Here is a 71,636-nt window from a genome sequence, read left to right as displayed (position 1 = left end):
ATATCGAGGGTTAATTAACCCTCGATATTCGACCCTTTGTGAATCGGCCCCTAAAAGTTAACTTAAAGGTGAACAACCCTTTAACTGCTCAGGTAGTAAATCTATTTCTATATGTAAGTCTAATACAAGGGTGGTTGGGTGAAGTCCCGTCATTTAGCAAGGAGTAATCGAAACATTTTCCAGAGAAGCAAAAACATTCGAGTGATGGGAAAGAAAGGAGTTACTTACTCTGCATAGTATATGTCAAATCTCATCTTGCTCTCCAGGGAATTCAGAGTCTCTTCAATCTGTCATTGCAGAGAAAATAAAAGAAACGTAAGATACGGTATAGGGAACCCAGAAACACAAACCTGATCTAAAAGACTTTGTATCACTTACTTTACTCTCATCCAGGAGGAGATTAACTCTGTAGATCACGACGTCGTCAATTGTAACAGCCTGTTTGGTCGTAAAAATATTAAACTCACTGCTGGAGAGGACACTGCCGTCGACTGTAGCCGGATATGCCAGATCATCTAAAACAGAATCATTTTGCACAATTTACCAAACGATTACACAACAGTGTGAGCGAAGACTATGTCAACAATAATAACGTATAGAGGCACATTTGTCAAGGGTTGAATTTCAAATTCATGTGTTTTTTTTTAACTTACATCAATTCGATTTGTCTCAAAATATGAATATTCGAATAGTTATTATTAGAATTGAATATGTAAAACTTACAGACTGAAAAACTCGAATCAAATTCGACCAAACTCAATTCTCAGGAAGGCTACAAACTGATCCCTGGGCGATAAATATCGAAAATCGAATCTGAATTTCTTAAAAAAACTCAAATCAAGTTTGGATAATTCCCTAGTCGAATTTTATAGTTTTGACCATAGAAAAACTTACGTTTTCAATTTGACCCTTAATAAATCTTCCCCAATTTAAACTGGGTCTAAATGTTGATCAGAATCAGTGCCTGGAAAGAGGAACATAAATCTTTCCGTATGAAGCACCTGAATCCATTGAACGGGACCTGAAAACTCCATATGCAGAACTAGGTAACGAGGGTATACGTAACAAGTACCTTTAGTATGAAAAATCCTTGCTTCAATTGTGTGAGGGATGCTCGTCAGAACCTCAAAGGATGTCTTAATTTGCCAACATCTACAAACAAAAACAAAGTTTTCAATATCAATATTTAAAACGTGACATTAAAATCCAACTCTCTCTGACCCTCATAAACACGTTCTGTTAAAGGGGACTAGTGATGGGCGAATAAATTCGCCAGGTGCAATTACCAGTCTCAAAAAAATTATCGCGTGTCTAAATTATTTGGCCGCCTATTGACTTTAATACATTTGGACACAATAGGCGAGTGTATAAAAATTGTCGCTGGCGTCAAAATAGAATAATTTTGACGCCAATTGACTTCAATGCGTTTCGCAAACTTTTTGATGTTTCGCCAATTTCACGGTAAATTCACAAATTTTTCAGTGAAACAGGACAAATTCATCCATCACTGAACATTGATTTGCCTGAATGCTTCTATATATCAAAGGATATTCTAAGGGGCAGATTTATCAAGGGTCGAATTTCGAAGTTGAAAATACTTCAAAATTTGACCATCGAATTTAATTACTTTGACTTCGAAAATCAAAGTCGAAGTTTTTTTTTCATCAAATTTGGCCATTTGCGGTCGAAGTAAAATCGAACGATTAAATCCTTTTGAATTGAATGATTCGAAGGATTTCAGCGATCGATCGAACGATTTTTCTTCGACTTCAAAAAACTGCTCTAGAAGGTCCCCATAGGCTAACATAGCACTTCGGCAGGTTTTATTTGGCGAAGTATTGAAGTTGAAGTTTTTTGAAAGAGACAGTACTTCGATTATTGAATCGTCGAATATTCTAACTATTTTACTTCGAATCAAAGTCGTAGTATTCTATTCGATGGTCGAAGTATCCAAAAAATTACTTCTAATTTCGTATTTTTTTACTTTGAAAATTCCCTCGAATTCACTTCGACCCTTGATAAATCTGCCCCTAAGTATCTAAGAGCAATGCCTTAGAAGCTGCCATATTGAAGTATGCTCCAAATCTAAGATTTAGCTCAGTCCTAGGATTTTTTTGGAAGATTTGGATTCATCTAAACTCAGAAATGTAACCTAAAGGGACTCCTTAAAGCCTTAAGACACACTTACCCACTTCGCAGAGAAATCGGATTCTGGAATTGCTCTAGATGTAATGAAAACTCAAGCGTAGCTTGGACTTTTTCTATTGATGTTGTTTTTTGATTCATCTTAATATACTAAAAAGCAAACGAACAAACAGGAAAGTGAGTCTAAGTGGAAAATCATTTTAACTTTTAAAAAAATATTTTTTCTTCGGTCTCATTATTGAAAAACGTTCAAATGTATTAAAATTTAAGATTTATTCACTTACCTAGTTCGTAAAAAGAGTAAAAATCTAAAAAAAATGGGTGAAATTATGGGAAAGTTTTCCTGCGATGCAACACGGTGCGAAGTCACAGGAAAACTGATTCCTATTATGTTTTTAACTGACATCACAGGGTGGCTGGTGATGTCACAATGACACTGACCTACTTTCTGATGGTGTTTACTTGCTAACTGATGACCTCACAGTGGGACTGCTGTAAGGCAACTGAATGTAATTCACTGTGGATTCTGTTTGAATTTCTAATAAACGGTGCAAGGAAAGTTATTACTGTGCAAAGCTCACGTTGCTCAATAAAAAGAGAAAAGAAAGAAACAAGACAAATACAGTGCGAAGCTACAGGAAAACTCATCCACTAATGTGTGTGTTTTATTTACTCACAATCACACGGTGGCTGGTGATGTCATAATGGCGCATCATGTGACTTGATGTCCAGCTTCCCAAAGCCTGGCTGCAAACAGCTGTTTAACTGCACATCATATAAATTACCCTGATTCTTCCAATGAGCTCAAATGTTTTTCTCTTATTAAATATGTATATTTACTGACTGTTACACATACAAAACGAGACGATATCAGCAGAAAATAAGGGAGGCTTGAGGGTCACATCAATTTAAACACGACCATATCAGTCCTCATTCCCTGTGTTTTTCTGCCTTTATACAGGAGTTTATCTGTGCTTTTAACTTCCATTTTTAATTAATTTCCTGTTTTTTATACCTAAAAATGATTTTCCATGCACGTGTAATTATTTATTACTCTGTGCCTTTGCGCAACAGCTTTCTGACAAATTCCATTACAAAGAGTGAAACACCCCTTGGCTATTTATTTGTATTAATACAGGTTGGTTGGAGCTGCCATAGTGTTTCCCTTAGACAATATAGTAATAAAGGTACAGCTTACTATGCACACAAAACATTCCATCTCTTTATATTTTTTAATAGAAGTGGGAGCTGCCATAGTTCTCCTGCTGATAGGACATTCCCTTGCTGCTTATTTGTATTTACGTATAAAGGTGGCCATAGACGTGCTGGTTTACCTGCAATATCGGACGAATGATCGGACTTCCCCATCTCCTGACCTGCCACTAACCTTCAGTTTGAATAAAGTAGTAAAAGAACAGATCAGCCGATGTTCTGCCCCTGACAGCAATCGTACGAAAGATTATGTCCGACAAAAGCTGGCGACAGTCTCCCACTGAAAATCGTCAGATCGGCAATACACGCAGAGATATTATCGGCAGCCGACAGAAATCTTATAAACTCTCCGATTAACTGAACGATCGGCATGGCACGTAACATGTCGGGACTCTCCACACACGGTCCGAAAATCGTACGAATCGAGGGTTCGTACGGTCGGATGTTTGCGTCTTCTCCGTGCCATAAACATGTTTCTCACTGCATTGGCCTTTGTATGTGTTTATTTGAATAGTATGGATTTTACTATTTATTGTTCATTTATTTCTGCGTGAGCCCTTAATAGGGGAATTTCTCCATCTCTGATACGGTTCTCTAAGTTTAACATATGCAGCTATGAAGGGCCAGTAATTATGGGGCTGGTGCAGTAAGTAGGAGGTAGCATCAGCTTTTATGACAGACAGACAGACAGACCTCATTTTCTGCTTGATGACTTATGACGACCCCTATGCTTAGCTACGGCGCCACTGGCACAAAATGACCTAACAAAATCCAAGTTAGTGAGCTCCTGTACATAACTATGAAAGCCTAAAGATAACAATGGGGTTGCTGAACACCTATCCCTGTGAAGTTCAATATATAAAATACAACATGTTTAGTCGTTTAGGGTTTTGTTCTCCTTTAAACCAATTTAGCTTAAGTACAAGGGATACCAGTGAAATGGTCTTCCTGCTTCTCCCTGCTACAAAATAGTTGGCTTTTTCATTAAAGTCCAGCTTTACTGAACTCTACTTACACGGGCAGCCGGGAGAAGAAAGAAGAAGCAGGAAGATGATTGCTCCGTGGTCCTCGCTGGTAAAACCCTCGGCCAGTGATAGGGAGCACAATCCTGGTGTGTCGGGTAAGTAGATATAATCACTTGGGGGTTCCTAACTTTTGACACCCCCAAGTATAGCATGGCTTTCCTTCTCTTTTAATAGAACTATAATATTTTATATAAAATTATGTATTACAACTCTGCACCACCATGACTTTTTGGTTGTAGTGGAGTCTTATTTCTGCATGGGGACCTTTGCTGGTCTGTCCCTCCCCCTGTTACTGTGTGTGTGTTGGCCAATGAGCTCCTTTGCACCTCCTTTGAAGGCCTGAGTAGCTTGATGTCTTCTTTCTCCTCTCCCCAAGCTCAGCCTGGTACAGTGTCTACACATCATGTAGGTAGGCCTGGAAAACTTCAGAATGGAACACTCAGATGCTTTGGTCAGGATTAGTACAGTTTACTCACAATACTTGTGCACCATGAAACATACCAATGGTTAAAGGTCTACATGTGCAGCGCAGCTTAGTCCCACACAACATGGATTCCTGGCCTAAGCTTATCCTCCCCAGCACAATGTTGTCCATGTCTCACACAAAGGCCACAGGACTTCCACCTCCCGATTCACTGCCTGCAAAAACACTTTATTAGTCAATGGGTCATAATGTTATAATGTTATAATTCCTGTTTGTATATATTACACTCATGTTCTTGTACAGTTATTTCTTATACACAGCACTTTTTGTGCAGTTAAAAATGCATGCTGAGGGTGTATACACATACATATAACATTTACACTTTTTTTAAAAGAAAAATGTAAGATTGCTTGGGCCTTTTGGCTAAAAATCATCCCCATACAAGTTATTTCTATGGAGGCCCCATGAACACAAGCGTGCAGCACTAACATTTTTGCCCGTGAACCTCGTGCGTGCGACACAAATGATCAACTAGCAGGTTGAAATTGTTGGATGAATTTTTTTTTTCAACACAGCTACTAAGATACAAACCCACCAATCATTTTACTGAAACCAGGGGCTTAACTGTAGAGGAAACAGACCCTGTAAATGTTGGGGACCCAGGAAATATAGGGGGGTCCCATGGAACTGATAAGCAGTTGTCAAATATGTTCATGGAAAATGTCTTATTGCCAATGTTTATGGGCCCAATAACTAGTTCATATAAATAGTTCCATTAGTTAAACCAGGACCTTCGTCAGGGACAGCAAACAAACAACAAAGCAACAAAGGTTTGTTTGCTGTTCCTGACGAAAGTCCTGGTTTAGGACCGAAACGCTGAATAAACTCTTGTTTTTTTTGCACAATATAAAAACCATGAATGTGCCAGTCTTTACATTTTGCTTTACATATTTCTTACTTGGCACCCAGGTCATAGACTCTGTATGTGGAGTGCACCTATATACCTGTGTATATATATCCAAAGTTTATAAAAAGGAGAAGCGGTACCATTGGTGTTTGTGCCGTTGTGGTTGAACTTAGGATAGCTCCCCAAATAGTATAGCTTCTGTGGGGCAGCAGTCAGAATCCCACGTCATGACTCCCATGATGCTTTTTTCTCTATGGGAAAGGAATCAGAAAGTGAACAAGTGGGCTTTGGTATTTTTCATTAAAGACAGACAGCAGTTTCACGGACTACAGTAAAGCACTACTATTCCACTATTACCGGGGCTTGCAGTAGGTTACGTGGCTGTTTGACTGTGTTCTGTGCAATGGTAATACATACTGAAGCTTGATGAAAGGGGAAAAAATGTATGTGTATTATAGGGGTTCAGATTCTCAGGGACAGGGACATCACACTGTGAGCCAAGTGGGCTGGCGGGGACACTGGGAGAAAATCCGGTGGGTCCCGGGCCTCCACCAGCCAAGACCCGCTCTCCTGATCTGCCGGTCCAAAAAGAAAACATAAATGTGCGGCACACCGGCGTTAATGCTTGCATGCCACACACAGGTGTTTGCAAAGGCACGTGGGCCCCCAGAAGTTTGGAACCCGGTGGGCCCCAAATGCTCCAGTCTGACCCTGGCCAAGTTGCTCCTTATGGTGTGAGTGAGATCAGACTATAGCATATACGTCAGGCTCTATATATTCCCAGTGTATATAAAAGAAAGGCTTGCATATAAGATGGGCTACAATGTCATGATTTTTATGGTGTCATTTTTATTCCTAAATGACAATGTTTACACTGCAAATAATTCACTGTATTAGGTAAACAAGTGTATATTTTTTAGTTGTAATTTTGGTGTGTAGTTGCATCTCAGGTCATTTTGCCTGGTCATGTGCTTTCAGAAAGAGTCAGTGCTGCACTATGGAACTACTTTCTGACAGGCTCTCCTACTCAATGTAACTGAATGGGGTCACAATAGGCATGGATTTTTACTTGTGCTGGTCTTATATCTACCAGGGAGCTGTTATCTGGTTACCTTCCCATTGTTCTGCTGATGTGCTGTTAGGGGAAAGGGAGGGGGTGACATCACTCCAACTTGCAGTACAGAAGTAAAGAGTGTCTGAAGTTTATCAGAGCACAAGTCACATGACTGGGGGCACCTGGGAAACTGACAATATGTCTAGCTCCATGTGCGATTTCAAAATTAAATATAAAAAAATCAGTTTGTTCTTTAGAAAAATGAATTTCAGTGCAGAATTCTGCTGGAGGACCACTATTAACAGAGGCATTTTGATAAAAAATCTTTTTCCATGACAGTACACACACTAGTGTTAGATATTTCCAGACTCCCAAATCCAGACCTAAGTCCAGTCATGTCAGACCTGTTGTGTCACTGCAAACCCTGTGTCAGTCACTCTCCCGTTGGCTGAATTGGATCATATATCCCAATATTGTGCAGTGTGGGAGGGAACAATTATTTATTGTAGTGCTGGCTAACTTCTTCATACCCCCTGTCTGCGGGCCAGACTATTGTGTGGGGAAGATCAGGCACTGTATTTACAGAATGTTGCCCTTGAAAGGGGCAGATTTACTAAAGGGCAAAGTGGCCGTCGCTAGTGAAAATTCGCCAGAAACCCCATCGTTTTAGGGTGGGCTCATGTCTAGGGCATTAGAAGATCTCTTTTGTCTTTATTTTGTTTCCTAGTCATTGAAAGTTTCGCTGGACAGAAATGAACGCTGGCGAAAGTTCTCTATGAAATGCACAAACATTTGCCACTGTTTGTATACAATGACGAAACTTTGCATTTTAGTAGGGATGCACCAAATCCACTATTTTTGATTCGGCCGGACCCCGTCTCCCTTGTGAAAGATTCGGCCGAATACCGAACCGAATCCTAATTTGCATATGCAAATTAGGGGTGGAAAGGGGAAAACATTTTTTACTTCCTTGTTTTTGACAAAAAGTCACACGATTTCCCTCCCCGTCCCTAATTTGCATATATAAATTAGGATTCGGTTCGGTCGGGCAGAAGGATTCGGCCGAATCCGAATCCTGCTGAAAATGGCCGAATCCTGAACCGAATCCTGGATTCGGTGCATCCCTACATTTTAGTGCATTAGCACAGTTGTACAGCATTTACGCCTGACAAAGTGCAAAGTGGGCCGAAGTCTTTGCCCACGAAAATTCACCTTTAGTGAATTTGCCCCATGGCGAGGTATGTGGGAGACAGGCCCACACTGGCAATCTGTGGGTTCTGGCAAATGCCAGAGGGGCTGCTGAACGGCTCCATAGAAAGTCACCATATAGTGGGCTGGTAGGAGGCTGTTTGGGCCTCTGTGTACTTGGAATGACAGGGCCTATTTTGACTCCCAGGTGGGAGAGATGGTATTGTATTGTACAGTCTGGACCCTGCTGTGTTGGACAGTATGGAGGAGATCAGACAGCTGACTGCACAGCATTTAGGATGTTTAGACCCCATATTGTATAGTGTGTGTTGAAAATAAAATTCTGTGTTGTACAATGTGGGAATGACCTGGTCAGGTGCAACTAGGCCCCCTATCCCCAAACCCCTTACAACTACCGCTGATCAGATCATTAACATGCAGTGGCTAAAATAGAGCTCATGGAAATGTTCAGATTCTCACCAACACTGGGAATTCTGTCTGTTGAGAATTGCTTGCGTGAAATGATGAAACCCCAGCCAATGGGATATTGAGCCTGATCACACAAGCTCCAATCAGATATCCATCAGGCAAGAGATTTTGGTCTTATACATAAGACTAAGTCACCAAATTAATCGCAGTGTAAGGGCACCCATACAGTCACAAAATCATCCTTTGTGCAATACTATGGGCATAAGATGTGACTTTGTATTTAATATGTGTATATGTGAGCATTTCTTGGGCTGGTGTGCTTATACTTATACACTTGCTTATAAACTGCAAATAAGATGAAGCTCCATATCTGACCAGCAGCCAATCAGCAGAGATATCCGACTACATAATAATAACAAATATCTGCACTGTCATAACTTGATGCCCCTGCTGCCCTTCTCTGCACTGTCTGTGCTTAATACACAGGTTATGCCGCTCTGTAAGTTGCATTACGTTCAGGGCAGTTTTTATGGAAATTACATAAATTACTTAAAGGGGTTGTTCACCTTTGAGTTAACTTTTAGTATGATGTAGCGAGTGATATTCTGAGACAATTTGCAGTTGGTCCTCATTTTTTATTATTTGTGGTTTTTGAGTTATTTAGCTTTTTATTCAGCAAATTTCCAGTTTGCAGTTTCAGCGATCGGGTTGCTAGGGTACACATTACCCTAGCAACCATGCATGGATTGGAATAAGAGATTGGTGCATGAATAGAAGAGGGTCTGAATAGAAAGATGAGCAATAAAAAGTATCAATAACATTAAGTAGCCTTACAGAGCATTTGTTTTTAGAAGGGGTCAGTGACCCCCATTTGAAAGCCGGAAAGAGTCAGAAGAAAAAAGGCTATAAAAAAATAAATAACAAAGACCAAATAAAAAGTTGCTTAGAATTTGCCATTCTATAACACACCAAAAATTAACTTGAAGGTGAACCACCCCTTTAACCCCTTCACCGACAACCGATTTGGTACTTTTATCGCCAGACCATTTTTGAACATTTTGCACTCTTTCACTTTAAGAGCCGTGGGAGGGTCTTTTAGTTTACCCAGTTAAACAATATATTGTTTTTTTCAGGGCAACCTGCAGCTTTCCTTCGTGTCCCCGCCTCAGCATGGCTGGTGAACTCTGTCCATGGGAGACAGCGCATACCCCTCTACTGCCTGTGCACGACAGTCACGCTGCCTTGTTGCAAAATTGCGCACACACGCAGGGGTTTGTGGTGGCAGCAGCACAAAGTTTTTTGCGGCTGGGGGGCCCAGGGGACGGTGTGGTGGGCCCCTGAGGCTGCAGGCTCGGTGGGCCCAGGGCCCCCCAGTCCGACACTGTATTGGTGTACTTAAAGGGATACTGTCATGGGAAAAAATACTTTTTCAAAATGAATCAGTTAATAGTGCTGCTCCAGCAGAATTCTGCATTGAAATCCATTTCTCAAAAGAGCAAATAGATTTTTTTATATTCAATTTTGAAATCTGACATGGGACTAGACATATTGTCAATTTACCAGCTGCCCCAAGTCATGTGACTTGTGCTCTGATAAACTTCAATCACTCTTTACTGTTGTACTGCAAGTTGGAGTGATATCACCTCCCTTTTTCCCCCCAGCAGCCAAACAAAAGAACAATGGGAAGGTAACCAGATAACAGCTCCCTAACAGGGGCAGCTGGGAAATTGACAAAATGTCTAGCCCCATGTCAGATTTCAAAATTGAATACAAAAAAATCTGTTTACTCTTTTGAGAAATGGATTTCAGTGCAGAATTTTGCTGGAGCAGCACTATTAACTGATTCCTTTTGAAAAATGTTTTTTTCCCATGACAGTATCCCTTTAAATTATGAGGGGAGACTGTCAAGGTTGGGGTTGTTTTCTCTGGAAAAAAGATGCTTGCGAGGGGACATGATTACACTTTACAAGTACATTAGAGGACATTATAGACAAATAGCAGGGGACCTTTTTACCCATAAAGTGGATCACTGTACCAGAGGCCTCCCCTTCAGACTAGAAGAAAAGAACTTTCATTTGAAGCAACGTAGGGGGTTCTTCACAGTCAGGACAGTGAGGTTGTGGAATGCACTGCCGGGTGATGTTGTGATGCTGATTCAGTTAATGACTATAAGAATGGCTTGGATGATTTATTGGACAGACATAATATCAAAGGCTATTGGGATACTAAACTCTATAGTTAGTGTATGAGTATATATAGTTTATGTGAGTGTATGGAGGAGTCAGTGTGTATGGATGCTGGGTTTTCATTTGGAGGGGTTGAACTTGATGGACTTTGTCTTTTTTCAACCCGATTTAACTATGTACACAGGTACACTTCTTACAGTGCCATCCCCTAAATAATTAAGGAAAAATTAAATAAAACAAACCCAATAAAGAACTTGTGCGGCACCCCACTGAGAATCATTCTCCAAGTAGAGAATGTTCCATTGACAGCAGCATTACACCATTAATGATGTTTTCCTTGACAAAAAGCCTAACATTTACTGAACCATTTTATACTGAATCTATACTTTGAGGGGGAATTATAATAACTTTAGACTCTAACCAAACTGTATTATTCTCCCTTATAGGTCTTGAGCTATACCAAAAATGGTTCATCACTATGCTAGAATTATTCTATGCAGCAAACTTAAGCAGGCCAAGGGATGTTCCACTCAATTGAAGAGATTGTTAATTGAAAAGATGTTTCCACAATCTAGCCACCCACCTGGTAGGCCAAATCCAACTCATCTGATGGTATTTTCCAGCCTTCCTGCATGATATGTGATCTCTGACTTGAGGCAGTAAGAAAATAAAACACTATCTCTAAACAGCTTCCTAAAAGGACATATAAAGGCAAAAAAAATGAAAATCCCATTTTTACTTTCTTTAATGAAAAAGAAATCTATCTCCAATTAAAAAAATGTATACCATTTTTATAAGAAACCTGACTGTATGCAGTGAAATTCTCCCTTCATTTACTGCTGTGGATAGGAATTGTCAGACGGTCCCTAACTGCTCTGCAGGGAAACAATCATACTTATGAACAGCAGGGGGAGCCCCCGCCTTCCTGTCCAGCCATGCAGAACTCAAGCAGCTTTGTTTGTTTCCCTGTAGAGCAGTTGGCGACTGTGTAGAGATTTGTATTGGATTTCATTTTTGCCTTTACATCCCCTTTACCGTTTCCAACTCCAGCTGCAGGGACAAAGATCATGGAGCCAGATTTAAACAGATAAACTGGGATTCTATTTGGAGGATTATTTTGCTGCAGCCACTGGTTCTGCAGAGTTTGAGAAACTTTGCATTAAACAAAAAAAAAATTCACATTAGATTATATGACAACACAGGACCCAGTGCAGTCTGTATATTCTGATTATTAATCAGTCTTGCTGTATCGGCTTGTGGCAGATGTTATTTGACTTGTGCTGTTTTGGTAATTTATGACGATCCCTAAGCAGCCCAGACCACACTGAGCATGTGCACAGTCTTGGTCTTGCAAAGATGTTTAACAAAGTTACAAGATGGTGACCCCCTGTGGCCAACTTTGAAAGCATAAATTATTTGTTTGATTTGGCTTTTGGTGCAGTAAATTCATGTTCATGTTTAGTATACAAAATAAAGCATTTCTAGCCTTATTCTATTTTAGACTTTAGTTCCCCTTTCAACTATTTAAAAATAATGACAGTTCCCCTTTAATAAAGGAATGATAATACTATATACATTTTCCCATATTAATGTATAGCTCAATCAGCAAATAAAAAATGGCCAGTATTCTGTGGAAGCCATCTGTGCAACTGCAGCCTGGAATTCCATGGATTTTGTTTCCACGTGTTGCTCTTTGGCCAAGAGTAGAAACTTGTAGGAGGTACAATAATGGATGGAATTCCAGTTTCATTTTCATACAGGGGTTTGCATACTTCAGAATTTTAGAAAGTATAATTCAATTTATAAAGGACAGAGATTGGGCTTGTTGTTACCATATTAGTTACAGATGGGAAAACCATTTGACTCATTTTAAATTCATTCATTCTTCCCTCTCCCCCCCCCGATTTCTCCTTCATTCATAAGGTCTCCCATGCAAAAAGAATGTGTCCTGTTTTATTATGTTAAAGTTATAGCCAACTGTCTGAACCAGTTATTTTTCACACTATTTAACCACCAAGTTTTATACAACCATCTGAGCAGTGCGACGTATAGAAATGGATTTCACAAGAGTTTTAAATATGTGGAGTGGCTGAGATTCAGGAGAATATCACACGGCCCATTAAATCAATACACGCGTCATTTCAAGGCTACGTATTCCTCTGCAGAATTGGGAGCTGAATTTTCACTTCTTCTTTCTCACTGCTGTTTCTGAGTTTGGAGTTTCTATCTATTTATTAGTGATGGGCGAATTTATTCGCCAGGCGCAAATTCGCGGCGAATTTGCGTGATTCGCCGCCAGCGAATAAATTCGCCCGAATACATTCGCCGGAGTCAAAAATGAGATACCGGCATCGTTTCGCAAATTTTTCGCATTTCGGGAACTTCGCGTGAGATTCCCGCCGAAGCGAAATGGCGCAAATTCACCCATCGCTACTATTTATAAATAAATTTAGCTACTTGTAAAATGTGAAATATTCTCCACAAAATAAAGAGAAACTTGAAATATATTTGTATCAATCAGTGAGTTCCTGTCGGGGTTTACTCTTTGTATTAATTTAATGTTAAAAGTTATCTAAGAAGACTTTTTAACTGGCTCCACGTTGGAACATCAAAGTCAGTTAGGGTCAGGTTACTTAGCAAATGGGGTATAACTAGGCAGTGAACCAAGGTATTGTTGCAGCTGGAGGTAAGTCCTTAAAACAATGTAGCATAATAAAACTGATATGGACTATTGGCTAAGTTATAAAACGAAGCCTGAGTTAAGTAGGCAGATTAAGGCTTCCAGCTGGATAGGTGGACAATTATACATGTTTAATATAATTTCTCTTGCTGAATTGTAATTAATAAAGCAGCCATTTACTACTTATACCTTTGTTGTGTGTGTTATTTTGGGTGATTACCCATCAGCGCTGTGGAATATGTTGGTGCTATATAAATACATGTTAATAATATTAATAATAATTTGTAATGGGCTTATCCCAGAGATGGGCCAGGCCGGCCATGCGCCCTAAGCAACCGGGGCCGTTTGCAGCGCGCGCATTGGAGCAATTTTAGACTTTAGAGTATGAACATAAAATAAAGAGGGGAAGAAAAAGAAGAAAGGAAAAAGGGTTATAACATTTTAACAGTACTTTACATGATCTTATGAAAGATTTCCAAGATTCACATTTATCAAGATTCACAGGTTCAATTATTTTATCGTTCATAGGATGCCAAAAGCATATTAATACGGTGGCTCCTGGAAGGCGACTTCGTAGTACGACTCGTTTCCTGGATTGTATCTTGGATAAATTTGTTGGTTTCCTGGAGTAACGGATTGCCCTTCTTACCAGATTGTGTTTTGAAATGAATGTATTGTTAGGTATCTAAGTGTTTACGGAAGACTAGTGATGTATATGATCGAGGTAGAAAAAAATGTGTTGCTTTGTTGTTCCTTTTTGGTCATAGCTTCCAGGATAACGGTAATTTTAATAAAAATTTAGGAGGGTTACGGTTTTGCCAAAACCCCCCCAAGAAGGTTTTGGCCTGCTAACAGCTGATTTACAGCGGGTAAGGATGTATTTCCTATTCCAAGTTAAAGTATTTCCCTGACAGTTCAGTAGCTGTCCAGGGGTATCAGGGTTCCCTAGTTTTTAAAAGGGGAAGCCACCTAGGGTTGCCACCTTTTTAGAAAGTTTTTACCGGCCAGTGGTGGGAGCAGGGGCATTGCCGGTAAATTTGTAATACCGGCCCTGGCCTTGGCAGGTGTTTTACCGGCTAGCATGGTAAAATACCACAGGGTGGCAACCAGGACTGGACTGGCAATCTGTGGGTTCTGGCAAATGCCAGAGGGGCTGCTATAAGGTGCCATAGAAAGTCAGTATTTAGTGGGCTGGCGGGGGCTGTTTGGGCCTCTGTGTGGGCTGATTGGGCCTCTGTGTATCTGAAATGGCAGGGCCTTTTTGATCCCACTAGCTGATGAAGGTGGTATGCTAAAGAGCATGGGCTGTAGCTAGGCCCCAGTAGCTGAAGCAAGGGCTGGGAAAGTTTTGTAATAGCTCGTTCTAGATGTGAGAGGCAGGATCAGGGTAGCTAGTCTGTGACTCCAGAGAGGAGACCAGGAAGAGTTAGTACCCTGTGGTGTCACCCACCAGTATAGGGACTCAATTGGTCAGGAGTAATACACTGCTGTGCGCATCTGCTTGGGCTGGGGACTAGTTCACCAATTAAGTACGAACTCTGGGGTGTTGTGGTCACTACAGGTGTGAGTAAGATCTGTAAGGTGTAAGTACCATCCGAGGAACGAAAGCGTCTAAAGCATTAATAAAATAATTACTGACTGTACCATCTAAACTGCACAAGCAAAGGAATATTTTCATTCAAGAGATCAGCATTGTATAAGGCTGTTGGTGAGCACAGCTTCCTCTCTGCTAACTGAAAGTACAAGAAATTAAAGGTCCTTTTTTGGTCCTTTTCTTGTTTTGTAGGTTTCCAATATGTGTCAGTATCCCTTTAACCTTTATCACATCTATGAAGACATAATTGTGCCGCTCGCTTTACAAAGGAGCACATTTCATTTTGGAAGCAGTGAGCACAGAGCTTAGAGGAGGCATCAGAAATACACCTGCTTTAGGAAGCCTTATCTTGGAAATCCATCTTTCCGTGGTAAATTGTTTGGCACTCTGAATCAGTGTCTATTTCCCTGTCTCTCTTTTATCTTTTTTTGTTGGTGCATTTCAGAGATTGTTTTTTGAAACCTCAGAAGAAAAAGCATCGGAACATTGTGAGCTGGATTATAAAATGTCAGCAGCAAAGTATTTCTTAACCACGTGATTGGAAGAAAAGCCTAAAAAGTCATTGTGATTTCCAACCAGGCTGTCACTGACTGTGTCTGATGTACAGTCCCATGTGCTGGTTATTCCATTGGAAAATAGATTGTAAGCTTCCATGACAAACAGGAGTAATTGATATGCCCATTAAACTAATTTTGTTAAATGGAACCATTAAAACAATAAAAGGAAATTAATAACTTACAGTAGATCCCTAATACAGGTATGGGATCTGTTATCCAGAAAGCTCCGAAATTATTGGAAGGCCGTCTCCCATAGACTCCAGGTTAATCAAATATTTCAGAATTTTAAAATTGATTTCCTTTTTCTCTGTAATAATAAAACTATACCTTGTACTTGATCCAAACTAAGATATAATCCATCCTTACTGAGGAAAAACAATCCTACTGGGTTTATTTAGGGGGTTATTTATCAAAATCTTACTTTTGATAAATAACTAGAATCCACGATTTGCCCTTATTTCTCAATAAAAAAAACTCAAAAAGAAATCGGATCAGGAGAAACTGCAACTTTTTTGTATTGTCAAGCGAAAAAATTAAAATTTTTATGTTTGACACCTGAAAACCTTGAAGAAATTAACATTTTTGTGGAAAAAAAATCAAATCAAAGAGTCAAATCCCGAATTCCAACATTTTGTGAGGGTTAAAACATTATTAATTGGTTAAGGGGACATCTGCCATTGACTTTTACATGAATTTGGCAGGTTTTAGATGGCGTATTTTCAGCTTCGGACTTGGAACAGCTTTGGGACATAATAAATCTTAAAAAATCATTTCTTTTTTTACCGCAACTTTTTCAGGACGCTGTGAAAAAATCTCACCTTGAATATTTTTTTTGTCGATTTAAGGTATGGAGATCCAAGTTACGAAACAGCCCTTATCCAAAAACTGCCAGGTCCCGAGCATTCTGCATAAAAGCTCCCATACCTTATATCAAATAAATCATTAAAGCATCATAAATAAACTCATGTCCATTAGCTAACATCAAGGGGGTGGATTATCAATGTTCGAATTAAAAAAATCTCTAAACTTCAAAAAATTTTGTTTGTCCTGAATTCTAGTTACAGGTTCAAAAACGTATGCTTTTGTATGTACAATATGTACAATATTAAGCACAAAAAATTGGCCTTTGACACAGTTGACCACACACCTCCTAGTAGACATTCTACACTCATCTGGCATTAGGGACACTGCTCTTTCATGGTTTACATCTTATCTGTCTGACCGTTCCTTTAAAGTTGCCTTCTCTAACTCTTCTTCTACTTCATTCCCTTTCTCTGTCGGAGTTCCTAAAGGTTCTGTTCTAGACCCCTTGCTGTTCTCGCTCTATACAACTTCACTAGGAAAACGTATTCAGTCGTTTGGACTTCAGTATCACCTTTATGCTGATGGACGCAGAGGACGGCTATATGGCGCCCACAACATAGATGGCAAAGACAAAATAAGGGGTAATTTGTCCCACAAAGTTAAAGATCAAGGAAAGGAAGAGCTCCTCCATCACATACTAAAAGGTAGAGGGAAAGAGTTTCCTTGTTCTTAATTGAATGGGATTTTAGAGGAAGTAACTGCATGGAATTAGCAGCCCCACGACTGCAGTGCGGTAATTAAATGAACCCTAAAAAAGTTTTCAGGATTCAGTGTCTATAGAGGATTGTTAACACCAAAGCAACTGGATCTGCCAGATATTTTGCACCATGGTGCATGGTCATGAACAAGTATCTAACAGACATTTCTAACAGAGTATAATAATTCACTTATCCTTGGTTCTCACCACTAGAATTTATACAAAAGCCAAACAAAGGTGGCTAGAATTCCTGCCGGTGGGGGATACTGGGAGCTGTAGTTCTGCCACAGCTGGATCTGTGAATGTCGCCAGTCCCTCAAATACAAGTTCATTTGAGGTTTCCAGCCTGAGGAGATTGTTTACATCAATATTAAATGAATGAAGCAAATTTTGGAACGAGGGTGTTTTAATGGAAAACTCAATAAGAAAGTGTTAATCTTGACAAGAGTGCAATGGGGCCAGGGAGCAACAATTGCCAGTTTTGCAACACCACCAGTCCCACTTTTTAATCCAGAATTATGATGTGTTACATCCGGCTGTGACATAAAATAACATCTGAGAAGCTTGAGAGCAAATATTTGTTCTAAATATATAAAATCACATTTTTGCACACAAAAAAAAATCTTCATTCTGGTAAAATGCCTAAAAATGTATGGATTTTACAGCTGTTCCCGACTTAATCACATTCTCATCTCCACTTTGGAATATTCCAGCTTTCTATTTTTTACACTGGATTTAGTATAGCTGCCACTTAGCCTCAAACTACCTACTAGTATTTAAAGGGGACCTACAGTACATCTAAAAGATGCATTGCTATAAACTTATTCAGAGTCATCTACGGTGCAACTTACATTCCTTTTTTATTTTTACTACATTCTGACACAGTTTTTGGCTTCCATGTCAACATTTCTCATTGATAAACAGTGAGTATCAGTGACACAGGCATAATTATTAAACGTTGTATTTTTGGGTAAAAAAAAGGTGAATTATTGAGACAAAGCTCATTCGCTGTTTTGGATTTGTTAAAAATGTTGAAGCAAATTTAAATATTTAATGAACACTTCGCATTGACTTCTGTGGCATCTGGATAACGAGATGCAATTTTTTAAAAATTTCCATTTGATAAATTTGCAAATTGCAAAGTGCACTTTCAGCACAATTACATATAATGCCTAAAAATTTGCACAGTTGCAGTTTTTGAGAATTGGGCCAATTGTGCTGAATTGGTAGAGTGGGGATTGTATCATTTCTGCTGCTTGGAATTAAAATGACCCCTCCGGAGTCATATTAATACTGCCATCCTCTGCTGCACCAGCCACACTCCCTGGTTTAAAGGATGCACAGCATACGCTACAAGTAGTTTCATACCTAATATAAACCATGGTTGATCTTTTATAGCCCTTCAAACTTTCTCTCATGTTTTTGTTAGAGTCATTTGAACATTACAGACCCTCTGGGCATCATTCCCTGAGCATGTGTGAGCCACTCTTTTGATCTACACCCCCATCACTTTGTGATTTCCATGGCACTTTTACAGGCTTTACAAAGGTACCTAAATTTTTAAAGACCGTTGGGATGTTGTCTTAAGGACCTGCTTCCTATAGGGATGACAGTTTTCATCAAAATCAAGTTATCTGTTGTGGCTCAACTCATTAGAGTCACATTAGGAATGTGACTTGCTACTAAGGAATTTTGGGAAGTTTTGTTGAGAAAAGTCTCTAATCCACAGGAAACCAGGTCCCGGGGAATACCAGTTACAGACCAGTAGAACTCTATTACATTGCAACCCTACCTGTCAGCTGGGCCTTTGCAAGGTTTAATGTTTCTAACCTGTAATGTTCAACATATACAACTTATGAACTATACCCTAAAAAGTAATATGCCTAGAAAATGGCTTATTTTATATACTGAATTTATTAAACTAGTCTAAGGATAGTAATGATCCAGGCCTTCAAAGTTGTCATAGAAGTTATCCATCTTGAATTTTGTTAGGAGTGTCTGCGACATGCACATGCCCAGTGGGCTCTGAGCAGCTGTTGAGAAGCTAAGCTTAGGGGTTGTTGCAAATCATCAAGCAGAAAATGAGGTTGAACTGTATTATAAGCTGATGATGATTAATACATTCTGATGCTAACTGTGCTTTTTCTGATCTGCTGTACCAATAATGATTTATTTATCAGCCTCAGCCTTATATTGTGGCATTTATATTATATATATTCAGTATATTGTGCCCAGAGCATGTGCAGTAAATCAGCAGCAGAAAATATGGGGAGCTACTGGGGCATCTTTGGAGACACAGATCTTTACAGGGCTGCTATCAGGGGGGCACAAGTTTGACTTTTGTCCCGGGCCTGGCCATGCTGCTGAAGATGCTACTTGTTGGTAACCCTGGCACCAATTTTTTAGCTTGTAGGGGGCCCTGGCCACCAATTTTTTTTTAACTTGTAGGGGCCATGGCATCAATTTTTTTTAACTTGTCGTGGCCCTGGCACCAATTTTTTAACTTGTAGGGGGCCCTGGCATCAATAATTTTTTTTAACGTTTCTGGGACCCTGGCACCAATTTTTTAGCTTGTCGGGGGTCTTGGCCACCTATGTTTTTTTTAACTTGGGGGGGGACTTTGGCCACCAATATTTTTTGGGGGGGCTTGTACGTGGGGGGCCTGGCCACCAGAGGGTATTGAAAAGTGAAGGGAGGCAAAACATTTGGGCTGGATTGGGATAGATGCAAGCAAAATGTTATGGTATTTGCTGTCAAGTTGATCCTATTTATGTGGAAATGTATAATATTTTAAACTAGTTTGGTTCCGGGAGATTCCAGACAGTGGCAGATGTGTGGGATAAGATAAGGAAAAATTCTGTTGGTATTTGTGGCTTACTGTCCATTAGGAAAGGAGACTGGGACTATAATACATGTACTATAGTATACTCGTCTAAGGGATTCTGTCATGATTTTTATGATGTAGTTTTTATTTCTAACTTACACTGCAAATAATTCACTCTACAATATAACAATTAATTCCTGAACCAGCAAGTTTATTTCTTTTAGTTGTAATATTGGTGTGTAGGTGCATCTCAGGTCATTTTGCCTGGTCATGTGCTTTCAGAAAGAGCCAGAACTTTAGGATGGAACTGCTTTATGGCAGGCTGTTGTTTCTCCTACTGAATGTAACTGAATGTGTCACAGTGGGACCTGGATTTTACTATTGAGTGTTGTTCTTAGATCTACAAGGCAGCAGTTCTCTTGTGTTAGGGAGCTGCTATCTGGTTACCTTTCCATTGTTCTGTTGTTAGGCTGCTGGGGGGGAAATGGAAGGGGGTGATATCACTCCAACTTGCAGTACAGCAGTAAAGAGTGACTGAAGTTTATCAGAGCAAAGGTCACATGACTGGTGCAGCTGGGAAACTGAGAATATTTCTAGCCCCATGTCAGATTTCAAAATGAAATATAATAAAATCTGTTATGCTATTTTGATAAATGGATTTTAGTGCAGAATTCTACTGATATGTTTTGAAAAAAACATTTTTTACCATGAGAATATCCCGTTAAGCTATACCATACCTACAACTGTACAGAACAGTTTAGAGCATACATAGCATGTAGAATGTCTCCACAAGAAGATGTTCCCAGGATGATAATAATGGTCAACTAAGGGGGACAACTTCATTTATCTTTGCGGTCATAGGGTTCCAATAGCTCTATGCTTGGCCCAAATAGCTCTGTACTGAAAACCATAGAAACTGAATAATTTAGCAAATCAGATCAACAGAAATTTAATTATAAAGTGCAAAATCCAATATTACTCAGGGAAAACATTAGTTACTGTACATAGTTAAATCAAGCTGAAAAAAGATAAAGTCCATCAAGTTCAACCCCTCCATATAAAAACCCAGCATCCATACACAAACCCCTCCATAATTTCACATACATTATATATACCCATATCTATACTAACTATAGTGTTTAGTATCACAATAGCCTTTGATATTATGTTTGTCCAAGAAATCACACTGCTTCAAAGGAAATTTATTTTCCTCTAGTCTGAAGGGGTGGCCTCTGGTACGGTGATCCACTTTATGGGTAAAAAGGTCCCCTGCTATTTGTCTATAATGTCCTCTAATGTACTTGTAAAGTGTAATCATGTCCCCTTTCAAGCATCTTTTTCAAGAGAAAACAACCCCAACCTTGACAGTCTCCCCTCATAATTTAAGTCTTCCATCCCTCTAACCAATTTAGTTGCACTTAGTCTCTGCACTCTCTCCAGCTCATTTATATCCCTCTTAAGGACTGGAGTCCAAAACTGCACTGCATACTCCAGATGAGGCCTCACCAGGGACCTATAAAGAGGCATAATTATGTTTGTATCCCTTGAGTTAATGTTATCTACAAAAAAACCCTAGATCCTTCTCATTTAAGGAAACTCCCTACACACTGCCATTTAGTGTATAACTTGCATTTATATTATTTTTGCCAAAGTACATAACCTGCATTTATCAACATTGAACCTCATTTTCCAGTTTGCTGCCCAGTTTTCCAACTTAGTCAAATCACTCTGCAAAGTGGCAGCATCCTGCATGGAACCTATAGTTCTGCACAATTTAGTGTCATCAGCATAAATAGAAACAGTAATTTCAATGCTCACTTCCGGGTCATTAATTAACATGTTGAAAAGCAAAAAACCTAGTACAGAGCCCTGCGGTACTCCACTAAAACACTGGTCCAATTAGAAAATATTCCATTTACCACCACTCTTTGTAGTCTATCTTTTAGCCAGTTCTCTATCCAGGTACAAATACTATGTTCCAGGCCAACATTCCTTAATTCAACCAGTAACCTTGTGTGTGGCAATGTATCAAATGCTTTAGCAAAGTCTAAGTAAATCACATCCACTGCCATCCCAGAATCGAGGTCCCTGCTCACCTTCTCATAAAAAGAAATTAAGTTAGTCTGGCAAGATCTATTACGCATAAAACCACGCTGGCACAGACTCATAGTATTATGATTTGCTATGAAGTCCAGTATCTTATCCTTTATTAACCCTTCAAAAAGCTTTCCTACCACAGATGTCAGACTAACTGTCCTATAGTTTTGAGGCTGAGAACGTGATCCTTTTTGAATAGCGGCACCATATTAGCAATTCTCCAGTCTCTTGGCACCATGTCAGACATCAATGAATCCTTAAAAATTGAGTAAAGAGGTTTGGCAATCATGGAGCAAAGCTCGCTAAATACCCTGGGATGAATGTCATCCGGCCCCGGACCTTTATTTATCTTAACATGTTCTAGTCTCTTTTGAATTTCCTCATGTGTAAACCATGCATCATTAGTTGTATTACTAGAACTATTAAGAAGGAAACCTTCATTAACTGGTTCCTCTTTTGTGTAGACAGACAAAAAATATGAGTTCAGAATCTCTGCTTTTTTTGTTCTCATCAACCAGCTGACCCTCTCTGATATTAAGGGTCCCACCCCTTCCTGCTTAATTTTTTTCCTATTTTCATATTTAAAAAAATATTTTGGAATCTTTTTACTGCTTGCTGCAATATTCTTTTCCACATTGATTTTAGGTTGCCTGATTTATTGCCCTCCTTGTACCTTATTAATGATTTGGCTGTCCCAGCTAACTTGAAAGCCTTAAAAGCACATCTTTTCTTACCCACCTCAACACCAACACTTTTATTGAACCCAAAAATGTTTTGCTTTGCAATGACCTTCCTTGCTTACAAGGGGAATATATTGACATTGTGTAAAAGCTGCAACAAAAGCCAACTTTTGGAAATAGATCAGCCAGTTACCAAAGGAAACAACAAAGAAATGGTAAATGGCATCACAAGAAGAAAATATACAAATACAACATTCATAAAGCTATAGGATGCAGCAGAATTGCTGTAGGAGGGTTACAAAATAAAAAAAACCTTAGAATAACAGCCCACAGTAAAAATTAGTATAAAACATTAATATAACAGGTTTTTGAACATGAGGGGTACCTCAGTTACCCCAGCTGGTATACCTTAGATCCAGTCAAATTGGTCTCAGTAACCAGTATTGTACATGTTATGTAACTCTTCTCTCTGGTGAGCACTTGGTGGAAGGTTAACCACACTGCATCCCACCACAAAATAGATCTTTACATAACTTGGGCACCGGTGGCTCTTTAAAAACAAATGAAAAACTTTATTGATCAGATATAGCACAATTCCTCTGTGGGTGCAAGACCTCAGTCAGTAAATGCTTGAAGTACTTTTTTTTTTGCTTTTTGCTAGCCTGACCACTGACCTGTCCCTATATGGACGGAATTAATGCTTAAGAGCAGCTTGATTCCATTCATCAACAACATATTGATGAAATTCAACGGCATAGTCCTCTACAGGCCTCTGTCCCTGGTTAAGAGAGTGAAGGGCAGCTGCCACGAGGGTCATCATAAAGAATGGCCATAACTTTGAAAAAAGAATCAACACTCTGGAGGGCTGGACTTTAATGTTTCAGATAGATGGAATGGCCAAGACTGGGGTTCTATCCAAAGAAGCTAAATAATTACCCCAACTTTTACTTCAGAAGGATAAGTGTAAGGTTTGAGAGAAAAGAGTAACTTTGTTCATAAAGTCTCTAAATATCCTTCAATCACTGCAAAACTTGTCAGGTAATGGAACCTAAGGTTCACAGGTGGATGGAGACAAGGAAGACCCAGAAAGCTGAATACAAGGAGCTTGGGGAGGAGAAATTGCTGCAGGTTGACATGCTGGGTCAGAACGGGTACCAGGAAGCAGGAACAACAACGCTGGGTAACTGAGATGGAGCCAAGATAATCTAATGATGTGTTACAGGTTTCAGCATCCATTTAAAGGACAGGTATCAAGATTGAGGCACGTTCACAATTGGTCTAGTGTGCTGGAATTGACAAACATGTACATGACCGCAGAAGTACCATCCCAGTTGCTCACACATGAGAATGCAAAGACCCAGGCACATACCTTCCAGGACAGACAACTAGGTGAGTGACCTTACAGCCAAGTAAATACTTTACTCCAGGAAAGGGAAACATCTCCCCCTCCTAACTGTAAATCAGGACTAGCTCTTAGCTGTCCATACCATAACCTTCCTGGAGAACTACTTAAAGGGGACCCGTCACCCAAAAAAGTATTCAAAATCCTATTTTATCACATTAGTCAAGCAAAATGAACTTTAATTACACTATATAAATTTATGAATCTTGTTTCCTTCAGTCTGGGAATTCATAATTATAGCAAGCAGGCAGGAGTCATTTTGTGGACACTGTTATTAAGACAAGCCTTGTATCATCTCCGAATCTTGTTTGTGCACCAGAATGGGGGACCTGATGTCCATCCCCATGCCCTGGCTACACAATTTAATGGTGAAGAGAAAAGGGGGAATGTGGGGAGAGCAGTGACATCTAGGAAGTGCTGAATGGAAAGTGAAAGTATGACTAAGGCATAGAGGAGGGGCAGACAATATTTGATTTACAGCTGAGATTTTTAAATGAGCTTACAACAGCTATGAATGCTTTAATAAAAAATAGAAATTAGATTTCATGTTTAATTTGAAAAGGACTTTTATTATAGAGCTTTTTGTGTCTGGGTGACAGGTACACCTTAATAAATAAACGAAATAAACCTTGAAAAAACCATTAGCCCCCAACAACTGAACAGCAAAAAGACAGAGGGGCTCATTTATAAACGTCTCGCAGGGCAGATTGGTTCGCACACTGTGAATATATTTGCCCTGCGCATGGTTACATTTATAAAGCTGAATAAGAGTGTGTATTTTTTTGTTCACAATGTGAATGTCTATAAGAGCTTTTTAAATATGTCAAAAATGCAAATTGCAAACATTTATGTGCACACTCTGCATTTGAACTACACCACAACTTTGGTGGCAGAGAAAATAAGATCGAAACAGGCTGTCTGCAAGTTTGGATATATGTCTCTGAACCATTAGTCTGTATCTGTGCTATAAAACTAGCAGTTATGGATACATAGTTGGCCAAATGGACAGAAAAGAGTGATTTGCTTGTCTCTGCCTATACGGTTGCCACCTTTTCTGGAAAAAAATACCGGCCTTCCTTTATTTATCTTTTTTCCCTATTAATAACATTGGCATCAACCATCATTTTTACCGGCCAGGCCTGTACCGGTGTTGGTAAATTATCCAAGGTTAATTACACAGATAAATGTGCATGTGGGTGGCATGTTTCTGGGGTAGAAGCCTGGTGGGAAGGCAAGGGACAGTCTATGGCCAGTTAAAAACTTGTTGAAGTTCTCAGCAGCTTTCATCAATGTCTAATGTGCTGGGCATGGGCAAATGTGACCAGTGACCCACCTGGTAATGATAACAAAATAAAAAATTTTTTTTAATAAAGTTTATTTTATTGGTGTCAGTAACAAAGAATATATAAATTTTACAAATGTTTATATACAAAGTGCTACATACAAAGGTATATACAGTATAAGGAAATATACATGGATATATGCAGCGCTGTAAGTTAAAGATGTTTCTGGAATCTTCTTCTTCTTTTGCCTTTGGCGTCAGCTCGTATAGTGTAGAAGAGAAGTCAGTGTTGTTAGTTCATTGTGCAACAAGGTAGTAGAGGTTCTGCAACTCCATGTCTCTGGCACTTCAATAGCATTAAACATGTCGGGCATCACATTTCTTCTATTCAAAATATTTCAGGCCAGCATTGTGAAAGAAGTTCTCCAAAAATTGCCAAGATGAAACGAATGCGCAGTGGCCCGTACGTCCAATGAAAGAATTGAATGATTTGGGCATATCAAAACTAACGTCGTATCTCACAAAGTTACAGTTCTTGTTGTTTAGAATAGGCTCAAGGGTGTTTCGGAGCATCTCTGTATAAACAGTTCCTGAAAAGGAAATGGAAAACATTATTAATAAATATACGGTAGCCTTTCCATTACAGCAACAAACTTATCCAGCAAAGACTTGTGCACCTTCTTTATGTGCTGGAAATGTTTTAAATACAATGTACAGCTAGAACTATTTAGCAGGGGTCAACTCTCCTCCAGCCAAGAGGCCTACTTTCCTTAGTCTGATGTATGTTCTGTGATAAACAAACCTGTAAAGAATCACAGCAGTGTGCAAGGCATTGTGGGAGTCTTGGATGGTGGAGAACTGGCTCGTGCTTCAATGGTGCATGTACTCCATTCAGTAGACATATGTATAAAAGTGAGACCCTTACCTATCTCATCTCCCTTCAGAGCAGCTTTGCACATTTCAATACGAGTGGAGTGATAGGGAACAATGTGATCTTGTAACGCGCTCACTAGAATCACATTCTTGAAGTGTTCCAAGCCTGTAATACAATAATATTCACCATGAGATTCCAGAACAAGGTTAAGGCATCAATACAGACGTGCCATGAAATGAAGGGATGATACTTTCAATAAGATAAATTTGAAATCACTATTTTGCAATGTAAGTTACTCAAGAGTATTGGGTTCATATCAGGTCCATGGTGGCTGCACTTTAAGACCTGCAAATATCTTAAAATACTACCTCGCTCGTTTCTAATAAAACTATCAAATAACAGTAGCTTTATTTGGGGATTTTGTACAATTTAATATACAGATGAAATCCATACAAAAGACGGGCCCAATGTCTTACCTGTTTTCTGGCTAAGTTTGTACAGGAACGTTTGTCTTGGGTCTTTGTGATCTGTGAATGCCATCTGGGATACGGAGACAGATTTATCGAACAGCTGCTCAAGCCACAGGCCTATAACAAAAGACATGCACATATTTATTAATTGTATTATATACAAACATGCTAAAGTTAATTGAAATGTAGGTAAAGGCGCGGGGTTATATTATCAATAAAACACACTGCATCTTAAAAAGTTTTAAAATACAGCTGTGAACTTTCCTAAAAATAATACTTTATATTTTTGACTTTTGTCCTGTAATAATGATATATTACATTGTACTTGATGTAAATTAAGCAGGGTTAAATCCATTTACATATATTTCTTGTTGTTTCTAATCAGTCAGTTACTTGTCAATAATAAAACAATGTAGCCAGTAAATCCCTACCAGTTTTAAACAGATTTCTGCTGTGGCACATAAGACCCATATGTGGTCCACCAAAGGAGAGGAAAGTGTGCAGGTTTCCAAGGAAGGCTTCAAATTCAGGTCTCCACAGAGCTGCGCGTATTATCAGAGCGCCCAGAGAGAAGCCAATAAAGCTGCGGGGAGAGAAAATTAACATTACTATAAAAAAATTCATACATATTAATTAATAAGTATAGAGATTCTTGCTAATTACTGTACCTGATTCTGGCAATAATGAGCTTTTTGCTTCCTATGTGCTCTAATATTTCAATTAGGAGACCGCTGGCCAAATAATCAATATCTTCAGAGGTGGAGCCCTGTAAAGAAAATACGAGAAGTAAAAAAGACATGCATAGAGACCAGCACTAATGAAAACATTGTAGCTGCCACAATTATTTAACGGCGTATAAAATAGCAATAATAAAGGGCCTATCTGCTAACAACCAGCAACAATAATCTTCTAAGACATATCCACTTCCTGTCTTCCAGCAACATTTTCCATGAAATGTGATCATATTTTTCTATATATCTTGGGATATCAAATCCCACAGAAGTCGTTTTTGTCTTCTGATCGATCAATCATAGGGTTAATTTGTTTCATTTTAAATATCAAAATGATCTTTATAGGCCCCCACTGCAACTGATCATTTCATATTAATCATCAGTAAAATAATAAAAAGCTAATAATAAAATGATACATTTCTCAGGATAGTTACATTTTGGGGCCGATTCACAAAGGGTCGAATATTGCGGGTTAATTAACCCTCGATATTCGACTGGGAATTAAAATTCTTCGACTTCGAATATCGAAGTCGTAAGGATTTTAGCGCTAATAGTGCGATCGAACGATGGAAGGATTATTCCTTCGATCGAACGATAAAATCCTTCGAATCGAACAATTTGAAGGATTTTAATCCAATGATCGAAGGAAAAAAACTTAGGAAAGCCTATGGGGACCTTCCCCATAGGCTAACAATGAGTTCGGTAGCTTTTAGATGGCGAACTAGGGGGTCGAAGTTTTTTCTTAAAGAGACAGTACTTCGATTATCGAATAGTCGAACGATTTTTAGTTCGAATCCTACGATTCAAAGTCGAAGTCGTAATCGAAGGTCGAAGTAGCCCATTCGATGGTCAAAGTAGCCCAAAAAACACTTCGAAATTCAAAGTTTTTTTACTTCGAATCCTTCACTCGAAGTAGTGAATCTGCCCCTTTATCATCATTGGCTATTAGTTTACATTGAGCTGAGATGGATATAATGTTTGAACAGTTTCATATAGGAATAGCGATATCTCCCTCAGAACGCGATGCACAGACATGTCAGCGTACGTACCTTGTTGTACATAGACATTAGGAAGTCGGTCTTTCCATGTGTCACGCCACACTCGATGTAAGGTCTTACTAATACAAGATCATATTCGGAACCTAGAGAAGAAATAAAGCTGTTTTTTAACAGGGCAAGGCAATGGTATAGCATAGGACAAAACACCCGCAAGTGTTGGTGTCAGAATCCAATCTTAAAATAGTTTTTTACTTACCAGCTCTGCCATGTACACAGACTACTAGATGTGTTCCGTCATCTTCACTACTGGCGTTGTCTTTGGAACCTACAATAAAATAAAATAGAATAAGTCAATGTAATCAAAGTAATGCCCATCCTTCATTCATAATGTAATGGAAAAATCAATGTTTATCTTACCAGTAGAACTGCTCTGATTTTCTCTGACTTTTCGTTTAGGTACAAGTTGCTCCCAAAGGAGTTTCTTTTCGTTGGATAATAATCTACACAATAAGAACACACAATGTTGGGTCAAGTAAAACTGTCCATTGAAACACAAAATAAAAGGAGCAATATTCGCATGTATTTTTGCTCACTGGGGGTGTTGTTGCTATTCTACTCCATGTGCCAATATTATAAGAAAATGACATGATGCATTTCTCATTAAACACAATGGGTAACGTAGGCCCTGCCCTATAAGACTGTTGGGTCTCACATTGCTTGATGTACATTTTTTAACTGTAGCTCACTTTTAACCCACTAAAGAAGAAAAGTTAATATCTTCATCTTTGTTACATTTAATGATTTAATTAGACATATTTAGGGGCCGATTCACTAACTTCGAGTGAAGGATTCGAAGTAAAAAAACTTCGAATTTCGAAGTTTTTTTTGGCCTACTTCGACCATCGAATGGGCTACTACGACCTTCGACTTCGAATCGAAGGATTCAAACTAAAAATCGTTTGACTATTCGACCATTCGATAGTCGAAGTACTGTCTCTTTAAGAAAAAACTTCGACCCCCTACTTCGCCATCTAAAAGCTACCGAACTCAATGTTAGCCTATGGGGAAGATCCCCATAGGCTTTCCTAAGTTTTTTTGATCGAAGGATATTCCTTCGATCGTTGGATTAAAATCCTTCTAATCTTTCGATTCGAAGGATTTTATCGTTCGATCGAAGGAATAATCCTTCGATCGTTCGATTGCACTATTTACGCTAAAATCCTTCGACTTCGATATTCGAAGTCGAAGGATTTCAATTCCCAGTCGAATATCGAGGGTTAATTAACCCTCGATATTCGACCCTTTGTGAATCGGCCCCTTAGAGTATATGATGCCTGATGTCAATGTTTTCATGGTTTGTTGGAAGACCCATATAGATATACAGTATTTGCATTTAATTTTATGAGATTGCATCAGAGAACATTTATTTTATTTAAGAATAACGATCTGTACAAAGCACCAGTGGGGTAAATACTACTGTACCAGCCCCAGTAATCAATAGCAACCAATGAGATTCTCCCTTTCCAACAGGCAACCAGATGTTGATTGGTTACTCAAAGTCACTGGTCCTGGTGAAAAATGAACTACTTCTATTTCTATGTAATATTGTGCATAGTAAGTGCCCTGACTGCTGTGTATATTTGTAGATAGAGAGATATAAAGATAGCATTTCTGTATGTACAATATCACATTCTTTACCTGATCCCGGATATTGTCAAACTGTTCGATTCTATGAGTTGTGCAATTTGGCTCAATAGACGATTTGCCAAAGAATCATATTCAGCCAGAGTTTCATCCTATAAGCAAAACAAAATTTTTTTATAAGTAATTTGAAATAAATACAGCATTGCCTTGAAAACCTAAGAATCAGACGAAAAACAGAGACTTAATACCTTGGGCATTCTAAAGACTATATTTTTAAGGCCCCTTTCCTCTAGCAACCTATAGGGGCTAAATTTAATACAGGTATGGGACCTGTTATCCAGAATGCTCGGGACCTGGGGTTTTCCGGATAACAGATCTTTCCGTAATTTGGGTCTTCATGCCTTATGTCTACTAGAAATTCATTTAAACATTAAATAAACCCAATAGGCTGGTTTTGCTTCCAATAAGGATTAATTATATCTTAGTTGGGATCAAGTATAAGCTACGGTTTTATTATTACAGAGAAAAAGGAAATAATTTTTAAAAATTTGGATTATTTGGATAAAATGGAGTCTATGGGAGACAGCCATTCCATAATTCAGAGCTTTCTGGATATCGGGTTTCCGGATAAGGGATCCTATACCTGTAAAACAATTTAAACTCTCTTTCAGGACTCTGACACGACAAAGTAGCGTCAGCCCTCCCCCAGATTAGATTTCCTATAATCATATGGCTTCAATATTTTTATTGTTTCAATAGTCAGAACCAGCTATGCAGCAAATAGCAAGGGGCAAGAGGACAATATATCCCGTAACCATTTCTCCCTCAGTTATTTATCTTGTTCCAAGTGCCGGCAACATACTGTACCTTGTTTCCTAGATGTCCGATGACAGCAGTTCTTCCACCGTGACATCCATATACAAAGGTAGTTATTATTTGCTCATCTGTTGTACCTAGGGTAGAAATAAGTCCATGGTTATTGTTCAAGTTAAGGTAAAATGTATGTTATATTTATATTTCCCACAGGAGAAGATATAGTAAAAAGGTAATTACAATAAGAAGGTCTCATCCTGATTTGCACAGATATTCCTTCATTTGAGTCGTTGACTAGCTCCATGCTCAGAGTAAACTTCTTGGAACGGTTGTTGGAAAAGAACCGACTTATCCATTCTCTCAGTTCTTTTTTAGCCTCAAACAATCTGAAAAACAAAACCAAAAGATATATTTTTAGGTTAATACCAATATCTGTAGAAATGACACCACTGGGTGAAATCCAAAATTCTGGGTGAAAACACTTACCCCTTCCTCAGAGTATATGGCATGTCATGAAAGGAGGCACTTAAATCAAGATTTCCATCTGTTGCCATGATAGTACGCAATGACTTCAGTTTCTTGCGCGGATCTTTAGTACAGGCAACAGGGGAAGATTTAACATCTTCTGAACAATCTATAAAATCAAAATGTTTAATGTTAGCAGGAAAATGTTGGCACTTTAGAAATACGTATTCAAAAGATACTGGATGGAAGGAGTTCTGGATGAACACCCGTGGATTCTTTCCATACGTACCAATTGCGTCAGGCTCTAAGTACCGGTCTTCAAAGATCACTGGAGCAGATTTCGATACAATGTCCGTGTCCAGGCACTCGAGAGAACAACTGACTTTTGGAGATTTTTTTACTTCTTCATAAATCTCTTTATGCCTTTGAGCGCTGCAATTGGAAACGGGTTCTTATAAATAATTATCTTATCTTAATAATCTTTATTATTATTATTATCATAAAAAAGCTGTAGTATCCAAAAGCAACCAATCACGTGATTTTAAACACCTAATAATCAGACCAATAATATCTGCTGTTTGGTTGCTAAGGATAACAGACTTGTAGTAAATTTGTACCATTTATTACATTAGCATGACAAAAGTATGACATTTTCATATAAAAGTATCTCTTAGAGGTAAAAATGTAAAGGACATTCAGGGGGTTATTTATCAAAGTCCAAATTTATCTTAATATTTTCTGCTACAAACTCCAATCAAATCCGCTCTGTTTTTTTACGTTTATTTATCATTACATTTTCCCGAAAATTTGCTTTGTGGGAAGAAAAATTAGATATTCATGATTTTTCCATCCGATTTTCACAATTTCTTTGGAATTTTCACCCGAAAACCCAGCGCACATCAAAAAATTATTGGGACTTCTCCCATTGACTTATATGTAACCTCGACAGGTCTGAGATGCCAGATTTTTTAGATTCTGACTTTTCCATCTTCAGGGTTTAATAAATTCGGAAAATTCATAATTTTTGTAAAAGTCTTTTTATAAAAAAAATCATAATTTTTTTTGATTTTACATTCAGAGTTTAGTAAATGATTCCAATGCCCATAAAAGTGTGTAAATGCAATATTCCCCAATCAGAGAACAACTGACTTCTCTAAATTTAAATATTTGAAAACCCATTGTACTCACATCTTCTCATCATATAAAATAGCTTCTTCTCGGGGATGGTCAGTAGAAAAGAACAACTTCTTGAACTTTTCTTCCTATAAAACAATAAAAATAGAGGCAGTTCATAAGCACAATCTTGAGAGAAAACAACAGTATAAAACAATAAATGCAGCCACACTGAGGAATGAAGGGCACAAGAGGAAAGCTGCATCTGCCCTAAATCCAATTCAGTCTGCTCCTTACCTTTATTTGCTGCTTTTCTGCTTTACTCTCCAAGGAGGATTGAAGAAATATTCCCCATAGATTGAGAAGTTGAGATGACAGTTCTATTAGGCTGCCATTTATTGCTTCTGGCAGATCATTGGCGTCTTCTATTTCCTATGGTTACAATATTCAATAATCAATACATTGTGCAGACATGGAGAATACAGTATGTAAAATACCCCAATATGGAAAGCAAACTTACCGTCACTTTGTCAGATAACTCACTGAGCCGGGCTTTCATATCAAGTTTTTCTGAGGAGGAAACAAAGACCATGCAAATGAGCAGTGAAACAACAGCATTATATTACAATTCACTATAATGTGTTTTTTTATCTAAGAATAGAAGCTATTCATATTCCCTTTCCCTGGTGTGTTACTTTGCTGCTGTGATGAAAAAATGTAGTGGATCAGACTGGAAAGGACGAAGAGCCCTTAGGATATAACAATGGTGTGACAGAAGAAGGACACAACATGCTGTGACTTCTTGGGAATTGTCCAGATGACCAATGTAATTCTCCAAGGTGGATTTAGAAAGCAAGGGGTTAATGCAATAAAACTTGTGCCACCAGGTCTACTAAGCCATAGTAACCAATGAAAAGGTACAATTCACTGGTCACCAGTTTAAAAACAAGCCTGTGATTACTCAGGTTACCAGACATGGTTCAAAATGAGCATCTTTTATTATATTAACCCACACGTCTTCCTAAAAGTAATAATTCTTTACCTTTGCCTTTAAAGGCTGCGGCATACTGTGAGTCATGATCACTACTACTTGTAGCAGCAATGGAACCACCTGTTACCCACCACAGGAAACATCTCAATAAAATGAATAAGAAGTGTTTTGTTAGATTTGTAGGCAATAATTGTAGGTGCCCAGCTACTCGCAGTGCTTCCTAATGATGGTGAGTTACCTGAGATGAGTTTTACAACCAAAATGCCCCATTCGTCACTGATCTAATATTGAAGATACTATCAAGGCCAGTGTGTAAATTAACAGTCACTTTGGGACACCTTAATGAGCACTTTATATGTTAATGCCCATAATCTTTAAACTCCCAAGAGGAAAGAATGTGTTAATTGACTCATCAATATCTAATATAAATTTGGGATGTCGGGTGGTCAGAGAAAGATCAATGTTTAAATGAACTAAGTTGAAAAAAAACTAACAGGCCAAATACATGGCACAAAGTAGAAGCAATCACATACCAAGCTCCAGCTTGAGTGAGGAAGGCAGCGTTTCTGATATGGAGGTGAAATAACTGTACAGTCCATCATAGGAAAGCAGCAAGCAGGATCGTAGCGTTGAGAGGAAACGGTAGGCATGCTGCAAGTATTTCTCTTCGATCACAAAGCTTTTACCCTAAAATAGAGAAACAGAGGCATGAAGAAAGAAAGAAAGCAGAGGACACAAAGCAGTACAATATGGAGCCCTATTACCCCACAGCACTACTCTGCTTTCTTTTGCCAGTTACAGACATAAGTGCAAAGTGCTGGAGTTCAGGAGGAGGGAGGAATGCTGTTAGCAGAGATGGGCCAACACGGCCAGACGCCCTAGGCAACCTGGCCTGCCACGGCGCCGGCTTAGTGTGTGCTCAATCGCGCATGCGTAAAAGTACGCGCCAGCGCGCATGCGTGCAAGCGCATTTAAATGCAAATTACCAGCGGCAGCCAGGGAGACACAGGACCGGACATGGGGTAGGCAAAAGAGCAGGTACGTGCCTGGCGCTCCCTCAGCTTTGCGCCCTGGGTACGTGCCTACTCTGCCTACCCCTAGTTCCGGCCCTGGCTGTTAGAGGGGCCTGGGGTTGTCTGTGAACTTTTGTTCCTATTTAAAATTCCACTCACATAACTGTTTTTACCCCCTGGAAGGTTCAAATACAAATCCATGTTTTTTACTTACGTCTGCTGCCAATTTCTTTTTGAAGTCTTTGCCAAAAATGACACTTTCCAACGTCGGTATTTTAGCCTTTGTCCACCGGTTAGGAAGAAGCCTTTTGAATACTGAGCTTTTCTCGGGAAAGCTATAAAAATAACAAATATAGATGGATGTATTATCTTGAATTTGATATGATTTCTTAATCAAATAGTAAAAAATTTCATCATCTGTATCGGACAATAACAATCCGTGTACTTACTTCTTCAGTGGGGGTTGTAATACTACCAACAGGCCATGAACATTGACGGAGAGCTTTGAAAGTGTCTTAAATACTATATTCATGTGGCCATGAATCCCTCGATGCAGGTTAAAGTGCAGTGTCATGTCCTCGCTGCAGATTGGTGTCAAATTCTTACGTTCGTTTAATCTGCTCAGATAAAACCAGAAGATCGATGTATTAAACACAAATCAGATTTGACTAACCCATCAGTCTTGTTAGCTTTCTTGTATTACAATGAATTATATCCTAATTTATGGAACAGTATTGTCACTTAACCTAGTCTATTGCTAGATCTATATACGTGTGTATGAATATACATAGATGCACTGAGGATCATTTAATAGGGTTAAACCAAATTAATTATGTAACTATATAATCTGTTCTCGGTTGTCCTTGTGTCAGGACAAAAAAATCATTCATGCCAATTAAATAAACTTTTAGTATGATTTAGAGAGATCATTTATAATTGGTTTTAAGTTTTTATTATTTGTGGTTTTTGAGTTATTTAGCTTTTTATTCAGCAGCTCTCCAGTATGCAATTTCAGCAATTTGGTTGCTGGGGTCCAAATTCCCCTAGCAACCATGCATTTGAATAAGAAATATGAATAGGAGAGGCCTGAATAGAAAGACCAGTGATAAAAGATTTTTAAAACAATACATTTGAAGCCTTACAGAGCATTTGTTTTTTTTAGATGGGATCAGTGACCTCCCATTTGAAAGCTGGAAAGTATCAGACGAAAAGGGCAAATGATTAAAAAAACTAATTAAAAATAAATAATAAAGACTAATTGAAAAGTTGCTTAGAATTAGCCATTCTATAACAAACTTAGGGGCCGATTCACTAACTTCGAGTGAAGGATTCGAAGTAAAAAAACTTCGAATTGCGAAGTGTTTTTTGGGCTACTTCGACCATCGAATGGGCTACTTCGACCTTCGACTATGACTTCGAATCGAAGGATGCGAACTAAAAATCGTTCGACTATTCGACCATTCGTTAGTCGAAGTACTGTCTCTTTAAGAAAAAACTTCGACCCCCTAGTTCGAAATCTAAAAGCTACCGAACTCAATGTTAGCCTATGGGGAAGGTCCCCATAGGCTTTCCTAAGTTTTTTTGATCGAAGGATATTCCTTCGATCGTTGGATTTAAATCCTTCAAATCGTTCGATTCGAAGGATTTTATCGTTCGATCGAAGGAATAATCCTTCGATCGTACGATCGCACTATTTGCGCTAAAATCCTTCGACTTCGATATTCGAAGCCGAAGGATTTTAATTCCCAGTCGAGTATCGAGGGTTAATTAACCCTCGATATTCGACCCTTTGTGAATCGGCCCCTAAAAGTTAACTTAAAGGTGAACAACCCTTTAACTGCTCAGGTAGTAAATCTATTTCTATATGTAAGTCTATTACAAGGGTGGTTGGGTGAAGTCCCGTCATTTAGCAAGGAGTAATCGAAACATTTTCCAGAGAAGCAAAAACATTCGAGTGATGGGAAAGAAAGGAGTAACTTACTCTGCATAGTATATGTCAAATTTCATCTTGCTCTCCAGGGAATTCAGAGTCTCTTCAATCTGTCATTGCAGAGAAAATAAAAGAAACGTAAGATACGGTATAGGGAACCCAGAAACACAAACCTGATCTAAAAGACTTTGTATCACTTACTTTACTCTCATCCAGGAGGAGATTAACTCTGTAGATCACGACGTCGTCAATTGTAACAGCCTGTTTGGTCGTAAAAATATTAAACTCACTGCTGGAGAGGACACTGCCGTCGACTGTAGCCGGATATGCCAGATCATCTAAAACAGAATCGTTTTGCACAATTTACCAAACGATTACACAACAGTGTGAGCGAAGACTATGTCAACAATAATAACGTATAGAGGCACATTTATCAAGGGTCGAATTTCAAATTCATGTGTTTTTTTTAACTTACATCAATTCGATTTGTCTCAAAATATGAATATTCGAATAGTTATTATTAGAATTGAATATGTAAAACTTACAGACTGAAAAACTCGAATCAAATTTGACCAAACTCAATTCTCAGGAAGGCTACAAACTGATCCCTGGGCGATAAATATCGAAAATCGAATCTGAATTTCTTAAAAAAACTCAAATCGAGTTTGGATAATTCCCTAGTCGAATTTTATAGTTTTGACCATAGAAAAACTTACATTTTCAATTTGACCCTTAATAAATCTTCCCCAATTTAAACTGGGTCTAAATGTTGATCAGAATCAGTGCCTGGAAAGAGGAACATAAATCTTTCCGTATGAAGCACCTGAATCCATTGAACGGGACCTGAAAACTCCATATGCAGAACTAGGTAACGAGGGTATACGTAACAAGTACCTTTAGTATGAAAAATCCTTGCTTCAATTGTGTGAGGGATGCTCGTCAGAACCTCAAAGGATGTCTTGATTTGCCAACATCTACAAACAAAAACAAAGTTTTCAATATCAATATTTAAAACGTGACATTAAAATCCAACTCTCTCTGACCCTCATAAACACGTTCTGTTAAAGGGGACTAGTGATGGGCGAATAAATTCGCCAGGTGCAATTACCAGTCTCAAAAAACATGGGTGCGAGTCAGAACAGTCGCGCGAATAAAAATTATCGCGTGTCTAAATTATTTGGCCACCTATTGACTTTAATACATTTGGACACAATAGGCGAGTGTATAAAAATTGTCGCTGGCATCAAAATAGAATAATTTTGACGCCAATTGACTTCAATGCGTTTCGCAAACTTTTTGATGTTTCGCCAATTTCACGGTAAATTCACAAATCTTTCAGTGAAACAGGACAAATTCATCCATCACTGAATATTGATTTGCCTGAATGCTTCTATATATCAAAGGATATTCTAAAGGGCAGATTTATCAAGGGTCGAATTTCGAAGTTGAAAATACTTCAAAATTCGACCATTGAATTGAATTACTTCGACTTCGAAAATCAAAGTCGAAGTTTTTTTTTCATCAAATTTGGCCATTTGCGGTCGAAGTAAAATCGAACGATTAAATCCTTCGAATCGAATGATTCGAAGGATTTCAGCAATCGATCGAACGATTTTTCTTCGACTTCAAAAAACTGCTCTAGAAGGTCCCCATAGGCTAACATAGCACTTCGGCAGGTTTTATTTGGCGAAATATTGAAGTCGAAGTTTTTTTAAAGAGACTACAGTACTTCGATTATCGAATGGTCGAATATTCTAACTATTTTACTTCGAATCAAAGTCGTAGTATCCTATTCGATGGTCGAAGTATCCAAAAAATTACTTCTAATTTCGTATTTTTTTACTTTGAAAATTCCCTCGAATTCACTTCGACCCTTGATAAATCTGCCCCTAAGTATCTAAGAGCAATGCCTTAGAAGCTGCCTTGAAGTATGCTCCAAATCTAAGATTCAGCTCAGTCCTAGGATTTTTTTGGAAGATTTGGATTCATCTAAACTCAGAAATGTAACCAAAAGGGACTCCTTAAAGCCTTAAGACACACTTACCCACTTCGCAGAGAAATCGGATTCTGGAATTGCTCTAGATGTAATGAAAACTCAAGCGTAGCTTGGACTTTTTCCATTGATGTTGTTTTTTGATTCATCTTAATATACTAAAAAGCAAACGAACAAACAGGAAAGTGAGTCTAAGTGGAAAATCATTTTAACTCTCAAAAAATATTTTTTCTTCGCTCTCATTATTGAAAAATGTTCAAATGTATTAAAATTTAAGATTTATTCACTTACCTAGTTCGTAAAAAGAGTAAAAATCTAAAAAAAATGGGTGAATTATGGGAAAGTTTTCCTGCGATGCAACACGGTGTGAAGTCACAGGAAAACTGATTCCTGTTATGTTTTTAACCGACATCACAGGGTGGCTGGTGATGTCACAATGACACTGACCTACTTTCTGATGGTGTTTACTTGCTAACTGATGACCTCACAGTGGTACTGCTGTAAGGCAACTGAATGTAATTCACTGTGGATTCTGTTTGAATTTTTAATAAACGGTGGCTGGTGATGTCATAATGGCGCATCATGTGACTTGATGTCCAGCTTCCCAAAGCCTGGCTGCAAACAGCTGTTTAACTGCACATCATATAAATTACCCTGATTCTTCCAATGAGCTCAAATGTTTTTCTCTTATTAAATATGTATATTTACTGACTGTTACACATACAAAACAGACGATATCAGCAGAAAATAAGGGAGGCTTGAGGGCCACATCAATTTAAACACGACCATATCAGTCCTCATTCTGCCTTTATACAGGAGTTTATCTGTGCTTTTAACTTCCATTTTTAATTAATTTCCTGTTTTTTATACCTAAAAAGGATTTTCCATGCATGTGTAATTATTTATTACTCTGTGCCTTTGCACAACAGCTTTCTGACAAATTCCATTACAAAGAGTGAAACACCCCTTGGCTATTTATTTGTATTAATACAGGTTGGTTGGAGCTGCCATAGTGTTTCCCTTAGACAATATAGTAATAAAGGTACAGCTTACTATGCACACAAAACATTCCATCTCTTTATATTTTTAATAGAAGTGGGAGCTGCCATAGTTCTCCTGCTGATAGGACATTCCCTTGCTGCTTATTTGTATTTACGTATAAAGGTGGCCATAGACGTGCTGGTTTACCTGCAATATCGGACGAATGATTGGACTTCCCCATCTCCTGACCTGCCACTAACCTTCAGTTTAAATAAAGTAGTAAAAGAACAGATCAGCCGATGTTCTGCCCCTGACAGCAATCGTACGAAAGATTATGTCCGACAAAAGCTGGCGACAGTCTCCCACTGAAAATCGTCAGATCGGCAATACACGCAGAGATATTATCAGCAGCCGACAGAAATCTTATAAACTCTCCGATTAACTGAACGACCGATCGGCATGGCACGTAAAATGTCGGGACTCTCCACACACAGTCCGAAAATAACACACCTCTCTGTGCCATAAACATGCGTATGTTTCTCACTGCAAAGGCCTTTGTATGTGTTTATTTGAATAGTATGGATTTTACTATTTATTGTTCATTCATTTCTGCGTGAGCCCTTAATAGGGGAATTTCTCCATCTCTGATACGGTTCTCTAAGTTTAACATATGCAACTATGAAGGGCCAGTAATTATGGGGCTGGTGCAGTAAGTAGGCTGTAGCATCAGCTTTTATGACAGACAGACAGACAGACCTCATTTTCTGCTTGATGACTTATGACGACCCCTACGCTTAGCTACGGCGCCACTGGCACAAAATGACCTAACAAAATCCAAGTTAGTGAGCTCCTGTACATAACTATGAAAGCATAAACATAACAAGGGGGTTGCTGAACACCTAGCCCTGCGAAGTTCAATATATAAAATACAACATGTTTAGTAGTTTAGGGTTTTGTTCTCCTTTAAACCAATTTAGCTTAAGTACAAGGTATACCAGTGAATTGGTCTTCCTGCTTCTCCCTGCTACAAAATAGTTGGCTTTTTTATTAAAGTCCAGCTTTACTGAACTCTACTTACTGCACACGGGCAGCCGGGAGAAGAAAGAAGAAGCAGGAAGATGATTGTTCCGTGGTGCTTTCTGGTATAACCCCCGGCCAGTGATAGGAGCACCATCCTGGTGTGTCGGGTAAGTAGATATAATCACTTGGGGGTTCCTAACTTTTGGAACCCCCAAGTATAGCATGGTTTTCCTTCTCTTTTAATAGAACTATAATATTTTATATAAAATTATGTATTACAACTCTGCACCACCATGACTTTTTGGTTGTAGTGGGGTCTTATTTCTGCATGGGGACCTTTGCTGGTCTGTCCCAGCCCCTGTTACTGTGTGTGTGTTGGCCAATGAGCTCCTTTGCACCTCCTTTGAAGGCCTGAGTAGCTTGATGTCTTCTTTCTCCTCTCCCCAAGCTCAGCCTGGTACAGTGTCTACACATCATGTAGGTAGGCCTGGAAAACTTCAGAATGGAACACTCAGATGCTTTGGTCAGGATTAGTACAGTTTACTCACAATACTTGTGCACCATGAAACATACCAATGGTTAAAGGTCTACATGTGCAGCGCAGCTTAATCCCACGCAGCATGGATTCCTGGCCTAAGCTTATCCTCGCAGGAACTTGGATGAAGCAGCGCACACTCTCCTCACAGTTTGATAGTTTGAGCCCGGTGCACAGTGTAGAGGGCACGGCAACCCCCAGGAATACGTACTAGGCAAACAGAATCACTGGCACACGTGGCAATTAAGGTGCCGGGTTACCCCGTGCTCTTTATTGTGCGGACGTGCAACGTTTCGGGGTGACAACCCCTTTATCAAGCATACTAAAAAAGACCAAAATGCAAGTATATAACATGTTATCAATTAACATGTTTAGCATAATTAATAAAGTGACCAGCCCCTGTAAGGGTTCATACAAAATAGTAAAACATTCATAAAATTCTTGTGAAAGTGTCCAAGCAGATAACATTGTAGTGAAGAGTAAAAGGTTTCGTATATGCAACAAATGTATCAAAGTGTCCATGTTGTGAAAAAATGTGTCGCTTGTTCCACAGTTACAACATTGTTGCATCTGTAAAAAGATAAAAGATGTACTGATAACAAGCTCCTTGTGCTAAAATTTCCTGTGACAATGTGTTACAAAACAGTACAAATTACAGAATATACATGATTAAAAGATGGTTAAAAAACATTAAGCTACGCTCTAACCCTGCTAATAAGGGAAAGTCTCTACTGAAATCAACCGCTTATCTCCTAAAACAAAAAGGGAACATACTAATAATTTATTGAAAAATGAAAAGGCTGCACTTAAGACATTACAACAGAATTCTGACATCACCATTATGAAAGCAGATAAAGGTGGGGGCACTGTGATTTTAAATGCATGTGACTATGAGGCGGAAGCAAAACGCCAACTTGAGAACAAAGCCCATTACAAAATGTTATTTTCTGACCCCACTTTGAAGTTCCTTAACGAACTCAAAATCTTCTTACATTCAATGGTGATGGAAGGGTTAATAAGTGATTCGCTCTGTGAAATATTAATTATTGCCAATCCTAAGGTACCAACTGTGTATTTTCTTCCCAAAATACATAAACATCCCACTAATCCACCAGGGCGACCTATAGTGTCTAATATTGGGTCTATTTGGCAACCAATTGCCATGTATATAGATACATTTTTACAGGAGGTGTTACCAACCCTTAACCCTTGCTTGCTTGACACTACTGATTTTTTAAACAGATTGAGAAATATCATTTTACCGACAGGAGAATTTTTCTTGTGTTCACTTGATGTGAAAGACCTTTATACTTCAATCCCACATGGGGAAGGAGTAGAAAGCATCCGCACATACCTGAGTAAGGGAGCCCTTCCCAATCATATGATTGGTTTTATTTGCAACCTGCTGGAAAGCGTATTACAGAATAACTATTTTCAATTTAAAAAAGATTTTTACATTCAGATGCAAGGCTGTGCCATGGGTGCCAACATGGCACCTGCCTATGCAAATATATTTATGGACAACTTCGAACAGACCTATATCTTTGCCAATGAATATTTTTCTCAATACATTAAAGCATATATGCGTTATGTGGATGGCACGTTTTTTTTGTGGACTGGAACAAAGGAATCTTTGGGTGACTTTTTAATATATCTCAATGAAGTACATCCTACCATTAAATTTACCATGGAAATGAATAATTCGGAAATCCATTTTTTGGATGTAAATGTAACATACTCTGATGGAAAATTGGTTACCACTGTCTATACAAAACCCACTGATCGCAATAACTTACTTAAATCCACATCTTTTCATCCACCTGGTCTGATTCGAGGTTTGCCCAAAAGTCAATTTTTAAGGGTTAAAAGAATTACTTCGAATGATGATCTATACGAATGTGAATCAGAAAAAATGATTGGTAAATTTCTGGAAAAAGGTTATGATAAAGCACATTTGGATTTATGCAAGGAAGAGGTTAAAGGATTGTCTAGGGAACAGTTACTCACCAGAAAAGCCCCAATTGTTAATAAATCACAGAGAATACCGTATGTATCCTCATATGATAAAAATTCAAAAGCACACCGAAGGATTATTCTAAAATATTGGGGGATACTAAGTTCTGACCCTAAACATGGTCATTTATTCCGACAGCCTCCCTTGTTCTCCTACAGACGCGGGAAAAGTATTGGAGACTACATAAAACCAGATAAGAAAGGAAATCTAAGAGGTAATTTTCCTGAAAAAAAAAAAAAAAAAACACAGCTACATGGGACATTCCCTTGTAGAAATTGCGGGAATTGTAATAGTATTATACAGGGTAACCATGTCACACATCCACAGAAAGGATCGAAACACACAATAAAAGGCTGCTTCACTTGTGATAGCAGTGAAGTAGTTTACTGCTTGAAATGCCCATGCGGATTGGCATATATTGGGCAAACATCAAGATCTATAAAAGTTAGGCTCAATGAGCATAAAAGCACGATCAGAAATTACAAACCATTGGTACCCATACCTCAAGGAAGTAAAAATAAGGAACAAGATACAACCAAAACAATGAAAAAGGAAACTTTATTAGCAAAGCATTTTTTCGAGCAGGGCCATCAGATAGCGCAGTTGAGATGGCAAATTCTAGAGAAGGTCACCGTTCAGCAAGGGCAAGAAAAGAAATGTAGACTGCTCCAAAGGGAATGCTTTTGGATATGGCTGCTCCAGTCCAGAAGCCCTAGGGGTCTCAATGAAGAGTATAATTTATCCTGTTATTTATAACTCATCATGGTATTCCTTTTAGCTGTCCTATGAGATGTTAATTCGTGTTGAAAACTGGATCAGAATGATTAATGCTCCTTTAAAAAAATTTTTCAGATAAGAACATTCTTCTATACCCCAGGGACAGGTAATTAAATTTCCCTTATTAGCAGGGTTAGAGCGTAGCTTAATGTTTTTTAACCATCTTTTAATCATGTATATTCTGTAATTTGTACTGTTTTGTAACACATTGTCACAGGAAATTTTAGCACAAGGAGCTTGTTATCAGTACATCTTTTATCTTTTTACAGATGCAACAATGTTGTAACTGTGGAACAAGCGACACATTTTTTCACAACATGGACACTTTGATACATTTGTTGCATATACGAAACCTTTTACTCTTCACTACAATGTTATCTGCTTGGACACTTTCACAAGAATTTTATGAATGTTTTACTATTTTGTATGAACCCTTACAGGGGCTGGTCACTTTATTAATTATGCTAAACATGTTAATTGATCACATGTTATATACTTGCATTTTGGTCTTTTTTAGTATGCTTGATAAAGGGGTTGTCACCCCGAAACGTTGCACGTCCGCACAATAAAGAGCACGGGGTAACCCGGCACCTTAATTGCCACGTGTGCCAGTGATTCTGTTTGCCTACTAAGCTTATCCTCCCCAGCACAATGTTGTCCATGTCTCACACAAAGGCCACAGGACTTCCACCTCCCGATTCGCTGCCTGCAAAAACACTTTATTAGTCAATGGGGCATAATGTTATAATGTCAGTTTATTTCCTGTTTGTATATATTACACGCATGTTCTTGTACAGTTATTTCTTATACACAGCACTTTTTGTGCAGTTAAAAATGCATGCTGAGGGTGTATACACATACATATTACATTTACACTTTTTTTAAAAGAAAAATGTAAGATTGCTTGGGCCTTTTGGCTAAAAATCATCATCCCCATACAAGTTATTTATATGGAGGCCCCATGAACACAAGCGTGCAGCACTAACATTTTTGCCCGTGAACCTCGTGTGTGCGACACAAATGATCAACTAGCAGGTTGAAATTGTTGGATGAATTTTTGTTTTTCACCACAGCTACTAAGATACAAACCCACCAATCATTTTACTGAAAACCAGGGGCGTAACTGTAGAGGAAACAGACCCTGTAAATGTTGGGGACCCAGGAAATATAGGGGGGTCCCATGGAAATGATAAGCAGTTGCCACATATGTTCATGGAAAAAGTCTTATTGCCAATGTTTATGGGCCCAATAACTAGTTCATATAAATAGTTCCATTAGTTAAACCAGGACCTTCATCAGGGACAGCAAACAAACAACAAAGCAACAAAGGTTTGTTTGCTGTTCCTGACGAAAGTCCTGGTTTAGGACCGAAACGTTGAATAAACTCTCGTTTTTTTTGCACAATATAAACACCATGAATGTGCCAGTCTTTACATTTTGCTTTACATATTTCTTACTTGGCACCCAGGTCATAGACTCTGTATGTGGAGTGCACCTATATACCTGTGTATATATATCCAAAGTTTATAAAAAGGAGAAGCGGTACCATTGGTGTTTGTGCCGTTGTGGTTGAACTTATGATAGCTCCCCAAATAGTATAGCTTCTGTGGGGCAGCAGTCAGAATCCCACGTCATGACTCCCATGATGCTTTCTTCTCTATGGGAAAGGAATCAGAAAGTGAACAAGTGGGCTTTGGTGTTTTTCATTAAAGACAGACAGCAGTTTCACGGACTACAGTAAAGCACTACTATTCCACTATTACCGGGGCTTGCAGTAGGTTACGTGGCTGTTTGACTGTGTTCTGTGCAATGGTAATACATCCTGAAGCTTGATGAAAGGGGAAAAAATGTATGTGTATTATAGGGGTTCAGATTCTCCAATGCACAGAACAGGGACATCACACTGTGAGCCAAGTGGGCTGGCGGGGACACTGGGAGAAAATCCGGTGGGTCCCGGGCCTCCACCAGCCAAGACCCGCTGGTCCAAAAAGAAAACAAATGTGCGGCACACCGGCGTTAATGCTTGCATGCCACACACAGGTGTTTGCAAAGGCACGTGGGCCCCCAGAAGTTTGGAACCCGGTGGGCCCCCAAATGCTCCAGTCCGACCCTGGCCAAGTTGCTCCTTATGGTGTGAGTGAGATCAGACTATAGCATATCGGTCAGGCTCTATATATTCCCAGTGTGTATAAAAGAAAGGCTTGCATATAAGATGGGCTACAATGTCATGATTTTTATGGTGTCATTTTTATTCCTAAATTACACTGTTTACACTGCAAATAATTCACTGTATTAGGTAAACAAGTGTATATTTTTTAGTTGTAATTTTGGTGTGTGGTTGCATCTCAGGTCATTTTGCCTGGTCATGTGCTTTCAAAAAGAGTCAGTGCTGCACTATGGAACTACTTTCTGACATGCTCTCCTACTCAATGTAACTGAATGGGGTCACAATAGGCATGGATTTTTACTTGTGTTGGTCTTATATCTACCAGGGAGCTGTTATCTGGTTATCTTCCCATTGTTCTGCTGATGTGCTGTTATGGGAAAGGGAGGGGGTGATATCACTCCAACTTGCAGTACAGAAGTAAAGAGTGTCTGAAGTTTATCAGAGCACAAGTCACATGACTGGGGGCACCTGGGAAACTGACAATATGTCTAGCTCCATGTGCAATTTCAAAATTAAATATAAAAAAATCAGTTTGTTCTTTAGAAAAATGAATTTCAGTGCAGAAGTCTGCCGGAGCAGCACTATTAACAGAGGCATTTTGATAAAAAATCTTTTTCCATGACAGTATCCCTTTAACTACACACTAGTGTTAGATATTTCCAGACTCCCAAATCCAGACCTAAGTCCAGTCATGTCAGACCTGTTGTGTCACTGCAAACCCTGTGTCAGTCACTCTCCCGTTGGCTGAATTGGATCATATATCCCAATATTGTGCAGTGTGGGAGGGAACAATTATGTATTGTAGTGCTGGCTAACTTCTTCATACCCCCTGTCTGCGGGCCAGACTATTGTGTGGGGAAGATCAGGCACTGTATTTACAGAATGTTGCCCTTGAAAGGGGCAGATTTACTAAAGGGCAAAGTGGCCGTCGCTAGTGAAAATTCGCCAGAAACCCCATCCGCAGGGTCATCGACAATTTACTAACAGGCGTAGAGGTCAATTCACCAGTGAAAGAGTTCATCACAAACAAAGTTTCGCACCCTTTCATCAAGTGAATTTTCACTCAGACGAACAACCGTTACTCTACAAATTCACTAATTTTCACAATTCACAATTTTTACAGAACATTACCTCTTTCACCAGAGTTTCCTTCACCACCTTAGACCTGGCAAACTGATAAGATGAAGCTTCATCCTCCTCCATCTTATGTCAGTGACATCATATCCTGTATGCCGAAAAATTCATAAAAGTTCTTTCATATTTTAGAGCGGGATTGCCTTTAAAAGTTCTAACTATTAAAGATTTTTGTGCGCACATTTTTTCAATGGTTTCCCAACCATTTCAGGGGCATGCCAAATTTGTTTTAGGGTGGGCTCATGTCTAGGGCATTAGAAGATCTCTTTTGTCTTTATTTTGTTTCCTAGTCATTGAAAGTTTCGCTAGGCAGAAATGAACGCTGGCGAAAGTTCTCTATGAAATGAACAAACATTTGCCACTGTTTGTGTACAGAGACGAAACTTTGCATTCTAGTAGGGATGCACCGAATCCACTATTTTGGATTCGGGCCGGACCCCCGAATCCTTTGTGAAAGATTCGGCCGAATACCGAACCGAATCTGAATCCTAATTTGCATATGCATATGGGAAGGGGAAAACATTTTTTACTTCCTTGTTTGTGACAAAAAGTCACACGATTTCCCTCCCCGTCCCTAATTTGCATATATAAATTAGGATTCGGTTCGGTCGGGCAGAAGGATTCGGCCGAATCCGAATCCTGCTGAAAATGGCCGAATTCTGTGTTGTACAATGTGGGAATGACCTGGTCAGGTGCAACTAGGCCCCCTATCCCTAAACCCCTTACAACTACCGCTGATCAGATCATTAACATGCAGTGGCTAAAATAGAGCTCATGGGAATGTTCAGATTCATACCAACACTGTGAATTCTGTCTGTTGAGAATTGCTTGCGTGAAATGATGAAACCCCAGCCAATGGGATATTGAGCCTGATCACACAAGCTCCAATCAGATATCCATCAGGCAAGAGATTTTGGTCTTATACATAAGACTAAAAGTCACCAAATTAATCGCAGTGTAAGGGCACCCATACAGTCACAAAATCATCCTTTGTGCAATACTATGGGCATAAGATGTGACTTTGTATTTAATATGTGTATATGTGAGCATTTCTTGGGCTGGTGTGCTTATACTTATACACTTGCTTATAAACTGCAAATAAGATGAAGCTCCATATCTGACCAGCAGCCAATCAGCAGAGATATCCGACTACATAATAATAACAAATATCTGCACTGTCATAACTTGATGCCCCTGCTGCCCTTCTCTGCACTGTCTGTGCTTAATACACAGGTTATGCCGCTCTGTAAGTTGCATTACTTTCAGGGCAGTTTTTATGGAAATTACCTAAATTACTTAAAGGGGTTGTTCACCTTTAAGTTAACTTTTAGTATGATGTAGCGAATAATATTCTGAGACAATTTGCAGTTGGTCCTCATTTTTTATTATTTGTGGTTTTTGAGTTATTTAGCTTTTTATTCAGCAACTTTCCAGTTTGCAGTTTCAGCGATCGGGTTGCTAGGGTACACATTATCCTAGCAACCATGCATTGATTGGAATAAGAGATTGGTGCATGAATAGAAGAGGGTCTGAATAGAAAGATGAGCAATAAAAAGTATCAATAAAATTAAGTAGCCTTACAGAGCATTTGTTTTTAGAAGGGGTCAGTGACCCCCATTTGAAAGCCGGAAAGAGTCAGAAGAAAAAAGGCTATAAAAAAATAAATAAAAAAGACCAAATAAATAGTTGCTTAGAATTTGCCATTCTATAACACACCAAAAATGAACTTGAAGGTGAACCACCCCTTTAACCCCTTCACCGACAACCGATTTGGTACTTTTATCGCCAGACCATTTTTGAACATTTTGCACTCTTTCATGTTAGGAGCCGTGGGAGGGTCTTTTAGTTTACCCAGTTAAACAATATATTGTTTTTTTCAGGACAACCTAAGCTTTCAAACAATGACGTAACTAGAGGGGGGCGGGCCCTGGCGCGGGATGCGCTGCCGGGCCCCCCTCCATACACCCGGAACCGCCGGAATCGTGGCGTGTGAGCTGCCGGGGGGCCCTGAGGGGGTGCGGGCCCTGGCCCAATCGCACCCCCTGCTCCCCACTGCTTTCAAAATATGTTAGATGTAGATGTAATTCCACTGCTGTAAAAAGATATAGGCTTCTAAGTGCCTAAAAATTTAAAAAAGAAACCTTGTTTCCCATAATACAAACACATATATCAGAAGCATCATTTATTTTATGTACAAGAACACAGCAGATTTGAAAAGTTGTATGTCTCCTGAAGGCGCCAATACCAAATCTATATAGTTTTATGGAGATTTCTCACTTGTATAGATCAAAAACTTCAAGCAATACACAAACAGATTTCCAAAGCAACGATCCACAAAACGGCTTCAAGGCCAAACATTCCACTAACAGTAGGTTTATCCTAGAAAACGACACATTATTAGAAAGAACAGATTCTGGCGAATTCTAAATGGTTTAATATATCTGTGTACTGTGAATTTTGAAAAATTACCGCAAAGCTTCCAGTCTACAGCATCATATCTCCCATATTTCATAAGCTCCCAAGGTAAATAACCCTTAATATGAATGCCAGGAGTCCACTGAACAGTTTGATGCCCAAGGTGTATTGGCGCAGGGTCGGACTGGGCCGGTGTGACACCGGGAAAAAAACAGATGGGCCCGGCTCTTTTGGGGCCCCGCCGTCCCAGACGGACCCTGGTCCCCGTGACATCATGGGGAACTAATCGGCCCTAGGAACGAGGTCTGGTTTATGTCGCAGCCGCTGGTTGGAGGAGAGGGAAAAGATTCCTGTCAGAGCCTGCAGCGTTTCTCTCGAGGCCCCTGTCAGACGTTCCCTCAGTCAGTGACACATTCGCGGCCTGCAGCTTTCCTTCCTGTCCCCGCCTCAGCATGGCTGGTGAACTCTGCCCGTGGGAGACAGCGCATACCCCTCTACTGCCTGTGCATGACAGTCGCGCTGCCTTGTTGCAAAATTGCGCACACACAGGGGTTTGTGGCGGCAGCAGCAGCACAACGTTTTTTGCGGCTGGGGGGTCCAGGGGATGGTGTGGTGGGCCCCTGAGGCTGCAGGCTCGGTGGGCCCAGGGCCCCCCAGTCCAACACTGTATTGGTGTACTTAAAGGGATACTGTCATGGGAAAAAATATTTTTTCAAAATGAATCAGTTAATAATGCTGCTCCAGTAGAATTCTGCATTGAAATCCATTTCTCAAAAGAGCAAATAGATTTTTTTATATTCAATTTTGAAATCTGACATGGGGCTAGACATAGCCTAACAAAAGAACAATGGGAAGGTAACCAGATAACAGCTCTCTAACACAAGATAACAGCTGCCTGGTAGATCTAAGAACAACACTCAATAGTAAAAAGCCATGTCCCACTGAGAAACATTCAGTTACATTGAGAAGGAAAAACAGCAGCCTGCCAGAAAGCATTTCTCTCCTAAAGTGCAGGCACAAGTCACATGACCAGGGGCAGCTGGGAAATTGACAAAATGTCTAGCCCCGTGTCAGATTTCAAAATCGAATACAAAAAAAATCTGTTTACTCTTTTGAGAAATGGATTTCAGTGAAGAATTCTGCTGGAGCAGCACTATTAACTGATTCATTTTGAAAAAATATTTTTTCCCATGACAGTATCCCTTTAAATTATGAGGGGAGACTGTCAAGGTTGGGGTTGTTTTCTCTGGAAAAAAGGTGCTTGCGAGGGGACATGATTACACTTTACAAGTACATTAGAGGACATTATAGACAAATAGCAGGGGACCTTTTTACCCATAAAGTGGATCACCGTACCAGAGGCCTCCCCTTCAGACTAGAAGAAAAGAACTTTCATTTGAAGCAACGTAGGGGGTTCTTCACAGTCAGGACAGTGAGGTTGTGGAATGCACTGCCGGGTGATGTTGTGATGCTGATTCAGTTAATGCCTTTAAGAATGGCTTGGATGATTTTTTGGACAGACAGAATATCAAAGGCTATTGTGATACTAAACTCTATAGTTAGTATAGATATGGGTATATAGAATTTGTGTGAAAGTAGGGAGGGGTGTGTGTATGGATGCTGGGTTTTCATTTGGAGGGGTTAAACTTGATGGACTTTGTCTTTCAACCCGATTTAACTATGTACACAGGTACACTTCTTACAGTGCCATCACCTAGATAATTAATGAAAAATTAAATAAAACAAACCCAATAAAGAACTTGTGCGGCACCCCACTGAGAATCATTCTCCAAGTAGAGAATGTTCGATTGACAGCAGCATTACACCATTAATGATGTTTTCCTTGACAAAAAGCCTAACATTTACTGAACCATTTTATACTGAATCTATACTATGAGGGGGAATTATAATAACTTTAGACTCTAACCAAACTGTATTATTCTCCCTTATAGGTCTTGAGCTATACCAAAAATGGTTCATCACTATGCTAGAATTATTCTATGCAGCAAACTTAAGCAGGCCAAGGGATGTTCCACTCAATTGAAGAGATTGTTAATTGAAAAGATGTTTCCACAATCTAGCCACCCACTTGGTAGGCCAAATCCAACTCATCTGATGGTATTTTCCAACCTTCCTGCATGATATGTGATCTCTGACTTGAGGCAGTAAGAAAATAAAACACTATCTATAAACAGCTTCCTATAAGGACATATAAAGGCAAAAAAAATGAAACTACTTTCTTTAATGAAAAAGAAATCTATCTCCAATTAAAAAAATGTATACCATTTTTATAAGAAACCTGACTGTATGCAGTGAAATTCTCCCTTCATTCCTTACTTCCCAGCCATGCAGAACTCAAGCAGCTTTGATTGTTTCCCTGTAGAGCAGTCGGTGACTGTGTAGAGATTTGTATTGGATTTCATTTTTGCCTTTACATCCCCTTTACTGTTTCCAACTCCAGCTGCAGGGACAAAGATCATGGAGCCAGATTTAAACAGATAAACTGGGATTCTATTTGGAGGATTATTTTGCTGCAGCCACTGGTTCTGCAGAGATTGAGAAACTTTGCATTAAACAATACAAAAACAAGAAAATTCACATTAGATTACATGACAACACAGGACCCAGTGCAGTCTGTATATTCTGATTATTAATCAGTCTTGCTGTATCGGCTTCTGGCAGATGTTATTTGACTTGTGCTGTTTTGGTAATTTATGACGATCCCTAAGCAGCCCAGACCACACTGAGCATGTGCACACCTTGGTCTTGCAAAGATGTTTAACAAAGTTACAAGATGGTGACCCCCTGTGGCCAACTTTGAAAGCATAAATTATTTGTTTGATTTGGCTTTTGGTGCAGTAAATTCATGTTCATGTTTAGTATACACAATACAGCATTTCTAGCCTTATTCTATTTTAGACTTTAGTTCCCCTTTAAACTATTTAAAAATAATGACAGTTCCCCTTTAATAAAGGAATGATAATACTATATACATTTTCCCATATTAATGTATAGCTCAATCAGCAAATAAAAAATGGCCAGTGTTCTGTGGAAGCCATCTGTGCAACTGCAGCCTGGAATTCCATGGATTTTGTTTCCACTTGTTGCTCTTTGGCCAAGAGTAGAAACTTGTAGGAGGTACAATAATGGATGGAATTCCAGTTTCATTTTCATACAGGGGTTTGCATACTTCAGAATTTTAGAAAGTATAATTCGATTTATAAAGTACAGAGATTGGGCTTGTTGTTACCATATTAGTTACAGATGGGAAAACCATTTGACTCATTTTAAATTCATTCATTCTTCCCTCTCCCCCCCCCCCGATTTCTCCTTCATTCATAAGGTCACCCATGCAAAAAGAATGTGTCCTGTTTTATTATGTTAAAGTTATAGCCAACTGTCTGAACCAGTTATTTTTCACACTATTTAACCACCAAGTTTTATACAACCAGCTGAGCAGTGCGACGTATAGAAATGGATTTCACAAGAGTTTTAAATATGTGGAGTGGCTGAGATTCAGGAGAATATCACACGGCCCATTAAATCAATACATGCGTCATTTCAAGGCTACATGTTCCTCTGCAGAATTGGGAGCTGATTTTTCACCTCTTCTTTCTCACTGCTGTTTCTGAGTTTGGAGTTTCGATCTATTTATAAATACATTTAGCTACTTATAAAATGTGAAATATTCTCCACAAAATAAAGAGAAACTTGAAATATATTTGTATCAATCAGTGAGTTCCTGTCGGGGTTTACTCTTTGTATTAATTTAATGTTAAAAGTTATCTAAGAAGACTTTTTAACTGGCTCCACGTTGGAACATCATAGTCAGTTAGGATCAGGTTACTTAGCAAATGGGGTATAACTAGGCAGTGAACCACGAAGGTAGCGCTCAGTTTGAGACAGTCTCAGTCTCACCCTCACCCCAGGTATTGTTGCAGCTGGAGGTAAGTCCTTAAAACAATGTAGCATAATAAAACTTATATGGACTATTGGCTAAGTTATAAAACGAAGCCTGAGTTAAGTAGGCAGATTAAGGCTTCCAGCTTGATAGGTGGACAATTATACATGTTTAATATAATTTCTCTTACTGAATTGTAATTAATAAAGCAGCCATTTACTACTTATACCTCTGTTGTGTGTGTTATTTTGGGTGATTACCCATCAGTGCTGTGGAATATGTTGGTGCTATATAAATACATGTTAATAATATTAATAATAATTTGTAATGGGCTTATCCCAGAGCTGGGCCAGGCCGGCCATGCGCCCTAAGCAACCGGGGCCGTTTGCAGCGCGCGCATCGGAGCAATTTTAGACTTTAGAGTATGAACATAAAATAAAGAGGGGAAGAAAAAGAAGAAAGGAAAAAGGGTTATAACATTTTAACAGTACTTTACATGATCTTATAAAAGATTTCCAAGAGTATTTATCAAGATTCACAGGTTCAATTATTTTATCGTTCATAGGATGCCAAAAGCATATTAATACGGTGGCTCCTGGAAGGCGACTTCGTAGTACGACTCGTTTCCTGGATTGTATCTTGGATAAATTTGTTGGTTTCCTGGAGTAACGGATTGCCCTTCTTACCAGATTGTGTTTTGAAATGAATGTATTGTTAGGTATCTAAGTGTTTACGGAAGACTAGTGATGTATATGATCCAGGTAGAAAAAAATGTGTTGCTTTGTTGTTCCTTTTTGGTCATAGCTTCCAGGATAATGGTAATTTTAATAATAAATGTAGGAGGGTTACGGTTTTGCCAAAACCCCCCCAAGAAGGTTTTGGCCTGCTAACAGCTGATTTACAGCGGGTAAGGATGTATTTCCTATTCCAAGTTAAAGTATTACCCTGACAGTTCAATAGCTGTCCAGGGGTGTCAGGGTTCCCTAGTTTTTAAAAGGGGAAGCCACCTAGGGTTGCCACCTTTTTAGAAAGTTTTTACCGGCCAGTGGTGGGAGCAGGGACATTGCCGGTAAATTTGTAATACCGGCCCTGGCAGGTGTTTTACCAGCTAGCATGGTAAAATACCACAGGGTGGCAACCAGGACTGGACTGGCAATCTGTGGGTTCTGGCAAATGCCAGAGGGGCTGCTATAAGGTGCCATAGAAAGTCAGTATTAAGTGGGCTGGTGGGGGCTGTTTGGGCCTCTGTGTATCTGAAATGGCAGGGCCTATTTTAATATTCAGACCGGACGGCAACCCTTTTTGATCCCACTAGCTGATGAAGGTGGTATGCTAAAGAGCATGGGCTGTAGCTAGGCCCCAGTAGCTGAAGCAAGGGCTGGGAAAGTTTTGTAATAGCTCGTTCTAGATGTGAGAGGCAGGATCAGGGTAGCTAGTCTGTGACTCCAGAGAGGAGACCAGGAAGAGTTAGTACCCTGTGGTGTCACCCACCAGTATAGGGACTCAATTGGTCAGGAGTAATACACTGCTGTGCGCATCTGCTAGGGCTGGGGACTAGTTCACCAATTAAGTACAACCTCTGGGGTGATGTGGTCACTACAGGTGTAAGATCTGTAAGGTGTAAGTACCATCCGAGGAACGAAAGCGTCTAAAGCATTAATAAAATAATTACTGACTGTAACATCTAAACTGCACCAGCAAAGCAATATTTTCATTCAAGAGATCAGCATTGTATGTGATAAGTAAGGCTGTTGGTGAGCACAGCTTCCTCTCATCCTCTCTGCTAACTGAAAGTACAAGACCTGCTAAAGGTCCTTTGTTGGTCCTTTTCTTGTTTTGTAGGTTTGTTGAGAAATTTCCAATATGTGTCAGTATCCCTTTAACCTTTATCACATCTATGAAGACATAGTTGTGCCGCTCGCCTTACAAAGGAGCACATTTCATTTTGGAAGCAGTGAGCGCAGAGCTTAGAGGAGGCATCAGAAATACACCCGCTTTAGGAAGCCTTATCTTGGAAATCCATCTTTCCGTGGTAAATTGTTTGGCACTCAGAATCAGTGTCTATTTCCCTGTCTCTCTTTTACCTTTTCTGGTTGGTGCATTTCAGAGATTGTTTTTTGAAACCTCAGAAGAAAAAGCATCGGAACATTGTGAGCTGGATTATAAAATGTCCGCAGCAAAGTATTTCTTAACCACGTGATTGGAAGAAAAGCCTAAAAAGTCATTGTGATTTCCAACCAGGCTGTCACTGCCTGTGTCTGATGTACAGTCCCATGTGCTGGTTATTCCATTGGAAAATAGATTGTAAGCTTCCATGACAAACAGGAGTAATTGATATGCCCATTAAACTAATTTTGTTAAATGGAACCATTAAAACAATAAAAGGAAATTAATAACTTACAGTAGATCCCTAATACAGGTATGGGATCCGTTATCCAGAAAGTTCCGAAATTATAGGAAGGCCGTCTCCCATAGACTCCAGGTTAATCAAATATTTCAGAATTTTAAAATTGATTTCCTTTTTCTCTGTAATAATAAAACTATACCTTGTACTTGATCCAAACTAAGATATAATTCATCCTTACTGAGGAAAAACAATCCCATTGGGTTTATTTAGGGGGTTATTTATCAAAATCTTACTTTTGATAAATAACTAGAATCCACGATTTACCCTTATTTCTCAATAAAAAAAACTCAAAAAGAAATCGGATCAGGAGAAACTGCACATTTTTTGTATTGTCAAGCGAAAAATTTTAATTTTTTATGTTTGACACCTGAAAACCTTGAAGAAATTAACATTTTTGTGGAAAAAAAATCAAATCAAAGAGTCAAATCCCGAATTCCAACATTTTGTGAGGGTTAAAACATTATTAATTGGTTAAGGGGACATCTGCCATTGACTTTTACATGAATTTGGCAGGTTTTAGATGGCGTATTTTCAGCTTCGGACTTGGAACAGCTTTGGGACATAATAAATCTTAAAAAATCATTTCTTTTTTTACCGCAACTTTTTCAGGACGCTGTGAAAAAATCTCACCTTGAATATTTTTTTTGTCGATTTAAGGTATGGAGATCCAAGTTACGAAACACCCCTTATCCAAAAACTGCCAGGTCCCGAGCATTCTGCATAAAAGCTCCCATATCTTATATCAAATAAATCATTAAAGCATCATAAATAAACTCATGTCCATTAGCTAACATCAAGGGGGTGGATTATCAATGTTCGAATTAGAAAAATCTCTAAACTTCAAAAGATTTTGTTTGCACTAAGTCCTGAATTCTAGTTACAGTTTCAAAAACGTATGCTTTTGAATGTACAATATGTACAATATTAAGCACAAAAAATTGGCCTTTGACACAGTTGACCACACACCTCCTAGTAGACATTCTACACTCATCTGGCATTCGGGACACTGCTCTTTCATGGTTTACATCTTATCTGTCTGACCGTTCCTTTAAAGTTGTCTTCTCTAACTCTTCTTCTACTTCATTCCCTTTCTCTGTCGGAGTTCCTAAAGGTTCTGTTCTAGACCCCTTGCTGTTCTCGCTCTATACAACTTCACTAGGAAAACGTATTCAGTCGTTTGGACTTCAGTATCACCTTTATGCTGATGGACGCAGAGGACGGCAATATGGCGCCCACATCATAGATGGCAAAGACAAAATAAGGGGTAGTTTGTCCCACAAAGTTAAAGATCAAGGAAAGGAAGAGCTCCTCCATCACATACTAAAAGGTAGAGGGAAAGAGTTTCCTTGTTCTAAATTGAATGGGATTTTAGAGGAAGTGACTGCATGGAATTAGCAGCCCCACGACTGCAGTGCGGTAATTAAATGAACCCTAAAAAAAGTTTTCAGGATTCAGTGTCTATAGAGGATTGTTTACACCAAAGCAACTGGATCTGCCAGATATTTTGCACCATGGTGCATGGTCATGAACAAGTATCTAACAGACATTTCTAACAGAGTATAATAATTCACTTATCCTTGGTTCTCACCACTAGAATTTATACAAAAGCCAAACAAAGGTGGCTAGAATTCCTGCCGGTGGGGGATACTGGGAGCTGTAGTTCTGCCACAGCTGGATCTGTGAATGTCGCCAGTGCCTAAAATACAAGTTCATTTGAGGTTTCCAGCCAGAGGAGATTGTTTACATCAATATTATATGAATGAAGCAAATCTTGGAACGAGGGTGTTTTAATGGAAAACTCAACAAGGAAGTGTTAATCTTGACAAGAGTGCAATGGGGCCAGGGAGCAACAATTGCCAGTTTTGCAACACCACCAGTCCCACTTTTTAAAACAGAATTATGATGTGTTACATCCGGCTGTGACATAAAATAACATCTGAGAAGCTTGAGAGCAAATATTTGTTCTAAACATATAAAATCACATTTTTGCACACAAAAAAATATCTTCATTCTGGTAAAATGCCTAAAAATGTATGGATTTTACAGCTGTTCCCGACTTAATCACATTCTCAGCTCCACTTTGGAATATTCCAGCCTTCTATTTTTTACACTGGATTTAGTATAGCTGCCACTTAGCCTCAAACTTACTACTAGTATTTAAAGGGGACCTACAGTACATCTAAAAGATGCATTGCTATAAACTTATTCAGAGTCATCTACGGTGCAACTTACATTTTTTATTTTTACTACATTCTGACACAGTTTTTGGCTTCCATGTCAACATTTCTCATTGATGAACAGTGAGTATCAGTGACACGGGCATAATTATTAAACTTTGTATTTTTGGGTAAAAAAAAGGTGAATTATTGAGACAAAGCTCAATCGCTGTTTTGGATTTGTTAAAAAAGTTGAAGCAAATTTCATTTTTTAAAATATTCCATTTGATAAATTCGCAAATTGCAAAGTGCACTTTCAGCACAATTACATATAATGCCTAAAAATTTGCACAGTTGCAGTTTTTGAGAATTGGGCCAATTGTGCTGAATTGGTAGAGTGGGGATTGTATCATTTCTGCTGCTTGGAATTAAAATGACCCCTCCGGAGTCATATTAATACTGTCATCCTCTGCTGCACCAGCCACACTCCCTGGTTTAATGGAAGCACAGCATACGCTACAAGTAGTTTCATACCTAATATAAACCATGGTTGATCTTTTATAGCCCTTCAAACTTTCTCTCATGTTTTTGTTAGAGTCATTTGAACATTTCAGACCCTCTGGGCATCATTCCCTGAGCATGTGTGAGCCACTCTTTTGATCTACACCCCCATCACTTTGTGATTTACATGGCACTTTTACAGGCTTTACAAAGGTACCTAAATTTTTAAAGACCGTTGGGATGTTGTCTTAAGGACCTGCTTCCTATAGGGATGACAGTTTTCATCAAAACCAAGTTATCTGTTGTGGCTCAACTCATTAGAGTCACATTAGAAATGGGACTTGCTACTAAGGAATTTTGGGAAGTTTTGTTGAGAAAAGTCTCTAATCCACAGGAAAACAGGTCCCGGGGAACACCAGTTACAGACCAGTAGAACTCTATTACATTGCAACCCTACCTGTCAGCTGGGCCTTTGCAAGGTTTAATGTTTATAACCTGTAATGTTCAACATATACAACTTATGAACTAAACCCTAAAAAGTAATATGCCTAGAAAATGGCTTATTTTATATACTGAATTTATTAAACTAGTCTAAGGGTAGTAATGATCCAGGCCTTCAAAGTTGTCATAGAAGTTATCCATCTTGAATTTTGTTAGGAGTGTCTGCGACATGCACATGCTCAGTGGGCTCTGAGCAGCTGTTGAGAAGCTAAGCTTAGGGGTAGGGATGTCGCGGACTGTTCGCCCGCGAACTAATTCGCGCGAACATCGACTGTTCGCGTCCGCCGAATGTTCGCGAACGTCGCGCGACGTTCGCCAATTTGGGTTCGCCTTAGCTGGCGCTTATTTTTGACCTCTCACCCCAGACCAGCAGATACATGGCAGCCAATCAGGAAGCTCTCCCTCCTGGACCACCCCCACACCCCCTGGACCACTCCCCTTCCATATATAAACTGAAGCCCTGCAGCGTATTTTCATTCTGCCTGTGTGTGCTTGGAAGAGCTAGTGTAGGGAGAGAGCTGTTAGTGATTTGAGGGACAGTTGATAGTAACTTTGCTGGCTAGTAATCTACTTGATACTGCTCTGTATTGTAGGGACAGAACTCTGCAGGGATTTGAGGGACATTTTAGGTTAGGTAGTTTTGCTGACTAGTAATCTACCTTCTACTGCAGTGCTCTGTATGTAGCTGCTGTGGGCACTGCTTCTGATCTCATCTGCTGACTGCTGTAATAACCCAATAGTCCTTGTAAGGACTGCTTTTATTTTCTTTTTTGTTTTTTTTACTTTGCTACTGTAAGAGCCCATTTCTATTAGTCTAGCTGTGTTGGGGAGTGGGGCTGGTGTGCTGCTCCTCCTAGTAGTTCACCACTACCAGCACCAACCAGAGTCAAAATTGTTACAAAGTATCTTATTTGCACCTGTTAGCTGTTCTGAGCTCTCTGCCAAAAGCTAATTAAGTTAGAAACTGTTTTTTTTTCTGGCTGTTCAGTTCAGAGAAAAGAGGGACTGGTGTGCTGCTCCTCCTAGTAGTTCACCACTACCAGCACCAACCAGAGTCAAAATTGTTACAAAGTATCTTATTTGCACCTGTTAGCTGTTCTGAGCTCTCTGCCAAAAGCTAATTAAGTTAGAAACTGTTTTTTTTCTGGCTGTTCAGTGCAGAGAAAAGAGGGACTTTCCAGTACAAAAGAGGGACAGGGGGTTGAGTGGTCAAAAGAGGGACAGTTGGGAGGTATGCAAGTGCCACCTAGCTGTGTGAGCTTTTTCACATTCTGTCTAAATAACAATAATAATTCTGTGTCCGTAAACATCACCTGAGTGATGTTTTTACAGCAGCAATAATATATTCCGTATCCACTACTATATACGTTGCCCTTGCAGGCATTGTTTGCCCAGTCTTTAACCAAGTGCCACCTAGCTGTGTGAGCTTTTTCACATTCTGTGTCCAGAAACATCACCTGAGTGACGTAGTGTGATTTCTGCCCTTTACAGCACAAAACGCAGCGCTGTGTCAACAATGTATTTTTCAGATACATTTTTGCCCTTGATCCCCCTCTGGCATGCCACTGTCCAGGTCGTTGCACCCTTTAAACAACTTTAAAATAATTTTTCTGGCCAGAAATGTCTTTTCTAGCTTTTAAAATTCGCCTTCCCATTGAAGTCTATGGGGTTCGCGACGTTCGCGAACCGTTCTCATTTTTGACGCAAGTTTGCGAATATGTTCGCGAACATTTTTTCCGACGTTCGCTACATCCCTACTTAGGGGTTGTTGCAAATCATCAAGCAGAAAATGAGGTTGACCTGTATTATAAGCTGATGATGATTAATACATTCTGATGCTAACTGTGCTTTTTCTGATCTGCTATACCAATAATGATTTATTTATCAGCCTCAGCCTTATATTGTGGCATTTATATTATATATATTCAGTATATTGTGCCCAGAGCATGTGCAGTAAATCAGCAGCAAAAAATATGGGGAGCTACTGGGGCATCTTTGGAGACACAGATCTTTACAGGGCTGCCATCAGGGGGGCACAAGTTTGACTTTTGTCCTGGGCCTGGCCATGCTGCTGAAGATGCTACTTGTTGGTAACCCTGGCACCAATTTTTTAGCTTGTAGGGGGCCCTGGCCACCAATCTTTTTTTAACTTGTAGGGGCCATGGCATCAATTTTTTTTAACTTGTCGTGGGCTCTGGCACCAATTTTTTAACTTGTAGGGGGCCCTGGCATCAATAATTTTTTTTAACGTTTCTGGGAGCCTGGCACCAATTTTTTAGCTTGTCGGGGGTCTTGGCCACCTATGTTTTTTTTAACTTGGGGGGGGGACTTTGGCCACCAATATTTTTTGGGGGGCTTGTACGTGGGGGGCCTGGCCACCAGAGGGTATTGAAAAGTGAAGGGAGTCAAAACATTTGGGCTGGATTGGGATAGATGCAAGCAAAATGTTATGGTATTTGCTGTCAAGTTGATCCTATTTATGTGGAAATCAATAATATTTTAAACTAGTTTGGTTCCGGGAGAGTCCAGACAGCGGCAGATGTGTGGGATAAGATAAGGAAAAATTCTGTTGGTATTTGTGGCTTACTGTCCATTAGGAAAGGAGACTGGGACTATAATACATGTACTATAGTATACTCGTCTAAGGGATTCTGTCATGATTTTTATGATGTAGTTTTTATTTCTAACTTACACTGTTTACACTGCAAATAATTCACTCTACAATATAACATTTAATTCCTGAACCAGCAAGTTTATTTTTTTTTGTTGTAATATTGGTGTATAGGTGCATCTCAGGTCATTTTGCCTGGTCATGTGCTTTCAAAAAGAGCCAGCGCTTTAGGATGGAACTGCTTTCTGGCAGGCTGTTGTTTCTCCTACTCAATGTAACTGAATGTGTCGCAGTGGGACCTGGATTTTACTATTGAGTGTTGTTCTTAGATCTACCAGGCAGCAGTTCTCTTGTGTTAGGGAGCTACTATCTGGTTACCTTCCCATTGTTCTGTTGTTAGGCTGCTGGGGGGGAAATAGAAGGGGGTCATATCACACCAACTTGCAGTACAGCAGTAAAGAGTAATTGAAGTTTATCAGAGCAAAGGTCACATGACTGGTGCAGCTGGGAAACTGAGAATATTTCTAGCCCCATGTCAGATTTCAAAATGAAATATAATAAAATCTGTTATCTGTTATGCTATTTTGATAAATGGATTTTAGTGCAGAATTCTACTGATATGTTTTGAAAAAAACATTTTTTACCATGAGAATATCCCGTTAAGCCATACCATACCTACAACTGTACAGAACAGTTTAGAGCATACATAGCATGTAGAATGTCTCCACAAGAAGATGTTCCCAGGATGATAACAATGGTCAACTAAGGGGGACAACTTCATTTATCTTTGCTGTCATAGGGTTCCAATAGCTCTATGCTTGGCCCAAATAGCTCTGTACTGAAAACCATAGAAACTGAATAATTTAGCAAATCAGATCAACAGAAATTTGATTATAAAGTGCAAAATCCAATATTACTCAGGGAAAACATTAGTTACTGTACATAGTTAAATCAAGCTGAAAAAAGACAAAGTCCATCAAGTTCAACCCCTCCATATAAAAACCCAGCATCCATACACAACCCCTCCATAATTTCACATACATTATATATACCCATATCTATACCAACTATAGTGTTTAGTATCACAATAGCCTTTCATATTATGTTTGTCCAAGAAATCACACTGCTTCAAAGGAAATTTATTTTCCTCTAGTCTGAAGGGGAGGCCTCTGGTACGGTGATCCACTTTATGGGTAAAAAGGTCCCCTGCTATTTGTCTGTAATGTCCTCTAATGTACTTGTAAAGTGTAATCATGTCCCCTTTCAAGCATCTTTTTTCAAGAGAAAACAACCCCAACCTTGACAGTCTCCCCTCATAATTTAAGTCTTCTGTCCCTCTAACCAATTTAGTTGCACTTAGTCTCTGCACTCTCTCCAGCTCATTTATATCTCTCTTAAGGACTTTAGTCCAAAACTGCACTGCATACTCCAGATGAGGCCTCACCAGGGACCTATAAAGAGGCATAATTATGTTTGTATCCCTTGAGTTAATGTTATCTACAAAAAAACCTAGATCCTTCTCATTTAAGGAAACTCCCAACACACTGCCATTTAGTATATAACTTGCATTTATATTATTTTTGCCAAAGTGCATAACCTGCATTTATCAACATTGAACCTCATTTTCCAGTTTTCTGCCCAGTTTTCCAACTTAGTCAAATCACTCTGCAAAGTGGCAGCATCCTGCATGGAACCTATAGTTCTGCACAATTTAGTGTCATCAGCATAAATAGAAACAGTAATTTCAATGCTCACTTCCGGGTCATTAATAAACATGTTGAAAAGCAAAAAACCTAGTACAGAGCCCTGCGGTACTCCACTAAAACACTGGTCCAATTAGAAAATATTCAATTTACCACCAATCTTTGTAGTCTATCTTTTAGCCAGTTCTCTATCCAGGTACAAATACTGTGTTCCAGGCCAACATTCTTTAATTCAACCTTGTGTGTGGCAATGTATCAAATGCTTTAGCAAAGTCTAAGTAAATCACACCCACTGCCATCCCAGAATCGAGGTCCCTGCTCACCTTCTCATAAAAAGAAATTAAGTTAGTCTGGCAAGATCTATTACGCATAAAACCATGCTGGCACAGACTCATAGTATTATGATTTGCTATGAAGTCCAGTATCTTATCCTTTATTAACCCTTCAAAAAGCTTTCCTACCACAGATGTCAGACTAACTGTTCTATAGTTTTGAGGCTGGGAACGTGATCCTTTTTGAATAGCTGCACCATATTAGCAATTCTCCAGTCTCTTGGCACCATGCCAGACATCAATGAATCCTTAAAAATTGAGTAAAGAGGTTTGGCAATCATGGAGCTAAGCTCGCTAAATACCCTGGGATGAATGCCATCCGGCCCCGGACCTTTGTTTATCTTAACATGTTCTAGTCTCTTTTGAATTTCCTCATGTGTAAACCATGCTTCATTAGTTGTATTACTAGAACTGTTAAGAAGGAATCCTTCATTAACTGGTTCCTCTTTTGTGTAGACAGACAAAAAATATGAGTTCAGAATCTCTGCTTTTTTTGTTCTCATCAACCAGCTGACCCTCTCTGATATTAAGGGTCCCACTCCCACCCCTTCCTGCTTCATTTTTTTACTATTTTCATATATAAAAAAAATATTTTTGAATCTTTTTACTGCTTGCTGCAATATTCTTTTCCACATTGATTTTAGGTTGCCTGATTTATTGCCCTCTTTGTACCTTATTAATGATTTGGCTGTCCCAGCTAACTTGAAAGCCTTAAAAGCACATCTTTTCTTACCCACCTCAACACCAACACTTTTATTGAACCCAAAAATGTTTTGCTTTGCAATGACCTTCCTTGCTTACAAGGGGAATATACTGACATTGTGTAAAAGCTGCAACAAAAGCCAACTTTTGGAAATAGATCAGCCAGTTACCAAAGGAAACAACAAAGAAATGGTAAATGGCATCACAAGAAGAAAATACATGATCTTTTGCACACAAATAAAACAATCATAAAGCTATAGGATGCAGCAGAATTTCTGTAGGAGGGTTACAAAATAAAAAAAACCTTAGAATAACAGCCCACAGTAAAAATGAGTATAAAACATTAATATAACAGGTTTTTGAACATGAGGGGTACCTCAGTTACCCCAGCTGGTATACCTTAGATCCAGTCAAATTGGTCTCAGTAACCAGTATTGTACATGTTATGTAACTCTTCTCTTTGGTGAGCCCTTGGTGGAAGGTTAACCACACTGCATCCCACCACAAAATAGATCTTTCCATAACTTGGGCACCGGTGGCTCTTTAAAAACAAATGAAAAACTTTATTGATCAGATATAGCACAGTTCCTCTGTGGGTGCAAGACCTGTCAGTAAGTACTTTTTTTTATTATTGCTAGCCTGACCACTGACCTGTCCCTATATGGACGGAATTAATGCTTAAGAGCAGCTTGATTCCATTCATCAACAACATATTGATGAAATTCAACGGCATAGTCCTCTACAGGCCTCTGTCCCTGGTTAAGAGAGTCAAGGGCAGCTGCCACAAGGGTCATCATAAAGAATGGCCATAACTTTGAAAAAAGAATCAACACTCTGGAGGGCTGGACTTTAATGTTTCAGATAGATGGAATGGCCAAGACTGGGGTTCTATCCAAAGAAGCTAAATAATTACCCCAACTTTTACTTCAGAAGGATAAGTGTAAGGTTTGACAGAAAAAAGTAACTTTGTTCATAAAGTCTCTAAATATCTTTCAATCACTGCAAAACTTGTCAGGTAATGGAACCTTAGGTTCACAGGTGGATGGAGACAAGGAAGACCCAGAAAGCTGAATACAAGGAGCTTGGGGAGGAGAAATTGCTGCAGGTTGACATGCTGGGTCAGAACGGGTACCAGGAAGCAGGAACAACAACGCTGGGTAACTGAGATGGAGCCAAGATAATCTAATGATGTGTTACAGGTTTCAGCATCCATTTAAAGGACAGGTATCAAGATTGAGGCACGTTCACAATTGGTCTAGTGTGCTGGAATTGACAAACATGCACATGACCGCAGAAGTACCATCCCAGTTGCTCACACATGAGAATGCACAGACCCAGGCACATACCTTCCAGTATAGACAACCAGGTGAGTGGCCTTACAGCCAAGTAAATACTTTACTCCAGGAAAGGGAAACATCTCCCCCTCCTAACTGTAAATCAGGACTAGCTCTTAGCTGTCCATACCATAACCTTCCTGGAGAACTACTTAAAGGGGACCCGTCACCCAAAAAAGTATTCAAAATCCTATTTTATCACATTAGTCAAGCAAAATGAACTTTAATTACACTATATAAATTTATGAATCTTGTTTCCTTCAGTCTGGGAATTCATAATTATAGCAAGCAGGCAGGAGCCATTTTGTGGACACTGTTATTAAGACAAGTCTTGCATCATCTCAGAATCTTGTTTGTGCACTAGAATGGGGGACCTGATGTCCATCCCCATGCCCTGGCTACACAATTAAATGGTGAAGAGAGAGGGGGAATGTAGGGAGAGCAGTGACATCTAGGAAGTGCTGAATGGAAAGTGAAAGTATGACTAAGGCATAGAGGAGGGGCAGACAATATTTGATTGACAGCTGAGATTTGTAAATGAGCTTACAACAGCTATGAATGCTTCAATAAAAAATAGAAATTAGATTTCATATTTAATTTGAAAAGGACTTTTATTATAGAGCTTTTTGTGTCTGGGTGACAGGTACACCTTAAATAAATAAACTAAATAAACCTTGAAAAAACCATTAGCCCCCAACAACTGAACAGCAAAAAGACAAAGGGGCTCATTTATAAACGTCTCGCAGGGCAGATTGGTTCGCACACTGTGAATATATTTGCCCTGCGCATGGTTACATTTATAAAGCTGAATAAGAGTGTGTATTTTTTTGTTCACAATGTGAATGTCTATAAGAGCTTTTTAAATATGTCAAAAATGCAAATTGCAAACATTTATGTGCACACTCTGCATTTGAACTACACCACAACTTTGGTGGCAGAGAAAATAAGATCGAAACAGGCTGTCTGCAAGTTTGGATATATGTCTCTGAACCATTAGTCTGTATCTGTGCTATAAAACTAGCAGTTATGGATACATAGTTGGCCAAATGGACAGAAAGGAGTGATTTGCTTGTCTCTGCCTATACGGTTGCCACCTTTTCTGGAAAAAAATACCGGCCTTCCTATATTTATCTTTTTTCCCTATTAATAACATTGGGATCAACCATCATTTTTACCGGCCAGGCCTGTACCGGTGTTGGTAAATTATCCAAGGTTAATTACACAGATAAATGTGCATGTGGGTGGCATGTTTCTGGGGTAGAAGCCTGGTGGGAAGGCAAGGGACAGTCTATGGCCAGTTAAAAACTTGTTGAAGTTCTCAGCAGCTTTCATCAATGTCTAATGTGCTGGGCATGGGCAAATGTGACCAGTGACCCACCTGGTAATGATAACAAAATCAAAACATTTTTTAAATAAAGTTTATTTTATTGGTGTCAGTAACAAAGAATATATACATTTTACAAATGTTTATATACAAAGTGCTACATACAAAGGTATATACAGTATAAGGAAATATACATGGATATATGCAGCGCTGTAAGATAAAGATGTTTCTGGAATCTTCTTCTTCTTTTGCCTTTGGCGTCAGCTCGTATAGTGTAGAAGAGAAGTCAGTGTTGTTAGTTCATTGTGCAACAAGGTAGTAAAGGTTCTGCAACTCCATGTCTCTGGCACTTCAATAGCATTAAACATGTCGGGCATCACATTTCTTCTATTCAAAATATTTCAGGCCAGCATTGTGAAAGAAGTTCTCCAAAAATTGCCAAGATGAAACGAATGCGCAGTGGCCCGTACGTCCAATGAAAGAATTGAATGATTTGGGCACATCAAAACTAACGTCGTATCTCACAAAGTTACAGTTCTTGTTCTTTAGAATAGGCTCAAGGGTGTTTCGGAGCATCTCAGTATAAACAGTTCCTGAAAAGGAAATGGAAAACATTATTAATAAATATACGGTAGCCTTTCCATTACAGCAACAAACTTATCCTGCAAAGACTTGTGCACCTTCTTTATGTGCTGGAAATGTTTTAAATACAATGTACAGCTAGAACTATTTAGCAGGGGTCAACTCTCCTCCAGCCAAGAGGCCTACTTTCCTTAGTCTGATGTATGTTCTGTGATAAACAAACCTGTAAAGAATCACAGCAGTGTGCAAGGCATTGTGGGAGTCTTGGCTGGTGGAGAATTGGCTCGTGCTTCAATGGTGCATGTACTCCATTCAGTAGACATATGTTTAAAAGTGAGACCCTTACCTATCTCATCTCCCTTCAGAGCAGCTTTGCACATTTCAATACGAGTGGAGTGATAGGGAACAATGTGATCTTGTAACGCGCTCACTAGAATCACATTCTTGAAGTGTTCCAAGCCTGTAATACAATAATATTCACCATGAGATTCCAGAACAAGGTTAAGGCATCAATACAGACGTGCCATGAAATGAAGGGATGATACTTTCAATAAGATAAATTTGAAATCACTATTTTGCAATGTAAGTTACTCAAGAGTATTGGGTTCATATCAGGTCCATGGTGGCTGCACTTTAAGACCTGCAAATATCTTAAAATACTACCTCGCTCGTTTCTAATAAAACTATCAAATAACAGTAGCTTTATTTGGGGATTTTGTACAATTTAATATACAGATGAAATCCATACAAAAGACGGGCCCAATGTCTTACCTGTTTTCTGGCTAAGTTTGTACAGGAACGTTTGTCTTGGGTCTTTGTGATCTGTGAATGCCATCTGGGATACGGAGACAGATTTATCGAACAGCTGCTCAAGCCACAGGCCTATAACAAAAGACATGCACATATTTATTAATTGTATTATATACAAACATGCTAAAGTTAATTGAAATGTAGGTAAAGGTGCGGGGTTATATTATCAATAAACACACTGCATCTTAAAAAGTTTTAAAATACAGCTGTGAACTTTCCTAAAAATAATACTTTATATTTTTTACTTTTGTCCTGTAATAATGATATATTACATTGTACTTGATGTAAATGAAGCAGGGTTAAATCCATTTACATATATTTCTTGTTGTTTCTAATCAGTCAGTTACTTGTCAATAATAAAACAATGTAGCCAGTAAATCCCTACCAGTTTTAAACAGATTTCTGCTGTGGCACATAAGACCCATATGTGGTCCACCAAAGGAGAGGAAAGTGTGCAGGTTTCCAAGGAAGGCTTCAAATTCAGGTCTCCACAGAGCTGCGCGTATTACCAGAGCGCCCAGAGAGAAGCCAATAAAGCTGCGGGGAGAGAAAATTAACATTACTATAAAAAAATTCATACATATTAATTAATAAGAATAGAGATTCTTGCTAATTACTGTACCTGATTCTGGCAATAATGAGCTTTTTGCTTCCTATGTGCTCTAATATTTCAATTAGGAGACCGCTGGCCAAATAATCAATATCTTCAGAGGTGGAGCCCTGTAAAGAAAATACGAGAAGTAAAAAAGACATGCATAGAGACCAGCACTAATGAAAACATTGTAGCTGCCACAATTATTTAACGGCGTATAAAATAGCAATAATAAAGGGCCTATCTGCTAACAACCAGCAACAATAATCTTCTAAGACATATCCACTTCCTGTCTTATCGCTGCAACATTTTCCATGAAATGTGATCATATTTTTCTATATATCTTGGGATATCAAATCCCACAGAAGTCGTTTTTGTCTTCTGATCGATCAATCATAGGGTTAATTTGTTTCATTTAAATATCAAAATGATCTTTATGGGCCCCCACTGCAACTGATCATTTCATATTAATCATCAGTAAAATAATAAAAAGCTAATAATAAAATGATACATTTCTCAGGATAGTTACATTTTGGGGCCGATTCACAAAGGGTCGAATATTGCGGGTTAATTAACCCTCGATATTCGACTGGGAATTAAAATCCTTCGACTTCGAATATCGAAGTCGAAGGATTTTAGCGCAAATAGTGCGATCGAACGATGGAAGGATTATTCCTTTGATCGAACGATAAAATCCTTCGAAACGAACAATTTGAAGGATTTTAATCCAATGATCGAAGAAAAAAAACTTAGGAAAGCCTATGGGGACCTTCCCCATAGGCTAACAATGAGTTCGGTAGCTTTTAGATGGCGAACTAGTGGGTCGAAGTTTTTTCTTAAAGAGACAGTACTTCGATTATCGAATGGTCGAATAGTCGAACGATTTTTAGTTCGAATCCTACGATTCGAAGTCGTAATCGAAGGTCGAAGTAGCCCATTCGATGGTCAAAGTAGCCCAAAAAACACTTCGAAATTCGAAGTTTTTTTACTTCGAATCCTTCACTCGAAGTAGTGAATCGGCCCCTTTATCATCATTGTCTATTAGTTTACATTGAGCTGAGATGGATATAATGTTTGAACAGTTTCATATAGGAATAGCGATATCTCCCTCAGAACGCGATGCACAGACATGTCAGCGTACGTACCTTGTTGTACATAGACATTAGGAAGTCGGTCTTTCCATGTGTCACGCCACACTCGATGTAAGGTCTTACTAATACAAGATCATATTCGGAACCTAGAGAAGAAATAAAGCTGTTTTTTAACAGGGCAAGGCAATGGTATAGCATAGTACAAAACACCCGCAAGTGTTGGTGTCAGAATCCAATCTTAAAATAGTTTTTACTTACCAGCTCTGCCATGTACACAGACTACTAGATGTGTTCCGTCATCTTCACTACTGCCGTTGTCTTTGGAACCTACAATAAAAATAAAATAGAATAAGTCAATGTTAATCAAAGTAATGCCCATCCTTCATTCATAATGTAATGGAAAAATCAATGTTTATCTTACCAGTAGAACTGCTCTGATTTTCTCTGACTTTTCGCTTAGGTACAAGTTGCTCCCAAAGGAGTTTCTTTTCGTTGGATAATAATCTACACAATAAGAACACACAATGTTGGGTCAAGTAAAACTGTCCATTGAAACACAAAATAAAAGGAGCAATATTCGCATGTATTTTTGCTCACTGGGGGTGTTGTTGCTATTCTACTCCATGTGCCAATATTATAAGAAAATGACATGATGCATTTCTCATTAAACACAATGGGTAACGTAGGCCCTGCCCTATAAGACTGTTGGGTCTCACATTGCTTGATGTACATTTTTTAACTGTAGCTCACTTTTAACCCACTAAAGAAGAAAAGTTAATATCTTCATCTTTGTTACATTTAATGATATAATTAGACATATTTAGGGGCCGATTCACTAACTTCGAGTGAAGGATTTGAAGTAAAAAACTTCGAATTTCGAAGTTTTTTTTGGCCTACTTCGACCATCGAATGGGCTGCTACGACCTTCGACTTCGAATCGAAGGATTCGAACTAAAAATCGTTTGACTATTCGACCATTCGATAGTCGAAGTACTGTCTCTTTAAGAAAAAACTTCGACCCCCTAGTTCGCCATCTAAAAGCTACCGAACTCAATGTTAGCCTATGGGGAAGATCCCCATAGGCTTTCCTAAGTTTTTTTGATCGAAGGATATTCCTTCGATCGTTGGATTAAAATCCTTCTAATCTTTCGATTCGAAGGATTTTATCGTTCGATCGAAGGAATAATCCTTCGATCGTTCGATTGCACTATTTACGCTAAAATCCTTCGACTTCGATATTCGAAGTCGAAGGATTTTAATTCCCAGTCGAATATCGAGGGTTAATTAACCCTCGATATTCGACCCTTTGTGAATCGGCCCCTTAGAGTATATGATGCCTGATGTCAATGTTTTCATGGTTTGTTGGAAGACCCATATAGATATACAGTATTTGCATTTAATTTTATGAGATTGCATCAGAGAACATTTATTTTATTTAAGAATAACGATCTGTACAAAGCACCAGTGGGGTAAATACTACTGTACCAGCCCCAGTAATCAATAGCAACCAATGAGATTCTCCCTTTCCAACAGGCAACCAGATGTTGATTGGTTACTCAAAGTCACTGGTCCTGGTGAAAAATGAACTACTTCTATTTCTATGTAATATTGTGCATAGTAAGTGCCCTGACTGCTGTGTATATTTGTAGATAGAGAGATATAAAGATAGCATTTCTGTATGTACAATATCACATTCTTTACCTGATCCCGGATATTGTCAAACTGTTCGATTCTATGAGTTGTGCAATTTGGCTCAATAGACGA

At 39.0% G+C, this 71,636-nt stretch overlaps 4 protein-coding genes and 2 long non-coding RNA genes across 7 annotated transcripts in view; all 6 read right to left on the bottom strand.

The window, feature by feature from the left end:
- Positions 1-25,356: 25,356 nt before the first annotated feature.
- Positions 25,357-27,287, bottom strand: LOC121399523 (protein FAM135A-like). Its single transcript, XM_041580551.1, has 3 exons — positions 27,023-27,287; positions 26,598-26,708; positions 25,357-26,286 (listed from the first exon to the last, which is right to left on the bottom strand). Exons 1-3 carry the CDS (start codon positions 27,213-27,215, stop codon positions 26,060-26,062), a joined length of 531 nt encoding a protein of 176 aa, XP_041436485.1. The 5' UTR covers positions 27,216-27,287; the 3' UTR covers positions 25,357-26,059.
- On the bottom strand, positions 27,283-30,919 carry LOC121399524. The gene is made up of 5 exons (XR_005965112.1): positions 30,832-30,919; positions 30,019-30,116; positions 28,577-28,820; positions 28,372-28,463; positions 27,283-27,357 (listed from the first exon to the last, which is right to left on the bottom strand). It is a non-coding gene; the product is annotated as an uncharacterized LOC121399524 (long non-coding RNA).
- Positions 30,920-30,945: 26 nt separating this feature from the next.
- On the bottom strand, positions 30,946-34,108 carry LOC121399522 (protein FAM135A-like). 2 transcript variants are annotated; one of them, XM_041580550.1, is made up of 7 exons: positions 33,880-34,108; positions 32,876-32,925; positions 32,653-32,787; positions 32,431-32,504; positions 31,532-31,674; positions 31,264-31,411; positions 30,946-31,163 (listed from the first exon to the last, which is right to left on the bottom strand). In XM_041580550.1, exons 2-7 carry the CDS (start codon positions 32,912-32,914, stop codon positions 30,953-30,955), a joined length of 750 nt encoding a protein of 249 aa, XP_041436484.1. In that variant the 5' UTR covers positions 32,915-32,925; positions 33,880-34,108; the 3' UTR covers positions 30,946-30,952. The 2 variants fall into 2 exon arrangements, with proteins under 2 accessions (XP_041436484.1, XP_041436483.1); XM_041580549.1 differs by lacking the exon at positions 33,880-34,108 and having other exon boundaries at positions 32,876-33,075.
- Positions 33,872-36,792, bottom strand: LOC121399167 (protein FAM135A-like). The gene is made up of 4 exons (XM_041579119.1): positions 36,341-36,792; positions 34,809-34,976; positions 34,574-34,694; positions 33,872-34,033 (listed from the first exon to the last, which is right to left on the bottom strand). The coding sequence occupies exons 1-4, from the start codon at positions 36,364-36,366 to the stop codon at positions 33,872-33,874; spliced, it is 477 nt and encodes a 158-aa protein (XP_041435053.1). The 5' UTR covers positions 36,367-36,792.
- A 30,123-nt stretch (positions 36,793-66,915) lies between these two features.
- On the bottom strand, positions 66,916-70,055 carry LOC121399519 (protein FAM135A-like). Its single transcript, XM_041580547.1, has 6 exons — positions 69,927-70,055; positions 68,812-68,909; positions 68,575-68,726; positions 68,151-68,261; positions 67,726-67,839; positions 66,916-67,390 (listed from the first exon to the last, which is right to left on the bottom strand). Exons 1-6 carry the CDS (start codon positions 69,942-69,944, stop codon positions 67,185-67,187), a joined length of 699 nt encoding a protein of 232 aa, XP_041436481.1. The 5' UTR covers positions 69,945-70,055; the 3' UTR covers positions 66,916-67,184.
- A 202-nt stretch (positions 70,056-70,257) lies between these two features.
- Positions 70,258-71,636, bottom strand: part of LOC121399521 — a 2,217-nt gene continuing 838 nt past the window's right edge. Inside the window, exons 2-3 of the long non-coding RNA XR_005965111.1 lie at positions 71,574-71,636; positions 70,258-70,376 (exon numbers count right to left, since the gene is read on the bottom strand). The exon at positions 71,574-71,636 is cut by the window's right edge and continues 35 nt beyond it. This is a non-coding gene — a long non-coding RNA (uncharacterized LOC121399521). The remainder of the gene's footprint in view (positions 70,377-71,573) is intronic.

Source organism: Xenopus laevis, chromosome 1S (genome assembly GCF_017654675.1).
Source record: "Xenopus laevis strain J_2021 chromosome 1S, Xenopus_laevis_v10.1, whole genome shotgun sequence".
In the NCBI taxonomy this organism is placed as follows: Eukaryota; Metazoa; Chordata; class Amphibia; order Anura; family Pipidae; genus Xenopus; species Xenopus laevis.
This window is presented reverse-complemented; position numbering and strand designations above follow the sequence as displayed.

Excerpts from the sequence above, each read along its gene's own strand:
- LOC121399523 (XM_041580551.1), bottom strand. The coding sequence starts at position 27,215 with ATGAATTTTTTTATAGTAATGTTAATTTTCTCTCCCCGCAGCTTTATT. Across the intron at positions 26,709-27,022 it reads CAGAAATCTGTTTAAAACTG|GCCTGTGGCTTGAGCAGCTG; the intron begins GTAGGGATTTAC and ends CTTTTGTTATAG. Across the intron at positions 26,287-26,597 it reads CAAACTTAGCCAGAAAACAG|GCTTGGAACACTTCAAGAAT; the intron begins GTAAGACATTGG and ends ATTGTATTACAG.
- LOC121399522 (XM_041580549.1), bottom strand. The coding sequence starts at position 32,947 with ATGGTCTTTGTTTCCTCCTCAGAAAAACTTGATATGAAAGCCCGGCTC. Across the intron at positions 31,675-32,430 it reads ATTTTATATGATGAGAAGAT|CGCTCAAAGGCATAAAGAGA; the intron begins GTGAGTACAATG and ends TTCCAATTGCAG. Across the intron at positions 31,412-31,531 it reads CTTAGAGCCTGACGCAATTG|ATTGTTCAGAAGATGTTAAA; the intron begins GTACGTATGGAA and ends TTGATTTTATAG.
- LOC121399167 (XM_041579119.1), bottom strand. The coding sequence starts at position 36,366 with ATGAAATTTGACATATACTATGCAGA. Across the intron at positions 34,695-34,808 it reads TTACAACCCCCACTGAAGAA|CTTTCCCGAGAAAAGCTCAG; the intron begins GTAAGTACACGG and ends TTATTTTTATAG. Across the intron at positions 34,034-34,573 it reads AAAAGAAATTGGCAGCAGAC|GGTAAAAGCTTTGTGATCGA; the intron begins GTAAGTAAAAAA and ends TCTCTATTTTAG.
- LOC121399519 (XM_041580547.1), bottom strand. Across the intron at positions 68,727-68,811 it reads CTCATTATTGCCAGAATCAG|CTTTATTGGCTTCTCTCTGG; the intron begins GTACAGTAATTA and ends CTCTCCCCGCAG. Across the intron at positions 67,840-68,150 it reads CAAACTTAGCCAGAAAACAG|GCTTGGAACACTTCAAGAAT; the intron begins GTAAGACATTGG and ends ATTGTATTACAG.